The 72,089-nt window shown below is 37.3% G+C and overlaps 1 pseudogene; it reads right to left on the bottom strand.

Annotated features, from left to right (window-relative positions):
• Positions 1–15,975: 15,975 nt before the first annotated feature.
• LOC120864454 lies at positions 15,976–59,592 on the bottom strand (annotated as a pseudogene).
• Between the last annotated feature and the right edge of the window lie 12,497 nt (positions 59,593–72,089).

Here is a 72,089-nt window from a genome sequence, read left to right as displayed (position 1 = left end):
AAAGGTCTTGCATATTTGTATAATATGTAAAGGCTCCAGTGATTAAAACAGCCTTCACACCTAATAGCAAGCATTTTACTTTAAAGGTAATAATTCTCTAAGAACCTAGAAGAAAACCACATTATTATGCTTTTCTTTTTTGGAATTGATGGCTACATTATATAAGGTAGGCTAGGTAAAGCATGATAACAAGCAGTTCTGATAGAAAAACATTAATGGACTCTTTTCTTCTTTATGTTTTTAAAAAGAAACTATCTGGATTCTCAACATTAAGAAACAAGAAAACTATCACTTAGTGTGCTAGTCCTCCAACTAACAAGAAATATATGCACATTGATTTTAATAGCAAAAACAATATTGATAGAGAACATTTTGTCTTCTTGCTAAATTATTTTATTAGGTACAACAGACAAGCAAATCAGGGAACACTTGTGCCACATATAATATTATTTATGTGATTCGAATAATCGACTGGAATAGAGTAACTATTTGAGAATATTCCTGTGTTCTGGGCACCTGTTTTCCTATGTCAATTTGCCTTATAAATTTTATTTGTCTTTTATTGCATTTAATATTGAATAATTAAAGCATGTATTTTGGCATAATTTATTATTTTAATTCTTTTCTGCCAGGTAATTTTTTGAGGTTATAAAGACTCTTCTAACTATGGGGGTGGGGGCAAAACTATTGGTCAGAAAGAGTAGATTCATACTCAATGGAAACATGTATTTTCTATTTAGATGTCATAAGTCTTGAATCTTTCTTACCTTGAGTAAGATGAAAAAGTACCAAATTGAGCAAATCCTATAAAATAATTTCTATTTTCATTATCACTTATGAGACTTCAGTGGGATTTGTGCCATTTCATTTAATTATTAACAGGTGAAGAATGATTGCAGGGATCCCACATGAATTGTCTTCCTTCCTCCCTGATTCTTATTTTAATTGTGTAAACCTATCTAATGACAGGACTGCAATATTGGTTAACTGTGATTTTGATTCAGTAATTGTGCAGACAATCTTATCTGCATATCTTTTCAAAAGGCCAATTTGAAGTTCTGAAATGTTGACTGAAGTTGACCAGACTCTACACAGGAAAAAAATGTCATGCATAAGGGCATGATGATCTTCAGACCATTATATATGCATTACCCATTTATGTAACCAGCATATATATAGCAGCATATTTATTGGAAATAGACACACATTGCAATGACTGCCAGAGAAAACGTTGAGAACTTCATATTATTTGACTTCAGTCATCAGATGTAAACATCATAAAATAAGGTATATGTTTTCGCTGGTGGCTCAGAGGTTAAAGCGTCTGCCTCCAATGCGGGAGACCCGGGTTCGATCCCTGGGTCGGGAATATCCCCTGAAGAAGGAAATGGCAATCCACTCCAGTATTCTTGCCTGGAGAATCCCATGGACGGAGAAGCCTAGTAGGTTACAGTCCATGGGGTCGCAAAGAGTCGGACACGACTGAGCGACTTCACCTTCACCTTTCCTATGTATGGTGTGTATGTACTCAATTGTATGTGATTCTTTGCAATCCCATGGGCTGTAGCTCACCAGGCTCCTCTGTCCATGGGATTTCCCAGGCATGGATACTGGAGTGGGTTGCCATTTCCTCCTCCAGGGGATCTTCCCAACTCAGGGATGGAACCTACATCTCTTGCATCGCCTTCCTTGCAGGTGGATTCTTTGCCACTAGCGGCATCTGGTAAGCTCTTTTCCTGTGTATTGTATACACATAAAACTACATATTTGAGGTATTCAAAGTGTATATTGCACTTATTGTTGGCAAATTGAAAAGCTTTCTGAATGAAGTTATTTATTTTCACACTAAGTCCATTAATCAAATCAGAAACTGCTTCAAACATGGTCTAAGCAAAAAAAACATAAAGAAGGGTTTTTGGTTCATTGGCTAATGCTGGCTGTACCCAGATCTGCAAATGTTTTCAGAGATCCAAGCTTTTCCACTATTCAGTGTTTTTTTTTTGTTTGTTTGCTTGTTTTTTGTTTTTACTTTTTTTTTTTTGTTTTGCTGACCATTTTGTTTGCATTCTAGGACCGAGATTTCCTCCAAGTTTGTCAACAACCAACTCAAAGCTTGAATCTGATAGACTAAAATACACTGCTTTCTTGGAAGCCCTGATATAGGAAGTGATAAAATACACTTCCCTTTTTCGAAAGTCCTGATTTGTCCCAAATGAGCCCACATGCAAAACCATGACACTGTGAGTTGGTTCTAAGTGTGGAGTAGTGGAAAGTATAGTTTTGGAGATGGCGATGGCACCCTACTCCAGTACTCTTGCCTGGAAAATCTCATGGATGGAGGAGCCTGGTAGGCTTCAATCCATGGGGTCGCACAGAGTTGGACACGACTGAACTGACTTAGCAGCAGCAGCAGCAGGACATATATAGGGCTTCCCTGGTGGGTCAGTGGTAAAGAATCTACCAGCCAATGCAGGAAACATAGGTTCAGTCCCTGGTTTGGAAAGATCCCCTGGAGAAGGGCATAGCAACCCACTCTAGTATTCTTACCTGGACAATCCTATGGACAGAGGAGCCTGGTGGGCTAGAGAACATGGGGTTGCAAAAAAGTTGAGCAGGACTTAGCGACTTCACAACAATAACATCAGGGATAATTATAGTTGTTAAAATAGGGGAAATGTGGCCACTGATTTCTAGTTAGTAGATTTCAGAGATGCTGCAAAATATCCTACAACACACAAAACAGACCCATACCTCAAAATAAAGAATCATCCATTCCAAAATATCAGCAGCGTCAGGTTATGGAACTGGAAGTGGCACCAGTTCCTACTGGTCCACAATGGGCTGTAGAAAGAAGTAAGAGACGCTTACTTTAGAAAATTGGGCTGTAATTAGAGGGACAGTAAATGCTGATTAGGCAGCAACGCCTGTCAGCAAGAGGGAGTATTTTTTGCCTCTAACCTTGGAGTAGAAAAATACAAAGACATGTGGGAATTGTCCAAAATTTTAACAATGAATTTTTATCTTAATGTAATTGGCAAAGTTGATTTTTCTTTTTTTCTTTAACTCATAATTCATCCTTGCTCCTGGTTGAATTCCCTTGTGTTAAGAGAATTATTTGCATTTTGCTAAGTTGATTTGTCAGAAATTATCTACTATTAGCATATTAGCTAGTACCCTGACTTTTATATTTTATATTTTAAACAAAATAGAAAGTATTTTTGAATTATTCTATTTTATTGTCAGATCAGATATTTTAGCTGAAAATAATTTATAATTAGAGGGAAAATTATTGCTTAAATGAAATCCTAGTTGCCTTTTTCATGTTTTTGACTATGTCATGTGAGGGTGACATGGCAATTTATTTTGCTTTTATATTATTTAAATTGAAAATGTTCTTATGTTCATTAAATAGGTTATTGGAATTAATAAGAGGTGAAAAAACTTTATAGCATTTTGTTTTATCTGTTTAAAGGGTGGTTTATTTTGCCGTTGTTTTTTGACTTGAAGTATTCCTATCCAAGTATTTAAAAAGGGAAATATTTTTATTTTCTTAGGTCCATTAATAATTATTTGAAATATTTCCTTACGGAAAAAAAAAAAACTCTATTGCTGAAGGTTGTTTAGATGTTCCTTCTGTGTGTGTATGTACATGTGTGTGTGTGTTCCAGAAAAATCATTAAGTAGTTTTATATAGCAAGAAAGGTCTGATCCCATGAGTAAGGAACAAAACAGAGAGAACATGCCTTCCAAAAGTAAATGCTGAATTACTGTATGTTTTATGGTCAGATGTGTGCACACATACATGTGTGCACACATCTGACCATCAATCAAACCCTCAAGCTTGCCTCCAGGAAAGTTGAAAGAGTGCATCTCACAGGGGAGGCAAATGCATTTAAAATTAGTGCAGCCATAAAATAAACTGACATAACCCAAAGCAACAAATAATGGAGGGAAAAATCCTTCTGGGGTTCTCTCTCTCTTTTGGCAAAGATTTTGACTTTCTGTTTTTATTTCTTGTCAGTGATCCTGTGTGGGTTTAAAATGGCATAAAGTGCATTCATTATGCCCCCAGATTCCAACTGCTTCAGACTTTCTCGTATATTTCTCAAGAAAACGCAGACTTTTGGAATAGAGAGCAGATGCAGAAACAAAATGACAGCCCTTGTGGGATCTCTGGTGGCTTAAAAAAAAGCTCCAAGCAATTTTCTCTATTGCATCATGCCTGAAAAGCAGCTTAATTCATCTGTTATGATTAAAGTTGATTGATTGAATTGATCTGTGATGTATCCTGTTTCCCTAGTTTACAAAGATGCTCAGGAAGAGTGAGGAAGCTGTCTGAACAGGATCCAAGTGCTTAATATATGCTAAGGTCCCACTTAACATTTATTATCTGTTATCAAAGGTAGGAAAAAGCATGTAAATTATATGGATGTCTCTGATTCAAGGAAAGGGAAAGATAAATACTTATGTAGACGCTCAGTGATTTTCATCAACCATTTTCTAAAATATGCCCCATCTTTTTTTAGATTTATCAGTAAATTCGTAAGAAGCTCTTCCACTGCTAGTAAGTTATGCTGGGAAGTTAAACTGTTTTTACCTTACTGTTATGCCAGGAAGTTAACCTGTTTTTACCTTACTGTTGCTTACAGTATAAGAAAGATGAAAAACTTCAAATATGACTCTTAAGATTGCTTAATAAATATAAGTTGTATGAAAAATTAAATTTACGATACTCAGGAAACTAGGATAGTTTAAAAGTACTCTCCTTGTGAGTTTTTGCTTGTTTGTCTGTTTCAAATGGATTCAAAAAAAGAGAGAGAATCAATAGTAGATATTTCTTCCAATTTTGGGTGGGTGTGAAAATGAGGCAAGGCAGTAATTTTCTGTGCATGTACATGTATGCTTGTGAGGTACAGAATTTCATAGAATTTGTCACTAAATACAGCAACAGCTTGATAAATACACAGTTTTTAAGATTCAGGGGAAAAGTGTTAAAGCTACTATGAATTGGCAAATTACAGCTTCAGTTCAGTTCAGTTCAGTTCAGTCACTCAGTCGTGTCCGACTCTGCGACCCCATGAACTGCAGCACACCAGGCCTCCCTGTCCATCACCAACTCCCAGAGTTCACTCAGACTTGCATCCATTGAGTCAGTGATGCCATCCTGCCATCTCATCCTCGGTCGTCCCTTTCTTCTCCTGCCCCCAATTCCTCCCAGCATCAAAATCTTTTCCAATGAGACAACTTTTCGCATCAGGTAGTCAAAGTACTGGAGTTTCAGCTTTAGCATCATTCCTTCCAAAGAAATCCCAGGGTTGAACTCCTTCAGAATGGACTGGTTGGATCTCCTTGCAGTCCAAGGGACTCTCAAGAGTCTTCTCCAACACCACAGTTCAAAAGCATCAATTCTTCAGTGCTCAGCCTTCTTCACAGTCCAACTCTCACATCCATACATGACCACAGGAAAAACCATAGCCTTGACTAGATGGACCTTAGTCGGCAAAGTAATGTCTCTGCTTTTGAATATGCTATCTAGGTTGCTCATAACTTTTCTTCCAAGGAGTAAGCGTCTTTTAATTTCATGGCTGCAGTCACCATCTGCAGTGATTTTGGAGCCCCCCAAAATAAAGTCTGACACTGTTTCCACTGTTTCTCCATCTATTTCCCATGGAGTGATGGGACCGGATGCCATGATCTTTGTTTTCTGAATGTTGAATTTTAAGCCAGCTTTTTCACACTTCTCTTTCACTTTCATCAAGAGGCTCTTTAGTTACTGTCTGCTTTCTGCCATAAAGGTGGTGTCATCTGTATATCTGAGATTATTGATATTTCTCTGGCAATCTTGATTCCAGCTTGTGCTTCTTCTAGCCTGGCATTTCACATGATGTACTGTGCATAGAAGAAGTTAAATAAGCAGTGGGACAATATGCAACCTTGACGTACTCCTTTGTTGTTCCATGTCTAGTTCTAACTGTTGCTTCTTGACCTGCACACAGATTTCTCAGGAAGCAGGTAAGGTGGCCTGGTATTCCCATCTCTTTAAGTATTTTTCACAGTTTGTTGTGATGCACACAGTCAAAGCTTTTAGAGTAGTCAATGAAGCAGAAGTAGATATTTTTCTGGAATTATCTTGCTTTTTCTATGACTCAAGAGATGTTGGGAATTAGACCTCTGGCTCCTCTGCCTTTTCTAAATTCAACTTGAACATCTGTCCAAGTTGAATTGAATATCAACTCAAAGTTCTCTGTTCATGTACTGTTAAAGCCTAGCTTGGAGAATTTTGAGCATTACTTTCCTAGTGTGTGAGATGAGTGCCTTTGTGTGGTAGTTTGAGCATTTTTTTAGCATTGCTTTTCTTTGGGATTGGAATCAAAACTAACCTTTTCCAGTCCTATGAGTTTTCCAAATTAGCTGACATATCGAGTGCAGCACTTTAACAGCATCATCTTTTAGGATTTCAAATAGCTTAGTTGGAATTCCATCACCTCCACTAGCTTTGTTCAGTAGTGATGCTTCCTAAGGCCCACTGATTTTTACTCCAGGATCTCTGGCTCTAGGTGAGTGATCACACCATCATTGTTATCTGCATCGTGAAGATCTTTTTTGCATAGCTCTTCTGTGTATTCTTGCCACTTCTTTCTAATATCTTCTGCTTCTGTTAGGTCCATACCATTTCTGTCCTTTATTGCGCCCATCTTTGCATGAAATGTTCCCTTGGGTGTCTCTAATTTTTTCGAAGAGATTTCTCATCTTTCCCATTCTATTGTTTTCCTCTATTTCTTTTTTTTTTTTTTTTTTTTGATGACCCCTAAGATGGTTTACATAAATGGGGTTATGTTTTCCTCTATTTCTTTGCATTAATTACTTAGGAAGGCTTTATTTTCTCTCCTTGATATTCTTTGGAACCCTGAAATTTTTGGAGTTACTTTTTGCAATTGTGATAATTTTATTCACATAGAAGACTAACAAAAAGGAGAATTAGCAATAAATTTGTAAAGGCCAGAAAATTTTCAAAATTTCTATATTGTTAGAAAGCTCTTTAAGGAGCTAACTTTGTAGAGTCAAATATCTGCATAATCACTTTTTCTTGTTTTCACAGAACTCAACACTTTTGTTAAAAAAAAAAAAAATCCAAGCTTCTAGATTTTAGTCTCAGTCAGTCACAGCTATTAGACCAACAAACTTGGTACAGACATAATCCAGTAATAATACTAATTGAAATAATCCAAACAGCTACAAAAGAGTATCAATACAACAGCTGTGAGCTTCTTATGTTTCAATAACTGTCTTAAGCCCATATAATTTTTATCTTATTTAATCTCATAACAGCCTATAATGCTGATATCATCAATGTTTCATTTTATAGATGAAGAAAGTGAGCACAAAGAAGTTGACTAATTTTCTGATTCTCATGGACCTGGCTACCATATTCTTTTCCTGTGTTAGGTTTAAACTGGAATATTGCTTGACTTCTGCAGCATGTAGGGTTTTATGTAACATCAACAACAACAAAAAATCTGAAGATTTCATTTTTTATTTTATATTGCCTCAAGGCCACAGATACAAAGAGAAATAAGTATACTATTTATGTAACTCTTTTTAAGAGTTTACCCCTTCCCAGTGTCAGGGAGGAAGAAATTTTCCTCTAATCTTTTAGTTTCTTCTGGCTAGTCTAAAAGTTAAATTGGTATCAGACAGATTAACAGGAAAAAAATCAAACAAAAGTGTAATAATATGTATATATGGGAAACACTCAGGAAAACTTATAACTCAGCAAAATGGCTGAAACCATCACCTTAAACACCATCTTCAGCTAAAGATGAAAAGAATATTGGGAGTAGTGGTTTGGGACCTCCAATGAGAGGAAGGTAACTGGCATAAATAAATGGTTGTTGGGTCATACAGAAGTAATGAGACAAAGAAAGGAGTTTTAACACAGACTTTGCTAGGCTTGTCTTGTCTACATGCTGGTTTATATTATAGTTACCTATGGTAATAGCTCCTTTCATAGAATAGATTTTCTATCTACATTCTTGAGGAAGTTATAGGGAAAGTCAAAGTTTCTTCCTAAGTATTTTGGGCCTTGATTGTTTTCAGCTTGAAATAATACTCATGCCAAAGACATGTTTTGGGGTGACAAATTTTGCTCCCCTATATGAAGAACTATCTGCTGCATTTTATCTGTTCTAACTCAAGTTTGAAAGTTCCAGATTCAGAATTAAGAATTAAATTAATCTTTAAACAAAAGTGAATACGATTTTTCTGAAACCAGGCACTGTTGCACCGTTACAGGAAATAAAAGAAAAAGTAAAACATTTAAGGTTGAGAGTTATCATATAGGACATCCTGTTCAATTTAAATTTCAGAGAAACAATTAATTTTCGCACTGGGATGACCCAGAGAGATGATATGGGGAGGGTGGTGGGAAGGGGTTTCAGGATTGGGAACTCAAGTACACCCATGGTGGATTCATGCCAATGTATGGCAAAACCAATGCAGTATTGTAAAGCAAAAAAAATAAATAAAAAATAAAAAGCACACAAAAAAATTTATATATGCCCCCATGCAGTAATTTATATATAGTTGCACTATATATATTTTTTATTTATCTGACTTTCAAATTTAATCATGCTTTTATATATATATATATAATTTCTCCCATATACAAAATTTTAACTTTAAAGTGATAAAATGTTTTTCAAAAGAGTCCCAGGAAACACCTTTTATTTGTTATAGATCAGAAATGCTTATTGTCTTTGTTTAAATCGAACATTTAGGGAAATGAATTAAATTAAATAGTTTAGGTCAATCAAGACATGCAAGTTGATTATATCTGTGGTGACCACTTGATGGCAAGTGGAAAATTAACATTTTCTCATCAAGAAAAAAGAGGGTATGCAGACACAAAGTGTCACTATATAGGGTGCTTGAAGATAAATAACACATGGTTTGTTTTCTAGAAAAATTTGTTGGTAATAGTAAACAATTCCCAAAATTGCTTGCTCTTCAGATTGTCTACCTTGAGAACATAGAGGAAATCTCCCCCTGGGTTAACTCTAAGCTAAGTAGGATTCCTAATTTTTTTTTTTTTAAAGTTTTCATTTCTTTTTTTTTTAAGAAATGCAGAGGTGGCAGTAGTTCCATTTTGCTTCTGGCAAAGTAAACTATCTCATGGTCAGTGAGAGCACCATTTATTAGGCAATCTGAGGTATTCTCTGTTCTAGAAGGTGAACTCATTGCCAAGATAGCCCAAGGGCTTTGGACAAAATTCCAGCACTCTTGTTTTGCAGAAACTTAAAATCCATACTTGGCCACTATTCTGTGTCAAGAATTTATTTATCTTTTCTTCTTCCCACATCAATGACAGATTTTATTAACATCAAATAGGAGTTATTGTAAATATTGAAGCTCTTAAAATATTGCAGTACTGAAGCCATTAGATATTGTTGCACTGTCAAAAGTGTTTCACTTAAATGGAACAAGTGGCTACTGGTCCTATCAATTTTTAATGAAGAATTAGAACTGTTTTAAGATTGATTCTTACACCTTTGCTCTTTCTCCCTTGTCTCATTTTCTAAAGGTGTTGTTGTTCAGTCACTAAGTCATGTCTGACCCCTCGTGACTCCAAGGACTGCAGCATGCCAGGTTCCTCTGTCCTTCATTGTCTCCTGGAGTTTGCGCAAACTCATGTCCTTTGAGTTGGTGATGGTATCTAACCATCTCATTCTCTGCTGCCCTGTTCTCCTTTTGCCTTCCATCTTTCCCACCATCACAGTCTTTTGCAATGAGTTGGCTGTTTGCATCAGGTGGCCAAAGTATTGAAACTTCAACTTCAGCATCGGTTCTTCCCATGGACATTAAGTGTTGATTTCCTTAACGATTGACTGATTTGATCTCCTTACTGTTCAAGGGACTTTCAGTCTTCTCTAGCCCAAAAGCATCAGTTCTTCAGCACTCAGTCTTCTTTATGGTCCAACTCTCACATCTGTATAGGACTACTGGACAAACCACAGCTATGACTATAAGGACATTTGTCAGCAAAGTGATGTCTAGGTTTGTCATAGCTTTCCTTCCAAGAAACAAGTGTCTTTTATTTTCATGGCTGCAGTCACCATCTGCAGTGATTTTGGGGGCCCAAGATACTAAAATCTGTCACTGCTTGCACATTTCCCCCTTCTATTTGCCGTGGACAGTTGGAATCAGATGCCATGATCTTAGTTTTCTGAGTGTTGAGTTTTAAGCCAGCTTTTTCACTCTCCTCTTTCACACTTCAACAGGATCTTTAGTTCCTCTTCAATTTCTGCCATTGGAGTTGTATCATCTGTATATCTGATATTTTTTATATTTCTGCCAGAAGTCTTAATGCCAGTTTATGATTCATTCAGCCTGGCACTTCTTATGATGTGCTCTAGTTAAATAAGCAGAGTATACTAGTTAAATAAGCAGAGTGATAATATACAGCTTTGTCATACTCCTTTCCCAATTTTGAAGCATTCTGTTGTTCATATCTGGTTCTAACTATTGATTCTTGACCTGCCTACAGGTTTCTCAGGAGACAGGTAAGGTGATCTGGAAGTCCCATATGTTTAAGAATTTTCCAGTTTGTCGTAATCCACACAGTCAAAGGCTTTAGTGTAGTCAATGAAGCAGAAGTAGATGTTTTCTGGAACTCCCTCTTGTTTTCTCCATGATCTAATGAATGTTGGCAGTTTGATCTCTGGTTCCTCTGCCTTTTCTAAAGCCAGCTTGTACATCTGGAAATTCTCAGTTTAGGTAGTACTGAAGGTCTAGCTTGAAGGATTTGGAACATAATCTTACTAGCATGTGAGATGAGTGCAAATGTATGGTAGTTTGAACATTCTTTGACATTGCCCTTTGGGATTGAAATGAAAACTGACCATTTCCAGTCCTGTGGCCACTGCTGCATTTTGCTGATGTATTGGCAGCATCATCTTTTAGGATTTTAAATAGCTCAGCTAAAATTCCATTACCTCCTCTAGTTTTGTTTACAGTAATGCTTCCTAAGACCCTCTTGACTTCATACTCTAGGATGTCCAGCTCAAGGTGAATGACCACACCATTGTGGTTATCTGGGTCATTAAGATCTTTTTTGTGTAGTTCTTCTGTGTATTTCTGCCACCTCTTCTTAATCTCTTCTTTTAGGTCTTTACTGTTTCTGTCTGTTATCATACTTATCCTTGCATAAAATGTTCTCTTGATATTTCCAGTTTTCTTGAAAAGATCTCTAATCTTTCCCATTCTCTTGTCTTCCTCTATTTCGTCGCATTATTTAGTTAAGAACGTCTTTTTGTCTCTCTTTGCTCTTCTCTGGAACTCTGCATTCAGTTGAGTATATCTTTCCTTTTCTCCCTTGCCTTCACTTTTCTTCTTTCCTCAGCTATTTGCAAAGCCTTCTCAAACAACGACATTGCCTTCTTGCATTTCTTTTTCTTAGGGATGGTTTTGGTCACCACCTCCTGTACAATGTTATGAACCTCAGTCCATAGTTCAGGCACCCTGTACCAGATCTAATCTAAGGACATATAGGAGTTCTAAGGGTATATAGGATGTAAACCATAAACAATCTATTTTCATTCATTTAATGTGGTTCTTCAGGTACACTTGTCTTTAGTAAAATGAGGAATCCTGGATCCCTATATAATTATTGTCCTACTGTCATTATTTCCATCTTTTAGTGGAGTGGGTGGACTTCTATTGTGATTTTCAAAGCAGGGAATTTGAAACTCTTGTGGAAGTCACACTGTAATTTAATTCAATCACTTCCTTAAGTTCTTAGCATACTTTTCTTTCATGCTATAATATTTCATATTTGTGTATGTTAAACACAAAAGGGTTTTTTTTTTTCTTTTTTATTGGCCAGTTTTCAGTTCAGGTCAGTTGTTCAGTTGTGTCTGACTCTTTGTGACCCCATGAACTGAAGCACACCAGGCTTCCCTGTCCATCACCAACTCCCTGAGCTTGCTGAAACTCATGTCTGTAGAGTCGGTGATGCCATCCAAACATCTCATCCTCTGTCGTCCCCGTCTCCCGCCTTCAACCTTTCCCATCATCAGGGTCTTTTCCAATGAGTCAGTTCTTTGTGTCAGTTTCAGTTCAGTTCAGTTCAGTCACTCAGTCGTGTCCGACTCTTTGTGACCCCGTGAATCACAGCACGCCAGGCCTCCCTGTCCATCACCAACTCCCGGAGTTCACTCAGACTCACATCCATCGAGTCAGTGATGCCATCCAGCCATCTCATCCTCTGTCGTCCCCTTTTCCTCCCGCCCCCATCCCTCCCAGCATCAGAGTCTTTTCCAATGAGTCAACTCTTCACAGGAGGTGGCCAAAGTACTGGAGTATCAGCTTCAGCATCATTCCCTCCAAAGAAATCCCAGGGCTGATCTCCTTCAGAATGGACTGGTTGGATCTCCTTGCAGTCCAAAGGACTCTCAAGAGTCTTCTCCAACACCACAGTTCAAAAGCATCAATTCTTCGGCACTCAGCCTTATTCACAGTCCAACTCTCACATCCATACATGACCACAGGAAAAACCATAGCCTTGACTAGACAGACCTTAGTCGGCAAAGTAATGTCTCTGCTTTTCAATATGCTATCTAGGTTGGTCATAACTTTTCTTCCAAGGAGTTAGCATCTTTTAATTTCATGGCTGCAGTCTCACCATCTGCAGTGATTTTGGAGCCCCCCCAAAATAAAGTCTGACACTGTTTCTACTATTTCCCCATCTATTTCCCATGAAGTGATGGGACCAGATGCTATGACCTTCGTTTTCTGAATGTTGAGCTTTAAGCTAACTTTTTCACTCTCCTCTTTTACTTTCATCAAGAGGCTTTTTAGTTCCTCTTCACTTTCTGCCATAAGGGTGGTGTCATCTGCATATCGGAGTTATTGATATTTCTCCTGGCAATCTTGATCCCAGCTTAGTGAAATATAATTCACATACCATACAATTCACCCATTTAAATTGTTAAAATAAATTATTTTCGTACATTCACAGAGTTGTTTAACTGTAACCACAACAAATTTTAGAACATTTTTAACATCCTCAAAACTAATCCCCTAATACCCATTAATTCATGTTCCATTTCCCTTCAGCAGCCCAAGTCCTAGGGAACAGCTATTCTATTATCTGTCTCTATAGATGGTACTAGTCTGGACACTTCACATAATGAACTAATACAAGCTATGTTTTTTTTGTGTGTGTGACTGGCTTTTTTTCACGTAGGATAAAGTTTCAAGATTATTCAATTGTATAACATGTTTCAATACTTGATTTCTTTTTATTGCCAAATAATATACCATTATATAGAGAGGATTTGGTTCTTTTAATGCATGCCTTTTCAAATTGATTTAATTATTTTTTGACTGTGTGAATCACAACAAACTATGGAAAATTCTGAAAGAGATGGGAATACGAGACCACCTTATCTGCCTCCTGTGAAATCTGTATGCAGGTCAAGAAGCAACAGAACTGGGCATGAAATAACGGACTGGTTCCAATTTGAAAAAGAGAATGTCAAGCCTGTATATTGTCACCCTGCTTATTTAACTTATATGCACTGTACATTTGCAAAATACCAGGCTGGATGAAGCACAAGCTGGAATCAAGATTGCTGGGAGAAATGCTAATAACCTCAGATATGCAGATGACACCACCCTTATGGCAGAAAGTAAAGAGGAACTAAAGAGCCCCTTGATGAAAGTAAAATAGGAGAGTGAAAAAGCTGACTTGAAGCTTTTCAAAAAATGAAGATCATGGCATCCAGTTCTATCACTTCATGGCAAATAGATGGGGAAACAATGGAAACAGTGAAAGACTTTATTTTCTTGGGGTCTAAAATCCCAAGAAAATGGGATGGTGACTGCAGATGGTGACTGCAGCCATGAAATTAAAAGATGCTTGCACCTTGGAAGGAAAGCTATGACCAACCTAGACAGCATATTAAGAATGCATTTGAATCAGTTCTAATGAGGTGGATGATACTGAAGCCTATTATACAGAGAGAAGTAAGTCAGAAAGAAAAACATCAATACAGTATATTAACATACATATATGGAATTTAGAAAGATGGTAACGATGACACTATATGAGAGAGATACAGATGTAAAGAACAGACTTTTGGACTCTGTGGGAGAAGGTGAGGGTGGGATGATTCGAAAAAATAGCACTGAAACATGTAGATTGTCACATGTGAAACAGATCTCCAGTCCAGGTTCCATGCACAAGACAGTGTGCTCAGGGCTGGTGCACAGGATGACCCTGAGGGCTGGGATGAGGAAGGAGGTGGAAGTGGGGTTCAGGATGGAGAACACACGTACACTCATGGCTGATTCATGTGAATGTATGGCAAAAACCACCACAATTTGTAAAGTAATTAGCCTCCAATTAAAAAAAAAAATGTGGAGACACTCCTTTGGCAACAAAGATCCATCTAGTCAAAGCTATGGTTTTTCCAGTAGTCGGTATGTATGTGAGACTAGGACCATAAAGAAAGCTGAGTGCCAAATAATTGATGCTTTTGAACTGTAGTGTTGGAGAAGAATCTTGAGAATCCCTTGGAATGCAAGGAGTTCAAACCAACAAAGGAAATCAGTTCTGAATTTTCATTGGAAGGACTGATGCTGAAGTTCCAATACTTTGGCCACACAATGTGAAGAACTGAGTCATTAGAAAAGGCCCTGATGTTGGGAAAGATTGAAGGCAGGAGGAGAAGGAGACCACAGAGGATGGATTGGATGGCATCAACAACTCGATGGACAAGAGTATGAGCAAGTTCTGGAAGTTGGTGATATACCAGGAAGCCTGGTGTGCTGCAGTCCATGGGGTTGCAAAGAGTCGAACACGACTGAGCAAATTAACTGAACTGATTTTTTAAAATCACCAACGTATATTTAAAGATTGGACACCTTGAAATAATTTGTGCAATCTAGATTGACATCTACTCATCTTACATGCCCCACCTCAATTGAATAAGATGAGACTGGAAAAAAAATGCCAGGAATAAGGAACATATAGATACAACATAATGGTATTAGTCCTTTTCTCACTGAAATTATTGTCAGCCATTTTTTTCTATTACTTGCTATCTACTGATATATGCTTATCAATATTTTTAACAGAATATACTTCACTGTCAAATCCCAAAGTTTCATTCTCACAGAAAATATTTATTAGTCTGCTCATCTTTCAGAGCTATTCAAACTAATATATCCATAATGCCATATCCTTATAATAAATATACTTATTAAAGATGTATTCTTAAACAATGGTACTTCTGTTGTTGAAAAAAATTCTGTAGAAATCAAGTAGTTAATTTTTATTTCCTATGTCACATATATGTATGATGTGTAGCTATATACCGTTTTCTCTTTCTCTCCAAATACATAAATATATGTTTATATATTCTTACATGCATATCTCATAATTTTTGTATAATTTTAATATACCTCAATAGTCTAAACATACAGAAATGACATATATATCCACATATATTTACACACACTCACATATATGTATCAGTGTGTGTGTATGACTATATCTGAAATTATGTCAGAATACATGATTGATTTGGAAAGGTTTTTCAGCATTTCTTTCTTCTTTATTTTTTTTTTTTTATAGTAAGAGTATGTTTATTTTTTGTAAGAAACTACCATACTTTCTTCCAAAGTGACTATACCATTTTGCATTCCCACCAGCAACGAATGAGAGTTCCTGTTGCTACTCATCCTTGCCAGCATTTGCTCTTGCATCATTCTAGATTTTGGCCATTTCCAGAAAACGAAGATCATGGCATCTGGTCCCATCACTTCATGGGAAATAGATGGGGAAACAATAAATTGCTAGTAACTCACCAAAATACTAAAAATATGGAGAGAGTATCTGGACCCTCTCAGCATCTGTTTTGGGCCAAGACAGAAAGTAGAAGTTAAGAGATATATATGGTAAAATTACAGATTTTACTCTTTGGGATATTTTTCATTCTTAAATTGCAAACAGAATAGAAGAAAGGTGCAAAGGTATAAAAAGTCCAAACTATGAACCATAAGGTATTTCAAAGAAACTCAAAGTAATCGGAATAGATATGTGTAGATAAACGCATACATGCTGCTGCTAAGTCGCTTCAGTCATGTCTGACTCTGTGCGACCCCATAGACGGCAGCCCACCAGGCTCCCCCGTCCCTGGGATTCTCCAGGCAAGAACGCTGGAATGGGTTGCCATTTCCTTCTTCAATGCATGAAAGTGAAAAGTGAAAGTGAAGTCGCTCAGTTGTGTCCTTGAGCTTCCCCATGGACTGCAGCCTACCAGGCTCCTCTGTCCATGGGATTTTTCCAAGCAAGAGTACTGGAGTGGGGTGCCATTGCCTTCACATACATAGACATAAATCTTAGAGCAGAGAACTTTCCAGAACTGAGGGACAAGAATCTCTAATAAAATATAACTTCAGAAATCAAGTAACAAATACGCATAAGTACATACATAGAAGCTTTCTAGTAAGGGCTGCTCAACTATAGTCCATGATATATTAACTGAGATGCAGAGAAAATAAGCTAAAAATATGTATTAAATATATCTAAATAGAGAAAAAAATGAAATGACAAAGTTTTCCAATGCTACTGTAGTAGAGCATGATAATATTTACATCAAGTTTTAGAACAGAAAAATATATAAGTATTCCTTGATAAATTATAAAATTATGGCATCAGGATTATACACAACAAATTATTCATAGAAGTTAATCCTAGGGTAATACGATTATGGAGTAGCTCAAAGAGGACTTTAACTTCATTTGTAATACTCTCATTCATTAAAAAGCATTAGAAAATTATGAAAGTGTGAAATCTTGGTAGTTGTACATAGGAGTCCATCAATCTCTATCATGTTCTGTGTTTAAAATTTCATTAGGAACAAAATCTTTAGAAAACATTTGATAGAGTTTGGAGTGGTCCTTCCAAATCATGGCATCTTAGATCAGTTACTTGATCTTTCTGTGGTCCTGGTTCCTTACCTATAAAATAATCATACAAACTATACATCTGTAAAAAGAGCACTCTGAGGGTTATTGTGCTATAATGTATAGTAATAAACTTGTAATAAATATTAGAATCATCCTTCATAAGAATTAAACTATTTGTTATGCATGTGGTACCAGAGAAGCATAAATAACCAATTAACTTCGAAGAAAAGCTATAACCAACCTAGACAGCATATTAAAAAGCAGAGATATTACTTTGCCAACACAGGTCCATCTAGTCAAAGCTATGGTTTTTCCAGTAGTCATGTATGGATGTGAGAGTTGGATTGTGAAGAAAGCTGAGCACCAGAAAATTGATGCTTTTGAACTGTGGTGTTGGAGAAGACTCTTGACAGTCCCTTGGACTGCAAGGAGATCAAACCAGTCAATTCTAAAGAAAATAGTCCTGAATATTCATTGGAAGGACTGATGCTGAAGCTGAAACTCCAATACTTTGGCCACCTGGTGCAAAGGACAGACTCATTTGAAACAGATAGCATTCCTGATGCTGGGAAAGATTGAGGCAGGAAGAGAAGGGCATGACAGAGGATGAGATGGTTGGATGGCATCACTGACTGAATGGACACGAGTTTGAGAAAGCTCAGGGAGTTGGTGACAGACAGGGAAGCCTGGCATCCTGCAGTCCATGGGGTGGCAAAGAGTCAGACAAGACTGAGCAACTGAAATGACTGAGCAAATAGAAAGCAAGGCTTTACCTGAAAAATCATATAGAGTCAGATGAATGATGCAGTTCTTACATGAATATATATTTAAATATAAAAAATTGAGACAATAAGTTATTGCCAAAGTATAAGATGATACTGAGTGTATTGTATACTATAAGCTGAATCTTTCTGGCCAAAATTTTGTTTTTAAATCCTAATTCTTAATATGAAGGTAATAGGAGTGGAAGCTTTGGGAAGTTATTAGATCAGGAGGACATCCTCATGAAAAGAATTGTGTGTGTGTGTGTGTGTCAGTCTCTCAGTCGTGTCCCAACTCTTTGTGACCCCATGGACTGTAGCCTGACAGGCTCCTCTGTCCGTGGAAGTCTCCAGGCAAGAATACTGGAGTGGGTTGCCATTTCCTTCTCCAAGGAATCTTCCTGATCCAAGTATCGAAGGCAGGTCTCCTCGTAGATGCCAGGTTGAGGCCCGCGTAGGGGATGATGCCCAGAATGTTAGGCAGGTAGCCATTGTAGAAGGCACAGGGCCCTTTCACTCCAGGATCCGCTGCACACAGTCCAGCAGCTTCTTATAATGGCCCGTCCTGTGAAGGGTCAGCTGCGTCTTCAGCGCCTCCATAGAGGTAGATGATGGTTTGTGATGTGGCGCCAGCCGGGGAGCCAGCCACAAAGTGCTCCTGCAAGTGAAGTGTCTCCTGTTGCCCCTGAATGGTCCTCTTGATCTGCTCATAGGCCATGAACGACTCAGGTGCAACCTTGAGCACGTTAATCCTGTCGCCACGCTACAGGGAGTGCTGCCCCACTCTTGGATCATGCTCCCTCTGGAGGGCCCCCAGGATGTTCAGCCATTTGGTCTTGGAGGCGTGGATCTTCATGAAGACCTTGAGGAGGTCTAGAGGGGCTGTGCCTCTCCTGGACATGGCACCTGCCACCGCGCCCGCCACCAGCTGCTTCCACCACATGCCAGTCAGCTTCTCCTGCTCCGAGAACGCATTCAGGATGGTCAGGCACTTGCCAATATCCAGGACCATGAAATGCTTCCAGAAATACGGCACGTCTTCGATGTTCTCCAGTGAATGCAACAAGAAGTGGTCATGCCACTCCTGCCAGTCAATGGTCATGGCACTATCATGCCTCTATGCTGTGCAGGATTTTCTCTGCCTGCTCCAGCTAGTTGGAAATGCCCAGGGCTCGGAAACTCTGCTGGATCTCAGAGATATCGATCTGACCATCCTGATCGCAGTCCAGACTGTGGAACAGAAGTAGAAGGCGCCGTTCCTGTTGCTGCAGGTAGAGGATAAACTCCTCCAGGTCAAGACCGCCACCTGGGTCAGCGTCACCCTCAGGGGAGATGCTCTGTTGGGCGCTGCAGTCCGGGTCGCCCCCGCGGAGCCAGCCCAGCCCAGGCGCAACCCATGGATGTCCAAGCAACCATCCCTGTTACTGTCCAACCCCTTGAAGAGGTGACCCCAGCGCTGACGCCGCTAGGCATGGCCTGCATGGCTCTCGCCTGCAGTTGGGAGGGGAGGCCGGCAGCCGCGGCCTCAGCAGTGGCTTGACGGCTTCCCTCTCCCCTGCCATCCCCGGGCCCCACAGGCCTCGGCGCTGCCTGTCCAGGCTCTGGCTCTTGTAGGAGACGGTGACTCCTACGAGTGCAGGAATGAGATTAATGAATGAGATGGGTTCAGTTCAGTTGCTCAGTCATGTCCAACTCTCCACGATCCTGTGGACCACAGCACGCCAGGCCTCCCTGTCCATTACCAACTCCCAGAGTCCACCCAACCCATGTCCATTGAGTCGGTGATGCCATCCAACCATCTCATCTGATCAGTGACCTTATAATAGAGACCTAGACTTCCCAGGTTGCTCAGTGGTAAAGAATCCACCTGCCAAGTAGGAGACTGGTAGATTCCTGGGTCAGGAAGATTACCTACTCCAGTATTCTTGTCTGGGAAATCCCACACAGAGAAGAGCCTAGTAGTCTCCAGTCCATGGGGTTGCAAGAGTCAGACATGACTTAGCAGTCTAAACAACAACCACCGCAAGCCTCTCCATCCTGGTTCATAGGGCCACTTCTCACTATGTTTTTCCACAGTAGAAGGGTCAGTGGAGTCCTCTGGGTCTCTGTTCTTGTTGTTTGGTCTGCTAAGTCATGTGTGCCTCTTTTGTGACCCCATGGACTGTAGCCTTCCAGGTTCCTCTGTCCATGAGATTCCCCAGGCAAGAATATTGTGGTGGAGTAGGTTGAGATTCCCCAGGCAAGAATATTGTGGTGGAGTGGGTTGCCATTTTCTTCTCCAGGCATATCCCAGACCCAGGGATCGAATCCACCTCTCATGCATTGGCAGGCGGATTCTCTACCACTAAGCCCAAGGAGAGGCTTACTAGATATTGAATCTCCTGGCTCCTTCATCTTGGATTTCCCAGGCTCCAGAACTGTGAGCGAGATGTTTCTATTGTTAATAAGCCATCTAGTCTATGGTATTGTTATAATATCCTGAATGGACTAAGGCATTACTATGTGAACGAAATAGATCTCTCTCTTTTCCCTATTAATTTAAAATAAAACAAAAAAATTTTGTATTCTTCTGTGGACTGAGCATATGCATTCTTTTTTCTGGTGACATATGAAATGTGAAGATAAAGAATATAGGATGCTTATCATATCTATTGTATTTATTTCGTATACTGCAGTTTTTTGTTTTGTTTTGAACAATTGTTCTCACTCCTTGGGTCTAATATTTCACAAGCGTAGCTTAGAACATGAAATTCTGCAGCATTTGTTCATTATGAACAAATGCCTACTTATGAATTCTTGTCTCAGAAGCTAATTTAATTGGTGAATTTCAACTACTATTGCTTATTTCACACTTCAGTAGGTAAAGATGCATTAATAATCGAAGTTTCAAACTGTAATTAACATTAGCTTTAGGCTCCTGACAATGAAATGATTACATTTTAATATATGGGTTGATAAAGTTAATCTAACATATGAATAAACAGCAAAAATAACTTACATTTACTCTTTCTCTGCAAATTGATACATGTATTTGCATGTTATAAGGCATGGAAAATAAGTTAATGTTGAAGAAAAAGTTACAGGCTGTCAATACAATTTTTGAATGTAATCAATTCAATGTACGACAATGAATTTGAAATATTTCAACAAAAACTTTATTTTTCTTGAAAAAAAATTAAAAGATACTTTTCACCTTGCTCGATTTTCTTTCACAGTTTTACAAGTTTATATCTTATTTACTCTGTTCTTAACTGAATTGATTACTTTATAAAGCTTCCTAAATAATGAATTTGTATGCTGACATCTTGTTCTTAATCATAGAATACCATACTGTCTGAATGCATTTGCCTGGTGTTATATTATGATGCTAGTGGTAAAGAACACACCTCCATTGGAGGAGATGTAAAGAGACTTGAGTTTGACCTGTGGGTCAGGAAGATCCCTTGGAGGAAGGCATAGCAACCCACTGGAGTAATTTTGTCTGGACAATCCCTTGGACAGAGGAGCCTGGCAGCTTCAGTACATAGGCTCTCAAAGAGTCAGACATGACTAAAGAGATTTAGTATGCACACGTATTACCTCTATGTTGAAAAAAACTATATTCATGATATAGTATCAATTGAATGAGGAAAACACTTTTCTTGAATGGTATTTTGTGGAACTTTCCATAATATTTAAGAAATTAATAGTGTTTAGAATGGTACAAAATATAAATAATTGAGGTTGGTAAATGTGGTACTTTAACATCTCCTAACAGTTCACAGCTTCAGGTGCACAAGAACAGAACAACAGCCTAACTTGTTTTCCAGATAGGATTCATTGCACAGAACCCTAGGATACATCAGTTCTTTTGACATATCCAAATGTGTGCACCTTATAGTTTTTAAAGACTAGGCTGGCCTTTGAAACAAAGTCAAAGAAATAGACTGAATTAGCTAAACATTTGGGTTAAATTCCTACTCTGATCTCAGATGTCAGATTATAGAGCTAAGAAAAGAAGCTTTTTTATTTCCTGTACCAAATTGTACTCATTATGAAAACAAATTCAGAGTTACCTACAGATTTTGAAATCTATATTATTTACCCTCTGGTCATGGCTAGCATTCTATATCAAATTGAGACTTAAAGAAGAAACTCATCAGACAACTAGTAGTCGTCAGGAACTTGCTGGCGACTTGAGCAAAGGTAGTTTTGTGTCCATGCTCATGTCTGACTCTTTGTGACTTGACGGACTGTACCCACAAGGCTCTTCTGTCTATGGAACTTTCCAGGCAAGAAAGGTAATTTTATTTAATCCTAATAATAAACTTATAAAATAATACCTTATATTTCAAATAAAAACACTAAATTTCTGAAAAGTTAAGTGATTTGCCTCCACGACAGAAAAGGAATCTGAAGGCATTTTCTAATTTTAAGTCATGTTGTTTGTATGCTTAAAGAAATTATACATGGTATATAAAGATATATATAGTGCTATATGCCCAGTTGTTTCCTGACCCGCATATAGGTTTCTCAAGCGGCAGGTCAGGTGGTCTGGTATTCCCATCTCTTTCAGAATTTTCCACAGTTTGTTGTGATCCACACAGTCAAAGGATTTGGCATAGTCAATAAAGCAGAAATAGATGTTTTTCTGGAACTCTCTTGCTTTTTCCATGATCCAGCGGATGTTGGCAATTTGATCTCTGGTTCCTCTGCCTTTTCTAAAACCAGCTTGAACATCTGGAAGTTCACGGTTCACGTATTGCTGAAGCCCGGCTTGGAGAATTTTGAGCATTACTTTACTAGCGTGTGAGATGAGTGCAATTGTGCGGTAGTTTGAGCATTCTTTGGCATTGCCTTTCTTTGGGATTGGAATGAAAACGGAACTTTTCCAGTCCTGTGGCCACTGCTGAGTTTTCCAAATTTGCTGGCATATTGAGTGCAGCACTTTCACAGCATCATCTTTCAGGATCTGAAATAGCTCAAATCAATCATGAGAAATGCTGGGCTGGAAGAAGCACAAGCTGGAATCAAGATTGCCAGGAGAAATATCAGTCACCTCAGATATGCAGATGACACCACCCTTATGGCAGAAAGTGAAGAGGAGCTAAAAAGCCTCTTGATAAAAGTGAAAGAGGAGAGTGAAAAAGTTGGCTTAAAGCTCAACATTCAGAAAACAAAGATCATGGCATCTGGTCCCATCCCTTCATGGGAAATAGATGGGGAAACGGTGGAAACAGTGTCAGACTTTATTTTTTTGGGCTCCAAAAATCACTGCAGATGGTGACTGCAGCCATGAAATTAAAAGATGCTTACTCCTTGGAAGAAAAGTTATGACCAACCTAGATAGCACGTTGAAAAGCAGAGACATTGCTTTGCCAACAAAGGTCTGTCTAGTCAAGGCTATGGTTTTTCCTGTGGTCATGTATGGATGTGACAGTTGGACTGTGAAGAAGGCTGAGTGCTGAAAAATTGATGCTTTTGAACTGTGGTGTTGGAGAAGACTCTCGAGAGTCCCTTGGACTGCAAGGAGATCCAACCAGTCTATTGTGAAGGAGATCAGCCCTGGGATTTCTTTGGAGGGAATGATGCTGAAGCTGAAACTCCAGTACTTTGGCCATCTCATGTGAAGAGTTGACTCACTGGAAAAGACTCTGATGCTGGGAGGGATTAGGGGCAGGAGGAGAAGGGGACGACAGAGGATGAGATGGCTGGATGGCATCACTGACTTGATGGACGTGGATCTGAGTGAACTCCGGGAGTTGGTGATGAACAGGGAGGCCTGGTGTGCTGCAATTCATGGGGTCGCAAAGAGTCAGACACGTGACTGAACGTCTGAACTGAACTGAACTGATATGCCCAGTACTTGCCTAAATGCATTATAAGGATCTTTCAAATGAGGACTCCAAAGTCCGGAGAAGTTAAACAACTTACACACTCTGACAACTGGTAAAGAGGTGGAGATCTTGATTTGACTCCAGGTTTGTTGTACTCCTGACTACACATTCCTACCTTCTACCATTTGGAACAAGTACACGTATCATTTTTATTTAAATATATGATTATTATTTGGGATTTCCCTGGCAGCTCAAAAGGTAAAGAAACTGCCTGCAATGCAAGAGAATGGGGTTCAGTCTCTGGATTGGGAAGATCCGCTGAAGAAGGAAATAGCTACCCACTCCAGTGTTATTGACTGGAGAATTCCATGGTCAGAGGAGCCTGGCGGGCTACAGTCTATGGGGTCACAAAGAGTCAGATGCAAGTGAGCGGCTAACACACACATGATTATTATTATACCTAATGTCATGAGTGAGAGAATAATAAGAGTCACTCTTCTTCATCCCAGAATGATAATGAATGTGCATTAGACCTAAGATGGTTTCCTTCTTTTATTATTTTTTGCATTAGTCATGTTGATTGCATAATATCAATGTCCCAGTATTATACTCTTTCAGATTTATTTGTTAAGTGTCAGATTGATCTCTTTTGTTAACTTTTAAGATAATCTCACCAGATGGCATTAAGAATACATTAATTAAATTAGGAGTTATAATAAAGATATAAATATTTTTTATCCCCAGGAAGGCTTAACATTTCATTCCCTTTCTTGTATTTGTGTTCAATAATCCCAAATGTCATGAATAATTACATGCAGTTATTTAAAAAAATACTCTGTTGAGATAGAAAATCTACCAGATGCTATTATAATCACTGCTTCTTGCAGTTTAAATTTTAGGCAATTGTTTGGAGACAAGTTAAAACAAAACGGACATTTGTTTTATTGAAACTAGTTGTTATGTGTTATATTTGTGTTCAGATATCTAGCATTATGTGCCAACTGTTTTTCTTCAATCTTCATACATGGTGACTAGCAATAATTTTAAACAAAATCAATCTTGGTTGTTAGTCTTAATGACTAACCAGAAACGTATGAAATATCTGATGAGACTGTGGCTTGAAAATGCCATGGTCCTGTCATATAAAGATATTCTTTAACAGATGAAACAATATATTAATTTCACAAACAAAACAACCAGAGTAACTCATCATGTAACATCCCTACTTTAATCTTTCTTACTTGGGTTTTGAGATTGCCACAATGACTGAGTTGCCAAGTACTGATTCTGCAACCAAGCTGCAGAGAATCTTATACTCCATAAGGATAGTAGTTGGCCGAAGAGCAGAAGCATCAGGCCAGGGAGCAGCTCCTCACAGAGTGCGTGGCCAAGATGCCACAGATGATTGAGAGTCATCAGGCTCACCTGCAGATGGTGTTAAAAAATAAAACCTCACAGGCCTCACTTCCAGAGAATCTGAATTAGTAGGAACAATAATTTTCAACAAGCATCCCCTTTTACTGCTCCCAGTGCTTTTCCTAATGCAGGTAATGCACAGCTCTTGCTCTGAGAAATACATAGGATTATGAGGCAAGCAATGCATCAGAATTACACAGGGAATGATTTGAGCATTTGCATGTCCAAGTACATAAATACCTTCATAGAGTTCCACAGCAGATTTCTGCAGATTATCTCTGAATGAGAAGAACTGATCCACATGATTGAAGTTACTCATAACTATTATCAGAGACACAAAACCCTTCATCCATTTCTTCTCCCTCCTCCTCCTCCTCTCTTTCCACTTTTTTTTTCTTTTTTGTTAAGGATTATCTTTTTAACAGTGCCTCAGTGTTGCTGTTTTGGGTTTGTTTTTTTCCTTCAGGGGGCTCTGAAGAACACAAAAGCATCCTCGTGTTTATATAAACAGTGATTGATGACAGGATTTCGAATGACACTTTTTTTTTTTTGATTTGGCACAATACTTGTAGAAGACAAGTGGTCTTTATCATTAATTCAGAGACTATTCAGCACAGTATTAATATTCTTGATAGTTGATACATAGAATTAATTTTTCAGGCTGCAAAGATTCTAACAAAATTATAAATCCAATCTCTAACTCCGACCTTCTCCACCACAATATGAAAGGAAAAGGGCACCTGTTCTCATTATGATCTTTAGACTATCATCATCAGGGCTAATTCTAACGTTACACTATGGATGATGAGTAGTTGAAATCCAATTTGAATGCATAATACCACATTTAATTTACAGTACCACCTGTCAATAAGAAATAGACTGAGGCATATCTTCTGAGATATCCATAGGGAATATTCAATTATAATTAACCTTCCTATTTTTGTTAAATCTTTGTCCTGAAATGGATTGTTTGTGCCATTTCTTATTCTTATAACAATCTGTCACTAGAAAGAATTTGAATTTTAATCTAATATTCTCTGAGAAATACAATAGAGGATGTTTCTTTTAATCTCCTCAGTACCACTATCACTTGTCTATTTAATTTCTTTTCCATAGGTTAATTATGACTAAGGTTGTGATCTTTGTGCAGATGTAGATTTCTTTGGCAGACTGTGGAAAATTATTTTCTGCAAACCATATTGAGTACAATATATGGCAAATGGGACATTTCATTTTTCTACTTTAATATTAGTAAAAAGAAAAAGAATAATTTTAGTTCAAATGATGCAATTGAGAGCATATGAATGCATGCTTTCCTGTGGATAACTTTATAAAACTAGTTTTAAGCAATAATTAACTACTATATATAACCTCAAAACCATTAAAATAATATATATATATAACCTCTAAACAATATAAAATTAAGAAAATAGGTTTTACATAAAATTAGGCACTAGATTTAGGAGTGCCTCTTTTATTGAGTCAACTTATTGACAAATAGCATCGTGGACTTGATGGACATGAGTTTGAGCAATCACCAGGTGTTGGTGATAGAAAGGGAAGCATGGCATGCTGAAGTCCATGGGGTCACAAAGAGTTGGACACAACTGAGCAACTGAGAGAGACTGACAATTGAAATTTTTGCTTATTTTTTTCTTTCTCTTTTTCATCATAATTGGCAAACTTAAAGAGACTATAGCACTCTCTTAGCCTGAATGTTTTAGAGATACCCACAAGTCTATCTTGGCTTTTTACTCATGAGGGAACAAGAGTTAAAAGAGCAGTAGCCTTGCTTACATCTCAAGAGGCCTTCTCTTCCTAAGTACAGTGTAGGAGGTGGGTGTCAACCAACTCTTTGACAGCCAGTAGGCTGGATTTTTCAAGCAGTCAGGTTTTACAGACACAGACATATCTATATCCTTTCTCTGGAACTGTATGCACTTGAGCAAGCTAACAGGTATTTCTGAGGCTTAGTTGCGCTGGTTTCTTAAAAGTAAAATAGGGCTAATAATACTGAGTTTGAGGAAACTCTGGGAGATGTTAAAGGACTGGGATGCCCGGCATCCTACAGTCCATGGGGTCACAAAGAGTGAGACATGACTGAGTGACTGAATAACAATAATAATACTAAGCAGAGAGAACAGTGTAAGGTTTAAATGTGATTATGGATCTGGTACCAAGGAAGCACCCAAAACAGGTAGCTAATATTTTGCTTCTGTCTTACAAATATTTTAATTCTAAATTTGTAAAATGATTGGAGTAGATCTTTTAAGTGTTCTTGAAGGGAAGTAAACAGAACTAAACAGTGGATCACAACAAACTGTGGAAAATTTTTAGAGATGGAAATACCAGACCACCTGACCTGCCTCCTGAGAAATTTGTATGTAGATCAGGAAGCAACAGTTAGAACTGGACAAGGAGCAACAGACTGGTTCCAAATCGGGAAACGAGTATACCAAGGCTATATATTGTCGCCCTGCTTATTTAACTTAAATGCAGAGTACAGCATGAGGAATGCTGGGCTGCTTGAAGCACAATATGGAATCAAGATTACAAGGAGAAATATCAATAACTTTAGATATGCAGATAACACCATGCTTATGGCAGAAAGCGAAGGAGAACTAAAGAGCCTCTTGATGAAAGTGAAAGAGGAGAGTGAAAAAGTTGGCTTAAAACTCAACATTCAGAAAACTAAGATCATAGCATCTTCTTCCATCACTTCATGGCAAATAGATGAGGAAACAATGGAAACAGTGACAGACTTTATTTAGGGGGGCTCCAAAATCACTGCAGATGGTGACTGCAGCCATGAAATTAAAAAGCAGAGACATTATTTTGCCAACAAAGTTCCATCTAATCAAAGCTATGGTTTTTCCAGCAGTCATGTATGGATGTGAGAGTTGGACTATAACGAAAGCTGCTGATGCTCCCGCTGCCAAGTCACTTCAGATGTGCCTGACTCTGCGTGACCCTATGGACAGCAGCCCACCAGGCTCCTCTGTCCACAGGATTCTCAAGGCAAGAATACTGGAGTGGGTTGCCATTTCCTTTTCCAAAAGAAAGCTGAGCACCAAAAAATTGATGCTTTTGAACTGTGGTGTTGGAGGAGACTCTTAAGAGTCCCTTGGACTGCAAGGAGATCTAACCAGTCCATCCTAAAGGAGATCAGTCCTGAATATTCATTGGAAGGACTGATGCTGAAGCTGAAGCTCCAATACTTTGTCAACCTGATGCGAAGAAGTGACTCATTGGAAAAGCCCCTGATGCTGGGAAAGATTGAAGGCAGGAGGAGAAGAGGACGACAGAGGATGAGATGGTTGGATGGCATCACCAACTCAATAGACTTCAATTTGAGTATGCTCCAGGAGTTGGTGATGGACAGGGAGGCCTGGTATGCTGCAGTCCATGGGGTTGCAAAGTGTCGGACATGACTGAGTGATTGAACTGACTTACTGAAGTGAAATAGGAAGATAAAGAGAAGTTGAAAATTTTTCCTCTTCTGATTTTTAATGAGACATAAATATTCTTTTCTAATTTTTTAAAATTCTCATTAAATCCACAAACTTAAAGAGAGAAAGTCTAGGTTAAACCAGAGTAAGAGAAAATAATTCACATACTGGATCAACCTACATCTATTCAGGAAGTTTAATATTGACCACCAAAAAAAGTTGGTTCTATTTATGTATTTAAAAACAAAACAACTTATTTAAAAAATAATCACCAAAACAGCACCTAGAACAGTAAACTACCAACCAAGTTTAACTTGAGGTGACTGATTTTAAATAAACTTTTGATAAGGTGAGTCTTTAAAATGTAACTTTAATTCTGTTTAGGGAAAAATATGCCTAACTATGAACAATGACTTAACTGATGATATCTGTTTTCTCCTCAAAAGGAAACGGAGTATCATCATGCTTTTATAGTGATTTGCTTTGAATGTGGGCTTATCCAAAGAATTTGAATGAGGCAATACTTTTATAGAAAGGCATACATACATATATACAGGACATATGATACTCAAATGACAAAGTCTGTCAGGTTAAAGTGGAAGTTAAGAGACAGAGTAGCAGAGTTTGTGGTTTCAGTGTGTTCTGGGCACCAGCTACCTTGGGTTTGCCTGCTGGCTCTGCTTCTTACAGAGGTTATTCCCTGTACCTTAGTTTTATGTCCTATACAATGTGAAAAAAAATACTTCTTTATGCATAGGTTTGTTATGAGTTCTTATTTGTAAAACATTTAAAGCAGCAACTGGTACATTTGATCCCTGGATTGGGAAGATCCCCTGGAAAAAGGAAAGGTTACCCACTTCAGTATTCTGGCCTGGAGAATTCCATGGACTGTGTAGGCAATGGAGTCGCAAAGAGCAGGACACAAGGGAGCAACTTCCACTTTCACTTTCAACTATTACATAAAATAAATATTCTTACCTTTATAGCGTATTTTCCTTCAACTGAAACAAAATAATCTTTCCTCCTATGATATACACCTGATTCTTGATACTCAAAGTACAGAAATCATCATTTGACCTATCATTTCAAGCAATAGCAAATTATCATTTAGAACTCTATATGTAATTTCTCTTTTAATCTTCATGAAAATTCTATAAGGTGTGTACTCTTATCCTCATTTTATGGATAAAGAATGAATGACTGATGGTAAGATGTTTTGTTTCAAACATTGCCTTGTAATCATGGTTAAACATGGTATCATCTTTTGCCCTATAGTCATGTTATTGTAAGTGCAGGTAAATTTCTACCTCTAGTCCAGCATAATCTTGAGGATAATGTTCATGAAAGGGAGCTTCAATTCCATAGAAATTAATTTACCTGATGTATCTCCTATAATGACAGGTATAACTTCATCCCACAACAACAGCTGCGGTGGCCACACGGGACCTTTTTCAGTATTATTATTCCCCTGGTAGGTCAAACTACAGTTTCCTCATTATATTCATATAAGAGGTGTGAAATATAAGACAGTTTAGATGTTAGATGTGTATATTAAATCAATAAAAGTCACACATATCAGCTTTCTGCCAATATCAGTCAAAGAAGATAAAAATGAAAGATGCCTTCTGTTTACTGGGATCCTTTTCAATTACTTGTTAGAACTTGAATTTGATTTTTTTTTTTTAATCTTGGGAAGAGGTTTGAAGTTTTCCTTTTGCATCATTGTACAGTGAATTTTCGTCACATACTTTAACCTTCCTTTTTCAATCAGAGAGCTTTTTTAAGGAAACATGTGATTTTGTATTTGGAGAAGCTAATTTATTTATCAGTATTAGCTATAGATAACCAGTGACAGAGACAAACTTCACATGGAAGGAAGCAGACCCTTCTGTTCCCAAGGTGATTCATATTTATTGGAGATAAGCCATTTCTATCTATATTCACTTTTCTTAAATCTGCCACCCAGCAAAAGAAGACAACCTGTTATTTCCTTTTCACTTCTTTTTTTGAAAATGATTAGTAGGAACATTTCAATTTCTTAATCAGAAACAAAAATAAGTATTAAATACTGACAAAATATGTTTGCTGATAAAATAAGTTATCAATACAGGAAAATTAAATACATATTATATACATAGAATGCAGACTTTAGAATAATTAATTCAATTATTCTAAAACTGAGTCAAAACGTATTTTAATACTTACTAATAGCATGTGATATACATCTAAAGAACTAATGATTGAGAATAATGAAGGCTATAATAACAAATGGAAATTAAGCTTTATAAGAGTTGAGTGTTGTAAGTACTATTGACTTCATTTTCAGGCATTTAATTTTTTATGGTAATATTGGATGAATGCAGTATTTATAAAGGATAAAATTTGGAAACAGAAACTGTATATCTATTTAAACAAGTTTACACATTTTATATGAAAATCTCACCTTTTGAGATTTATAGAATTTATCTGTAATCTGGTCCTAAAGACTTCTGTCTTTATGCTACTTTTCATACAGTTCATCTTTGCCTGTGAACATAGATAAAACTTTAACTTTTAAATATTCAGTAATTTTAAACAAATGTATCTATATCAGAAAAGTTTTTAAATGAATCTCTTTAAATGTCTTAATTATTTACAAATTGATTTTGTGATCTTTTCCTACAATTCAATGGAACTTCCAAATTAATACTTGATATAGACTATACCACATAATTTATAAAGTTCTAAAACTGGGAAATCAAGAAGAATGATACTGGACTATTGTATGTTAATTGTGAGAAGAAATTACTTCCAGTACTATAGAATTCAATATCTTTCTAGTCACCTCCTCAATACTGCTTCAGGGTAAAAGTTGATCACAAACAGAACCATGCAATTCACAGGAAGCTTTCCCATAAATTGAATCAATTCATCAGATTACTATCATGATAAACAATAGGACAATTCTATTAGAGAGGTATACATAGACTCATAGGAGAAGGCAATGGCACCCCGCTCCAGTACTCTTGCCTGGAAAATCCCATGGATGGAGGAGTCTTGTTGGCTGCAGTCCATGGGATCGCAAAGGGTTGGACACGACTGAGCGACTTCACTTTCACTTTTCACTTTCATGCTTTGGAGGAGAAAATGCCAACCCACTCCAGTGTTCTTGCCTTGAGAATCCCAGGGATGGGGGAGCCTCGTGGGCTGCCGTCTCTGGGGTCACACAGAGTCGGACACGACTGAAGCGATTTAGCAGCAGCAGCAACATAGACTCATATTATTTTAAACCTAATATGACATTTTGTATACAAAATAGATGTTAATTCTTAGGCCCTAACTTATCAAACCTGTCTCCCAACCTTTTCATTTTAGAAGATGATATCAGTTCTTGCCTTTTTGCTTTGGGCAAAAATAAAGATTATCTTTAATTTCTCTCACCCTCACACTGTCATTATGCTCTACAGATCCTACTTTAAAATGTATGCTAGATATTACTATTTCTCACCATATCCACAGTGATGCTAGTTGAGCCCACCATCATCTCTTGCAAGGCAGAATCACAATAACACTCAAACTCAACTTCCTATTTTTAATCTCAACTCTTAACATCTTTTTATCCCCATGGAACAGCTCGAATGATCCTTAAAATAATGAAAACAAATTATATTCCTTCCCTACTCAAAACCTACCCTTGTAGATCTCTATTGTAGTTAAAAGATAGATTCCTTAGCATGGCCAACATTATATAACTTCTCCTAGATCTCTGAATACATTTTACCTTGCTTTTCACACTATGTCCATATTTTGAGCTATTTATTTCTATCTCAGGCCTTCTGTACTTAGAGCTCCAGCCTACCTAGAATGATCTTCCCCATCATCTTTTCATAACTTACTTCTTCAATACATTCAAGTCTCTGTCCAAAAGTCGTCTCTAACAAAGCATTTTCTTTGCCTACCATTTCCAAAGGTATGCTGGTAAATTGACTCTCAGAGAAGGGGTGGGAGTTCTGATTATAGCCATTGCCAAATTTCCTTGATTTCAAGCTACAGATAACTTAAAAACCTACTTGCAAAAGTCCTGTATATTTCACAATAAACTTTCTTGAACCAGTATAAGCTACGTCTGAAATATCCAACTCCTTTACCATACTCATCTAATTCTCTATCCTCTATCTTATTTTATCTTTTTATACTGCCTAAAATTATGAGTTTAATTGCCTGTTTGCTGTTTCTCCTTAAGAATGTAAATACCACTATAGCAGGGAAACTTGTCTTATTCACTAGAATATCGTTAACATTCAGAATAATCCCTGGAACATAGTAGACAGCCTATAATCATTTGATGAACAAATTAATAAATAAGTGGGTCAAGCCTATCTGCTATCCTCAGTGCCCCTCAAGAAAGCTGGAGTCTACAGTTCATACCTTTGAATTCTTCCCAGCAATGTTTCCTTTCTGTCCTCTCCGAATGAGAGGTAATGTAGGAAAAAGATATGCTTTAAGAGGGCCAAAGAGGAAAGGACATTCTAAATTCTCTACCTAGAGCTAAAGTAAGTTTATGTGAAAGTTCCTTGTTATCCAGATAAAATCACCCTAACTTAAAAACATATATTTACATGTGGTTAATGGCTGAAATATCCTGATGTTCAGATTTGTGTGATATAATCCAGTTTTCCTTACTACCTTTCCTTTCCTTTCCTACCAAGAGTTCACACTTGCTCACTAAAAATCTGATGATGATTAGCTTATTATGTCTATTACCATCATTTCCATAGTAGTTACATAGAAAGAGAATCTCAACAAAGGACATTTTGAAATCATGTTCTATAAAGCCAACACCAGTTTGACAATAACTGTATTGTCTTTGAATACCTTCTCCAGTAATGGATTTTCCATTATGGCAAACAGCTCCCGTAATGAAAGTGAAAGTGAAGTTGATCAGTCGTGTCTGACTCTTTGCAACCCCATGGACTGAAGCCTACCAGGCTCATCCATCCATGGGATTTTCCAGGCAAGAGTAGTGGAGTGGGGTGCCATTGCCTTCTCCCAAGAGTACTGGAGTGGGTTGCTATTTCCTTTGCCAGGGGATCTTCCCAACCCGGGGATCGAACCCAGGTCTCCAGCATTGTAGGCAGATGCTTTACCATCTGAGCCACCAGGGAAGTCCACTTAATACCAACAGGGTAAAAATGGTGGTTCTAAAGAGAAAGTTAAATAATCAGTGACTCAGTGTCCCCATTTAAGAAGTAAAACAATTATGTTTCCCTGCCTCCCTCCTGAGGCCGGTAAATGACCTATTTGACATATTTGGAATTGCTTATAGGCAATGAAAAAAAATTTTTTTAACCCTCTTAGTATCTGAGAAAAACAATGGTTTCATTAAGCACCTCCTATTCTAAAGAGTATTTTTGGCAATATACTCTACCTTCATGAATTTCCAACTTTGAGACCTGGAGGATTCTGTTCTAAAATGTGTTCTTTACTGACATAAAACAGTCAGTCATATGTGCTTATCCTGCCTCAAGATGATGACCTTCCCAGGGGTATTTGAAACATGGCTAGTTCTTTACTAAGGCTAGGCATTTTGAAATTGGCAAGGACACTAAAGTGTTTTGTTTTTTCCGCCCATCACTGCCCATGAACAATAAAGTTGGCACAACATTTTATTCTCAAGAAAATGATACAACAATGTTTCCTTAGTCCCAATTTTGCTATTGCCTTGATAACGTTGCTAAAATCATTTCCTAGTTGTTTTATAAATATAGAAGAATAAATCCTCTTCTCAATGAAATTCTGAATTATTTAGAAAAGCTGTCTGCTGTTGAGTGCTTTATTTTTTTTTCCACGAAAAGTAAATGATTTGAGCCTCAGTTTATAAATTTTAGAAATGAGCATGTCCACTCTCTACCTCAAATATTCTTTGACATGTTAATAGTCACATTTTGGAACCTATAAAGATTCTACAGAGAAGGTCAAAAGATACATCTCTTCATATTTATATCTGCTAAGAGGAGAGTTCTTTTTATAAGATCTCATCATGGAAACTCGGAGTAAATCCAGCTTCAAACAGAAGATAAGGTTTGCTTCACTACAGGAATTCAGAAGCTGCTACTTCCACATTTACACAAAACAAACCTCAGACAAGTCAGAACTGCAATCCAAGCAGTGACCTCTATCTGAGCCCCTATAAACCAGATAATTCACCTCTGCCCCAAGCAAGCTACTGACTTTGGACTACGTGATGCTGACTGCATGCAGTTCTTCTCAGCAATCTACTCGCAGATATGACTCCTCTCTGCAAAGAAAAATGCTCAGTGGAAAGAGCAACAAACCCAGTTTGGATCTCCTGAAAGATCAGTTTGCTTTAGAGAACTATCTGCTCACATGACAGTTTTTAAACTTTAGTGCTCACATCAAGGTTTCCTGGGTAGAGATTGAAAGCTAATATTCAAATCTAGGTCTGTAGGTGTTATTGTAGACTTCTTTTTTTTTTTTTTTACCTTCTAATGAGTTGAAAACATATTTACTATGTCAAAATATTTCTAATCAATAGATACCATTTTAATTGTATGATGTACTAGCAGAGATATACTTCCAAGCATTAGTTGTATAAGTAGTGGAATTATAAACAAGGGGATGTTTTATGAATCTGTATAAAAAGTAGGCATATGGCTTCTTTACATGTGCACACCCCAGCCACAAATAAATAGTTGTATTTCAACATTGTACCCATTCTTCTCTTTCATAAAAATGTTTTCGTGTTTACTCAACAGTCTAATTTACCAGAATCTTTGTGCTTCTTTTGCTTATAAATTTAGGGATAGTTGGCTTTTTAAACTAAGATGGCTATAAAATAATGTTGATTTATAATTCATAGACAGAACTGAATGCCACACAAATTGAATGTAAAGGGAAGATTCACTAGACTAAATCTTCTGAGGGGAGTAACCATGTCTTCATAATACTTATGAAATGTCTTCCCCTCTGTTCTTCTGCCTACTGGGCAAGAGTACAAGAAAAGAACTGTGTCCTCAGTGAATTTTTGAGGGATAAATGGAAGGTTATGGTTTATTGTGACCTGCATCTGAAATTTGATCAGTCTTGTAAGTTTGGATTCCATGTAATGGTGCTAGAAATATCTTGCCAATTTGAAGTCAAAAAAAAATGAATAAGCATCAGTTTACAAAGTGGACACATCCTTTGCAAATTAAGTGGGACTGTTGCTAAAGCCAGACGAATGAACCTCGTATGCATGTATTTATAATAGAAGCCAACTGGAGCTTGAAGTTAAATGTCTGACAAGCAGCTTGGCCAGTGTGGTCAAAACAGACAATCAATCCAAGATGATCAATGCCAGATCCATTTAGCCTTAAGTGAATCATACCACTCAATAATGTGAAAAACTTCTCACTGGTAAATCTAATTCTACCTGAATTTTACCTACTGCTTCAGCATATTTGAATATTATTGTAAGTAATAGAACTGTAATTGTGTAAATGCAGTGATTATCTATATTTTCCCAGTGGAAACATTCACATGGGTCTTGTTAAGCTGTGATACCTAGCTGAGATAATTTTGTTGTTGTTTGCTGTTTAGTTGTTAAGGCCAACTGCTTAGTCGCTAAGGCCAACTGCTTAGTCATTAAATCTGTTTTCAGACCGTCTGGATAGTAGCCCGCCAGGATACTACAGGTCTGAATAATTTTTTTTTTTTGAATAATTTTTAATTAGCTATAAGAAAGTTTGCAGCACAATCTATGGACCCAGTATAGATATTTTAAGGGAAATGTCTTCCCAGAAGCGAAATACTTGATGCACTCCCTTGGGATTTGTGTTCTTCATGGGAAATGACTGCCTATATTTTTGAAGGGGAAAATTCTGTGTAGTAGATATCTGAGGTTCAAGAAATATTGAGAACTCTTGAAAACAAATGCACCAATATTTCTGTAAACTTAGATAACATATATATTAATACTTATATATAAATATAGCTATCTAAAATTGTACAGTTTAGATGATGATACTAAAATTGGAAATAAGAACAAGTCTTGTGCTGAACAATTCAAGCTAAAGAATAATTTCAAAGTTTATGTTCATAAGATTTGGTTTTGAAAAATTAATATGCTCTTTTACAAAATAATGTGAAGTGAAGGTGCTTAGTCATGCCCGACTCTTTGCGACCCCATGGACTAAAGTAAGTAGTCTACCAGGCTCCTCCATCCAAGGAATTTTCCAGGAAAGAGTATTGGAGTGGATTGCCATTTCCTTCTCCAAGGGATCTTCCCAACCCAGGGATCAAACCCGGGTCTTCCGCGTTGCATGCAGACACTTCACTGTCTAAGCCACCAGGGAAGACAAAGTGAAGTGAAACACTGGAACAATTACATAGATCAATGGTTGAGGGGAAAGACAAAGCTGGAGGAGTAAGTGTTACTATATAAGTATTCAAATCACCTGTACAGCTTTTCCAAAGGATTTATCTCCTTGGGCTTTTCTCATTCAGATATGACTCAACAATTATTGGATGGGCCTAAAGAGAGAGATTTTTAAAAAGTGATTCTGCAATTCTGCTTTCTCCTTCAGCTTCTCTGATCTAAAGGACGATAATAGTATAATTATAGTAATAAACAGTGATAACTTGATGTAAACTGCTTCTGATTGTTTATTCAGATAATTTTTCTAGAATAATATTTTCCAAAGTAGCATAACACAAAATGATGTTGCATGTATATAAATATGACTATCTAAAAATTAGACACATGTACAGATAAAATACATATCCAAATCTGTTTTGGTAATATGTAATAAACAAAACTTTTTGTTTTGTTTTTTGCTACTTCTCAGAACATTTAACATGCAAATGTGTACTGTGAAGCTTTCAAGCAGAAAAATGGTAAACAACATATACTAAACCTATAGAACATATCATTTTTTTTATCTAACCCTCACCTTTATCATTGTTATATTTCATAATAATTTAAATGGACATATTTAAATTTTGGGCATATGTTCAGCATATTTATTTCACTTATATTGCCTCAGCATGTACATTTATATTTGGGTATTCAGTCTTTTGCTATCCAGAGTGTGAGAATAAGTTTAATAATTTATTCCTGTGTAGTGCATAATGTATTGTAAACCTTCAAAGATGATTGCCTGATGTTTGAAGTAAAGGTTCCAATGTTTGAGTATAAAAGATAGGTGTGCATTTAAAAACCATTTGTTGAACTAGTCTGATCATTTATTGAACTAGTCTGATAAAAGAGTACAGCTAGCAACCAGAAGCAAGGTATTTGATAATTGGAGAAGAAAAAAGCAGTAAATTATTGCAAATTACTGGTCATTCTTTGAATTGAGAGGCTTTGCTGTGTGTGTGTGTGTGTGTGTGTGTGTGTGTGTGTGTATGTTTAGCAGAGCTCTATTAAAGTGAAAAAGGGACAGAGAAAGTTTCTGACATAGACATCAGGAGGGGGACGGAGAGTGTTCCCTGGCTAACCTTTAGCAAGGTGATTATATACTTTTTAAATTAGTTATTTCAATAAATGAAAAGAATGTCTTGAGGTTGCAAATATTTTATCAGACCCACTCCCACAATTTACATTTTAAAATAACAGGATTAGAACTTAATAATAGTAAGATTTTACCAGACTCACTCCCATAATATACATTCTAAAAGATCAGGATTAGTCAGAAGGTTTTTAGGAAGGAGAAACTGTACTCAAGTAGGATACATTGTTGTTATATAATCCTTACTTAGTACAGAGTTTAAACTGAGTTGTTTGTTGGGTAATCATCAGTTCCGGGCTTAAGGAAAAACCTTTTAGGTGACTAAAATGAAGGATTGTAAAGAGAAAAAAGAAAAAGACATTTGTCATTTACTCCTTCTTGAGAATTCCAGACCCCTATCTCCTCTTCAAGAGCCCTAGACCCAGCCTCCTTCTCGGGGAACCCGAACTTCTTATCAACCTGCCTAGGAATTAACTCTCTCACTGCCCCCTTTTCTTTTAGGAGAATTATGTTGCCAAGCAAAAGGGGCATCATTTCATTCCATAAATACTTCCTGCTGTTGAGGGGCATTGTCCCTAAATTGTTGGGGCAGCATATTCTCCTAACCCTCATATTGAGGGTCTCTAATCTAGGGGCCCCAAGTAATAGTTGGAGGAGGTTGTGGCACTCGTAGGAGCCTGGACAACCATTTGTAACTTGAAAACTTTCAGACGGTTAGAAACGAACCCTATTCTGTAATTACAGATGTGAGGCAAAACAGTCATTAAAACAAGTTAAAACATAATCAGAATTAAAAGTTACATTATATCCATAGTTAAGATACAATATGTTATTCCAGTCCATTTTAGGATTATTAGATGTCATCAAATCAAGAAGAGTTGAAGAAAGTCTTTTATTTATTTATTTATTGGCTTGTAGCCAAATTATGTAACCTATCTCTCAGTTCAGTTCAGTCGCTCAGTTGTGTCCAACTATTTGTGACCCCATGAATCGCAGCATGCCAGGCCTCCCTGTCCATCACCAACTCCCGGAGTTCACTCAGACTCACGTCCATCGAGTCAGTGATGCCATCCAGCCATCTCATCCTCTGTCGTTCCCTTCTCCTCCTGCCCCCAATCCCTCCCAGCATCAGAGTCTTTGCCAATGAGTCAACTCTTCACATGACGTGGCCAAAGTACTGGAGTTTAAAGTAAAACTTTATATTAAACATTTGGCTTACTAATATACCTTAGCTTTATCTGAAGAAATATATTTTTTCTCAATAATTTCACATGTATAACTTAGAGGTACAGAATCAGAAGAGACTGAAATGGAAGTGCTTGTGAACTAGGTGGAAAACTAGCATGAGGGGATCTGAGAAGGTAAGAGTGAAATGTAGGGGAAAGTAACCATTTGCTACTCATTGAAAAAGACTCTGATGCTGGGAGGGACTGGTGGCAGGAGGAGAAGGGGATGACAGAGGATGAGATGGCTGGATGGCATCAGTGACTTGATGGACGTGAGTCTGGGTGACCTCCGGGAGTTGGTGATGGACTGAGAGGGCTGGCGTGCTGCGATTCATGGGGTCACAAAGAGTCGGACATGACTGAGCGACTGAACTGAACTGAACTGAACCATTTACTATAAGAATGTGGGGACAGTGTTTGTCAGTGACTTGACTAAAACACCTCAATGCATTTGGAGAGACCCAAACCAGATTGGAACGAGAGAAAGTGGAAACAGCAGTGTTGCAACTTTTTTTCCTTTTTTTTTTTTTTTTGTTTTAAGGGTTCTCTTTAAATACTTCTGTGCTGAAACAGTTCAATAAGGGTAATTATGTAGGGATTTTAGAGGCAGATAGGAAAGAGCCACCACAATGTTGAGGGCAATGCTTTCTGTATTCTGGTTTACTCAGAGGAATATTTTCAAAGTACAAACTGGACTATATCTTAGGGAAATATTCTGTAACTTTTATTTTATTCACTATGAGTGTGTGTGTGTGTGTGTGTGTGTGCAAATGAACTAAAATATTTATGCTCCCCAAATGGATTTTAGACATCTTTGATGTAACACTCAGGCTTCCCTGGTGGCTCAGACAGTAAAGCATGTGCCTGCAATGTGGGAGACCTGGGTTCGATCCCTGGGTGGGGAAGATCCCCTGGAGAAGGAAATGGCAGTCCACTCCAGTACTCTTTCCTGGAAAATTCCTTGGATGGAGGAGCCTGATAGGCTACAGTCCATGGGGTTGCAAAGAGTCAGACACGACTGAACGAATGTAACACTTATTTCACTTTTATGAAAATGGTGATTCTTATAGAAATATAGTGAACCATGATTAAGGCAGAAGACAGTGAAGATGAAAAATAACAAATATGACGCATATTGAATCAAGGCAGTCCATGGAGTCGCAAAGATTCGGACATGAGTGAGCAACTGAACTGAACTGGGAAAGGAAACTTCTGTCATTCATTCTTCACCTATCAAATGAGGATAATAATAGTTCCAAGTTCCAGAGGGTTCTTATGACAATTCCATGTGTTAATACCTATAGAGGTCTTGGATAGTTTCTGATGTTTAATAAGTGTCCAATAAATTTTAATTACCATTAAATGCTATTAAAGATTTTTGTTATTGGTGCTATTCTTATGACTATTATAAGTGACAAACATAAACAGCTATATAAATAACAACAAATAATTTATAATATTTGTTGTTATAAGTGAATATTATAAATATACAGTAATATATACATTTGAATAATTTCAGGAAAGGATATGAATCATAAACAAAGATATAAAGAGATATAACAAGAAAGGTGGCACACTACTGAAGGTGATGAGGTCAGAAAATGATCTCAAATAATTAGTAATGGAATTAATATTTTTTGTTGAAGCGTAGTTAATTTACAATATTATGTTCGTTTCAGGTGTACAGCAAAGTGATTTGGTTATGCCTATGTATATGTATATATTTGTACTCTCTTCTTTTCCACTATAGTTTATTATAAGGACCAGTTATAGAGTAGATCCTTATGTTTATCTATTTTATATATAGAGTAGTATGCATTTGTTAGTCCCATACTCCCAATTTATCTCCCTGCTCCCACACGTGCCAATAACCATGTTTGTTTTGTATGTCTTTAAGTTGTTTGTCTTTTGTAAATAAATTCATTTGTACTATTTTTTAGATTCTACATATAAATGATATCATATTTGTCTTTGTCTGACTTTCTTCACTTAGTATGAAAATCTCTAAGTCCATCCATGTTTCTGCAAATGACATTATTTCATTATTTTACATAAGTGAGTAACATTCCATTGTGTATAAGTACCATATCTTCTTTATTCATACATCTGTGGATGGACACTTAGGTTGCTTCCAAGTCTTGGCTATTGTATGTAAATAGTGCATCTCTGAACATCAGGATGCATATATCTTTCAAATCAGAGCCTTTGTCTTTCCTGGATGTATGTCCAGAAGTAGACTTGCTGGATCATATGATGACTCTATTTTCAGTTTCTTTAAAGAATTTTCTTACTGTTCTCCATAACGGCTGCAACAGTTTACATTCCCACCAACAGTGTAAGAGGGTTCCCATTTTTCCCATGGTCCTCATAGCCATTCTGACCATAGTGAGGTGATTCCTCATTGTAGTTTTGACTTGCGTTTCTCTAATAATTAGTGATGTTGAACATCTTTTTGTGTACCTGTTGGCTATCTTTATGTTTTCGTTAGAGAAATGTCTATTTAGATCTTCTAAATAGAAGATTTTTTGACTGAGTTGTGTTTTTATTGTTGCTGTTGAGTTGCATGTACTATTTGTACATTTTGGAAATTAAACTTTTGTCACTCTCATTATTTGCAAATATTTTTTTCCAACTCTATAAGTTGTCTTTTCATTTTGTTGATGATTTATTTTGCCATGCAAAAACTTGTTAAGTTTGATTAGGTCCCAATTATTTTTACTTTTAATTCTATGTAGCAGAATTATTTTAATACACATGATATCAAGAATTGCCTAATGTTACATGAAAACTCTCAGCATAGATTTATGGGTCAGTCTGGACTAAAATTTTGAAAAAATTAGAGAATAGGTGTTACTTTCAAGTGTTTACTATTTGTATATTTTAATGGTGTTCTAATATGTAATTGCATATCATTGGAACAGATATTGAATAATAGTCTCAAGATTGAATTATTAAAATTAAATGTTGAAGAGTTCAAATTGAACATATTAGCAGTCCATAGAAATATGAAGCTATCTATTTTGTTTCAATTTTATTATAATATTGATGAAAAGAGAACAATGAAGCACCAAATTAAAAGGCATTAAAGCATTTAGTGTACTAGTTGTAAAGCCATATAGGGAGCCCACATTTTTATCCTATCATTAGGTACACGTGAATGAGTTATTTACTATTTCATAGTCTAGGATGCTTCAGATAGACTCAGCCTAAATTTGTGTTTACTCAACAAAAAGTTCAATTTATCTACTCACTTTCAGATATTTCAGGACCAAATGCACACCAAAACATCCATGATTTTTACATTTTGAGGCTTAAATTCATTGATTTTTTTTCTATATTCATCCAATTAGTTATTCTTTAAAAATGAATATAGCTAAATTAGAGTTCAGTTCAGTTCAGTTCAGTCGCTCAGTAGTGTCCAACTCTTTGCGACCCCATGAATCACAGAACATCAGGCCTCCCTGTCCATCACCCACTCCCAGAGTTCACTCAAATTCATGTCCATTGAGTCAATGATGCCATCCAGCCATCTCATCTTCTGTCATCCCCTTCTCCTCCTGCCCCCAATCCCTCCCAGCATCAGAGTCTTTTCCAAGAGTCAACACTTCACATGAGGTGGCCAAGGTATTGGAGTTTCAGCTTTAGCATCACTCCTTCCAATGAACACCCAGGACTGATCTCCTTTAGGATGGACTGGTTGGATCTCCTTGCAGTCCAAGGGACTCTCAAGAGGGAAATTCATTCTGAATAGTCAATGAGTTATATATATATATAAATCAGCTTCCCTGGTGGCTCAGTGGTAAAGAATCCACTTGCCAATATTAGCAAATGCAAGAGACTTGGTTTCCATCCCTTGGTCAGGAAAATCTCTTGGAGATGGAAATGGCAACCCACTCCAATACTTTCACCTAGAAAATCCCATGGACAGAGGAACCTGGCATGCTGCAGTCCATGGAATTGCAAAGAGATAGGCACAAATTAGTAACTAAATAAAAACAAAATATAAACCACATATTTAAAAATATGGGAAATATGAACAAAACAATAATGAGTATACTTATCTGTAGGATAGTCTAAGAAATCTATTCTACAAAGAACAGGCTCATAATTACTTAGAAATACAAATGTTAAGTTGGAATGAAAATATCTCAGCAGTTTAATTTGGAAATGCATATGTGTAGGTTCTTTCTTGTTTTTATAAATAACTGACTATTTTGATGTCTTTCAAGACATAGTTGTATACTAATTGCATATCTGTCATAATTGAAAGCATGAGTAAAACAAAATCTATGCAAGTAGGGGCATGGCCCCACCCCTCAGAATAATTGCATATTCTGTCATGTCTGATTGCTTAAGTAGTACAAAAAGGAAAGAACAAAAATAGACTTCACAAATCAGTCATACTCAGAAAAAAATCGAAATTAAATAGCAGTAAATGAATCCTACTAGAATACTCCCATACTTTTCATAGATTTAAAAGAATAAACAATGCACATATGCTTGCTTTACTTCTTAGCTAGTATTATGATTGACACCTTACTAAAACCCAAAATTTGCCAATCAGTAAATCTTAACACTGCTCTGTAAATGTGTGCTACAAAGAAATTTAAGAGATAATCTCTAACTTCAAGGAGTCTTTAGTTAATTAAAAATACAACCTTATTGTTCAATATTACATGAATGCTTTTAAATTAACAGAGTATTGCATTAAGCTAATTAAAAAGTATTTTGTGATTGAATGCTTAGAAACTATAGCAACCAAGTGTTTTAGAAATGGAAGGGGACATTTCCATACAAATATGTATATGAGCACAAGCTTTTTGGAACACTACTGGTATTTAGAGTTAAAGTCCAAAGATAAAATAGGGTGTTTGAACTATGTTTAAAACATCTGTCTTCTATTTTAATGATTAGAGAAATGCATACATAGAGTATATCCTAAATGCACGTAGGCCAAAAGAGAGGAGGAAATACAAAATGGAGATGGGTAGAGGTCTTCACAGAAGAAATTCTAGACATGGCTGGTTTTTAGCTGCATTTTCAAACAGGAGGCCACCTGAGTTCAAATAGGCTTCACTTGAGTTCAGTCGCTCAGTTGTGTCCAACTCTGTGACCCCATGAATTGCAGCAAACCAGGCCTCCCTGTCCATCACCAACTCCTGGAGTTCACCCAAACTCATGTCCATCGAGTTGGTGATGCCATCCAGCCATCTCATCCTCTGTCATCCCCTTTTTGTCCTGTCTCCAATCCCTCACAGCATCAGAGTCTTTTCCAAAGAGTCAACCCTTTACATGAGTTGGCCAAAGTATTGGAGTTTCAGCTTTAGCATCAGTCCTTCCAAAGAACACCCAGGGCTGATCTCCTTTAGAATGAACTTGTTGGATCTCCTTGCAGTCCAAGGGACTCTCAAGAGTCTTTCCCAACATCACAGTTCAAACGCATCAATTCTTCAGTGCTCAGCTTTCTTCACAGTCCAACTCTCACATCCGTACATGACCACTGGAAAACCATAGCCTTGACTAGATGGACCTTTGTTGACAAAGTAATGTCTCTGCTTTTGAATATGCTATCTAGGCTGGTCATAACTTTTCTTTCAAGGAGTAAGTGTCTTTTAATTTCATGGCTGTAATCACCATTTGCAGTGATGTTGGAGCCCCAAAAATAAAGTCTGACACTGTTTCCACTGTTTCCCCATCTATTTCCCGTGAAGTGATGGGACCAGATGCCATGACCTTCGTTTTCTGAATGTTGAGCTTTAAGCCAATTTTTTCACTCTCCTCTTTCACTTTCAACAAGAGGCTTTTTAGTTCCTCTTCACTTTCTGCCATAAGGTGGTGTCATCTGCATATCTGAGGTTATTCATATTTCTCCCAGCAATCTTGATTCCAGCTTGTGTTTCTTCCAGTCCAGAGTTTCTCATGATGTACTCTGCATAGAAGTTAAATAAGCAGGGTGACAATATACAGCCTTGACGTACTCCTTTTCCCATTTGGAACTAATCTGTTGTTCCATGTCCAATTCTAACTATTGCTTCCTGACCTGCATACAGGTTTCTCAAGAGGCAGGTCAGGTGGTCTGGTATTCCCATCTCTTTCAGAATTTTCCACAGTTTATTGTGATCCACACAGTCAAAGGCTTTGGCATAGTCAATAAAGTAGAAATAGATGTTTTTCTGGAACTCTCTTGCTTTTTCAATGATCCAGCAGAATGGGCTTCATTTTAGATCAGTTCAGTTCAGTCGCTCTTAAGTTTCTCTAATTCCAGATGAAGGAAAAACTGTATTCATACGTATGGATATAGGTGAGTCAAACAGTTTGCATAAAGGATAGCAAATAAATTGTAGTTGCTGCTAAGGGGTATGGTAGAGTAATGAATCCAGAAAAGAGAAATAGAAATCAATTTGAAGAACCCTGAGATTATAAATAATAATAATGATCGCAAGGATTTGGCTCTTTGATGTGTGGAACATGTTCATATGCATTGTCACATACAATGAGACACATACAACCTTCTGAGACAGAAATGTGACTACGGTTTTGCCTTTCAATGAAAGGTTAAATGTTCCTTCCTCTTCGTAAAATGGAAATAACGTGATACCAATCTCTCTGGACTGCTTTATAAATTAAAATTTACATGTACTATAAATAGCATATCAGGGTGCTTGGTATATTCTAGAGATTTAATAAATAATTCTGATATTTAAAAAAGCAATGTAAAGAAAATAATGAAGTTTAAAGATGTTTTCCCAGTAGTGCTTAGCTAAAAAGTAGCAAAACTAAGACTGTGTTAAAGTATTTTGACTCCCCATTGATTTTTTTCTTATATACCGCACTTCTGTTTTTATATGAAAGATGCCAGATTTCCAAATTAAAATTTCATTTAACATGAATTTCTCAAATTGTAAATTTTATTAAAAGAAAAGAGAACCTCCTTGCTCTTTTTTTTTAAACTCTCAAGTTCATATTTATTATAAGCAAAATGAAAATCAACATAAAGGAAAATGACATTACTTTGTCAACTCAAGAATAACCCAGTAATTCCGAGTCTTCTCAGCCACGATGGAAGCTCTACCTTTCCGTTTCTACCTGGTTGAGTCTCAGGTCTAGAAGGCGTATCCGTTGCCATGGAAATATTGGAAGGGGGTATGTGGTACTTGGAAGGCGTTGTCTGCTAAGGTGTTTCCTCTGAGCTATCTGTACCCTTGTCTAGTGAGCAGTGATGGTGACTGTAATCTCCCGTTAGTGACCCTGGGGACTGTGCAGGGCTACAGCTTTTCTCCTCAGCTGCTGCCTCGGATCTCTTAGAGAGGGATGGGAACATCCGAATCCTCTGTTGGAGGTACATCAGTCAGTTCAGTTGCTCAGTCAGGTCCGACTCTTTGTGACTCCATGGACTGCAGCATGCCAGGCTTCCCTGTCCATCACCAATTCCTGGAGCTGGCTCAAACTCATGTCCGTCGAGTTTTGCTCAAACTCATGTTCATTGCTCAAACTCATGTTCTTTGTTGGAGGCACAGAAATGCTTTAAACTATCTTTACCTGGACATGCTCCTACACCAGCCATCTCCACTACGTCACATCACTCTCTCTATTCACCACTATAAATACTGATGCCAATTTTTAACTGGTGAGTGAAACACAATTTCTCTCTGCTGTTATGCATCTGAAACTGCCTGTGATTTCTGCTTTTGTCCCATCTTGTTGGTGAAGACAAGGAGTAGGTAAGGGCACAGGACCCTTTCTATGGAAACATAATGATGTCTCTCATGCTTATGAAATGAAGCAGGATACAAAGTCTGGAACAAAATCTCTAATATAGCGCTCAACTGTTTTTTGAGAAAGACACCAAAACAGCTTAATGGTGGAAAATATAGTCCTTTCAATAAACCATGCTGAAACTAGGTAGATGTGTGAAAATAAGTAACTTCAACCCCTGTATTGCTCCATAAACAATAATTAATTTGAGATATATTATAGACCCAAACAATAAATATCTTTTCTTTTGAAAATGATGTTTAAGACTGGAAAAGATTTCTTAGATTGTACACAAAAAGCACTAGCCATTTAAAAAAGCCTAAAATGAATATTTCTTTATCAAAATTTAAATAATTTTCTCACAAACACAAGACAATGAAAATACAATTTATATACTGATAAACACTGGCAATGCGTGTATCTGACAAAAGGCATATTTAGAATATACAGTGAAGTTCATGACTAAATAATAAAGGTAACAGGCCAATAAAAAATAAAACTTGACAAAAGATTCGTAGACACAATTAGCACAAGAGGAAATTCACATACAAGACTTTCAACAGCCTTATTAGTGAAATGCAAAGTAAAATTACAATGAGACACTGCTACGTATTTAACAGAATGAATAAAACTGAGAAGACCAATGCCAGATGTTTCCGTGGAGGTGGAGCAACTACAATTCTCATATAATATTTGCATGTTTCTCTTCAATGAACTAGTAATTTTTACTTGTGAGGATTTATCCAAGAAAAATGAAATTGAAATGCCCCAAAACTTGCATACAAAAGTGTTCAAGGCAGGTTTATCCCTAACAGTGAACAACTATAGCATAAAAAAATGTCCACAAATAGGAGAATGGATAACAAAAGAGTTATATATTCATATAATAAAATAGTGTTTAGCAATATTATACATGCATGTAATAACATGGATGGATTTCCAAAACATCATGTTGAATGGAAGAATTCAGAATCTAAATAGTATGATTGCATTATGTGGTGTTTAAATATGGGAAAACTGATATCTTACACTGCTAGTAATTACAATAGTATTTTCTGAGTATGATAAACATTAATTGCAAAAGGCATTAAGTAACTGAGATTATAGAAATGTCCTCTATCTTTATTGGGTATAGGACAAGGATGAATTTGTCAAAATGACTCAAGCTCTTTGCTTTATATCTGTGCATTTCATTATACACTAATTATAACTCAAAAATGGTGTAGAGTTTAATTTTTTAACTAAAAATGCTTTGGAAAGACTATAAAAAGTTTGTGAATCTGGGTAGGTAGAAAGTAGATAACTTTTGAGTAAACTTTGATGACATTCAGTGAGTTCTTTAGCTATCCAACTTTTAATTGAAAAGCTACTTATAATACTTTTTTTATATAGCACAGGGGTAGAAATAGTGAATAATTGGAAGTGATACAATAGTTAGAGAAAGTGACCACATTATTTAAAAAACTGTATTTAAAACTAACTTCAATAACTGATTTGGTCTCCAGAGTTCCCTTTATCTGGAAGGATTCTAGCAAGAAGTGGACATTAGTTTTTCAGAGATGTCTTCAGGAAGGTTCTCATATTGCACAATAAATGTAAACAAATTAAAAGAACACCTAGAAATACAAATGTTTGGCTATGAAAAATTCATTTGGATATAGTTCTTTGTATTGAATACCAAGTTTTTTTTTTTCTCAATACCATTGGTTGGCATGCCATGAAATATAAGCTCAAAGAAAAACTAACATCACCATGATATTGAGATAGCATATGATCTCAATTTATTGACAGTGAGACTGGTTCTGACTCCTTTATTGCAACAACACAAATACTATACAAAATAAAACAAAACAAAAAGTTGATTCATGCCAATGTTAAGTCCTAATGTCAAAACTGACTCAGGAAATTCATGATTTTTAATAATGCTATTGGCCTAGAATCTGGCTCTTTTCTTTTCCTTTTTTTCTCTCAAGCTCTCTCACAATTCACTTGCTGTTTTTTGCTTTCCTCTAGTTCTCTCAATTTGGGTCTTATTTTACTTCTGGAGAGGTTGGAGGAAGGCATTTCACATCTTTTGATTTGATAATGCAAGAGGAAAGAGAAATGTGTCTCTCCCCTTAAGCCAAAAATAGATAAGTAAATCCAAACTATGATTTCCCTAAATTGGATCAGAAGACATCTCAGGATGAATCAATATAGATGAACTACTATGATTTATCTAGTCTATTTCATATGTTTACCACATGAAGGGAAGACAGGGACTTGGGAGGGGAAGATAGGACTGAAGGACTATGATTTTTATTTACTTCAGGACCACAAATGTTGGGAAGAAGTTAGTTCTCCAAGGATGTGAAATAAGCATTACCAGAGTAACTGAACAGGGATGCTAGGTGGATCTAAACAACAGACATAGATAGAGATATAACTATATTTATAGGTACAGATATAGGTATAAATTGTTCTTGATATATCTATCGAGACACTCCTGTGAATACTAACTACTTCAGTTAGGGTCCAGTAAGGTAACAGGCACCAAGATAGTAATACGAAGGGAAAATTGACCAAAAAAATAAAAATTGTTAACCAGTGACAAGGAATTATTTTCCAAGAGGTCTAAAGTCCCAAGAATGTAGGAATAGCAGATGTAGGGATCAGCTATTACCTCAAATGCTAAGAGAGAGCAGCTGAGGAAGGAACCACGTTGGAGGAGGTCGGTATCCTCCCAAAGCTGAGGTTCAAACCTCATTCCAAGAGATGTAACTGAGGTCCTTTGAATGATAGAAATGGTTGCTGAGGTGCTGTAGGCCAGTACTGCCAGCAGATAAAACCAAAGAACCATACTAGAGTCCCTAGGATACTTTTGGCCTGCTGGAAGCACTAACAATGAAGACTCCCACCAGGATACTGACGTTTTCTGGGAAGCATCCTTCTGGGCTGCCACCAAAACTTACTGGAAGACTTCCTGACAGTATGCTGGAACAACTCACTGGAGACTACACACCATTGGCTGTCAACTCCATCTGTTGTGGGGGCAAAAAAGCAGCATATTAAGTGCATTAAAGGAAGAGAAGCCTCTTCATGTTGTAGTGTCTCTCCAATACTATTAGTCAAAAATTGGGCCAGCTGCTGAAGGAGAAATGTTTACAGGATCGAACTGAATTGTGCCAAGAAGAAGAGTTGTGGAACTAAGCTAAGCAACTAAATAAGTCGATAACTGACACACATCATTTTTGCCTTATCAATCTCTTCTCCTTCTACAGTCAAATAACAAGGAAAGTTCAATCATACCTTAGAAACATTTTACTCACTTGCCACAAGACCTCACTGTCATAGGCTAAAAAATACTCAAATCGCATGAAATACCAGTACCATTACTATTATACTTCTAGTAAGAGAAACAACAGCTACTGTTTTTAAGATATGCCAATCATTGAACTAAATGCTTTATTTAATTAATATTTAAAACAACTTTATGACCATCAAAATTTATTAACCCCATGTTCAGTTCAGTTCAGTTCAGTCGCTCAGTCGTGTCCGACTCTTTGCGACCCCATGAATCACAGCACGCCAGGCCTCCCTGTCCATCACCGACTCCTGGAGTTCACTCAGACTCGCGTCCATCGAGTCAGTGATGCCATCCAGCCATCTCATCCTCGGTCATCCCCTTCTCCTGCCCCCAATCCCTCCCAGCATCAGAGTCTTTTCCAATGAGTTAACTCTTCACATGAGGTGGCCAAAGTACTGGAGTTTCAGCTTTAGCATCATTGCTTCCAAAGAAATCCCAGGGTTGATCTCCTTCAGAATGAACTGGTTGGATCTCCTTGCAGTCCAAGGGACTCTCAAGAGTCTTCTCCAACACCACAGTTCAAAAGCATCAATTCTTCAGCGCTCAGCCTTCTTCACAGTCCAACTCTCTCATCCATACATGACCACAGGAAAAACCATAGCCTTGACTAGACGGACCTTAGTCGGCAAAGTAATGTCTCTGCTTTTCAATATGCTATCTAGGTTGGTCATAACTTCTCTTTCAAGGAGTAAGTGTCTTTTAATTTCATGGCTGCAGTCACATCTGCAGTGACTTTGGAGCCCCCAAAAATCAAGTCTGACACTGTTTCTACTGTTTCCCCATCTATTTCCCATGAAGTGATGGGACCAGATGCCATGATCTTCGTTTTCTGAATGTTGAGCTTTAAGCCCATTTTTTCACTCCCCTCTTTCACTTTCATCAAGAGGCTTTTTAGTTCCTCTTCACTTTCTGTCATAAGGGTGGTGTCATCTGCATATCTGAGGTTATTGATATTTCTCCCAGCAATCTTGATTGCAGCTTGTGTTTCTTCCAGTCCAGCATTTCTCATGATGTATTCTGCATAGAAGTTAAATAAGCAGGGTGACAATATACAGCCTTGACATACTCCTTTTCCTGTTTGGAGCCAGTCTTTGTTCCATGTCCAGTTCTAACTGTTGCTTCCTGGCCTGCATACAGATTTCTCAAGAGGCAGGTCAGGTGGTCTGCTATTCCCATCTCTTTCAGAATTTTCCACAGTTTATTGTGATCCACACAGTCAAAGGCTTTGGCTAGTCAATAAAGCAGAAATAGATGTTTTTCTGGAACTCTCTTGCTTTTTGCATGATCCAGCGAATGTTGGCAATTTGATCTCTGGTTCCTCTGCCTTTTCTAAAACCAACTTGTTAGTGATTAGTAAACTTAGACATAAAGGGTTTGAGGTCAGGGAAAAAAGAACTGAGATTCAACTCTATGAATGTACATGTACTGCACTTTCACACCCTGCCCACAGTTCTCCATGAGAATGTCTAGATTGCTTGGTGAGTTTGGAGTCAAAAACATGGAGCATTATGAACAAATGTTAAGTAGTATTTGATGCACAAAGCCTCAACAGTTGTTTCATCCCATGTGTAATGAATGGTCTTATCGGAAGAGTACTGAACACAGCATATCAGGTGTTACAAAACTGAATGCATACAGGAGCCAGAATAATAGTGTCTAACACGGAAGTGATACTATCATGAATTGTTACCCATTCATGGAGATTGGAGGGTGCATGGTCCATATCTGAAGGATCAGTGGATCGTTAGTCTTACGGAATGACCACATCAGACAATAGAACCAAGTCGACATGATTTTTTTTTTTTAAACAAAGGATGTTTATGTGAAATAATCTAACTTTTAAATGTTGCCAACTAATTAAGACATTAAAAAAAAGATATTGTTGTATCAAATAAGACCCAGTTTGATGCCTCTGTCCTTTAGTTATTTCAGTATAGAAACCATCTTGTCCTTGGGGCAAGAAATATTCAGAATCCAATGTTGACGACTTCCTGCTGTCTTAATAATTGGCGAGACAAGTATTTGCTTCTGTGACTCCTTTTAACTCTCTGACCTTACAGAAGAGTGGCGTATTCGTTCAGTCTGATAGCCCATCCCATCAGCATACAGAGAATTCTGCTTGGCCTGGAAACTATTCAGCCTTCCTCCAGTGAATTTGTAAAACTTCACACTGATTCATTATATATCACTCTCTCAGCCTAATGTGCTTCTTCTTTATTATGAGAAAAATTAAAATGTTAAAGAAAAAGCCCTAGAACAATCAATGCTTCTGTACTCATTACCCAGATTCAGAATTATCAAGATTTTATCACATTAGCTTCATGTATTATGTTTTCTCACTTTTACTGAAACATTTTCAAAAAATTTTCCAAATATCATGATAATTAAGCCTTATATATTTCAATGTACATCTCTAAACAGGAATATAATTTTATAAGATTGATTATCCCAGTGCCTTTAGGCCATCTATCAAAGTTAACAATATTTCCTTCATCTCATGTTCTCCTTTTTTCTCTTTGCCTTCTTGTGGTGCTTTTTTACTGTGTTCTCCTTCCCTTGTATTTCTTGTTAATGGATGTTAGCTCTAGAAACATGGTTGGGTTCAGGATTTAGTAAGAATACTTCAAGGAGGTGCTGCGTGCAGTTTAGCTTTCTGAAAGCAATCTCATTGCTCTCATCTTTGTGGCACAGCAGTTCAGGGTATCCTCCAATTACCAACAACCATTTTATTTTCTTACAACCCTGAGAGTGTTTTGTTTGAAATCACAGGCAAACAAAGCAAATTCACAGTGGGCAGTTTGCCTTTGATCATTCCTTCCTTTTTCACTATGACCATCTGTCATTCAATGCTTTTTGAGAGTTTTCTTCTAGGACTTATTCTCATCCTCCCTTCTAAAAGTCTTTGAAAATTGTCTTTCTCCATTCCCAATGAATAGAGGTCTCAGGTGTATATGTAACACAGAAATGCATCTAGAAAGAATTTAATTCTAAAATACTGTGCTCCTCAAAATAAATCAGTACCTGTCCATCAGCTTTATCTATATTTACTTATACTTTGAAAATTGCTAGCCCCCAGGACAACACTGTGGTAGCATCTTTCCTTTTACTTTCATCTAAATATCCTCTATTGGAGAGAAAATAAGAGGAAAAGGATCTGAGTGTTTTAACAGCTGGGTTGATATTAATATTCAGACACTAGCTGATTGTCAGTAGCTTGCAGTGAGACTGAATATTGGTACCCATCAATTACCGTGTAGGAGAGTTATCCTAGTGATTCCTGTTGGAGACCATCTTATTCCTCTGGCTTCAATAGATTAGAAGAATTGCTCTTGCTTTTGCTATAGGTTGGTTACATTACAATGATAGTCTGCTATTGGTTGACAAAAAAAAGATGTATTGCATGTTCTTTTATTCTCTATTCTTAGCCTTCTCCCTAAGTGGGATTAGTCTTAGCTTACTCCATATCTGATGTTCAGAAGAACCAAGGAACAAATGTAATATTGTTGTTGCTGTTTAGTCTCTAAGTCTTATCCGACTCTTTGAGACCCCATGGACTGTACCCCCCAGAATCCTCTGTCCATAAGATCTTCCAAGCAAGAATACTGGGCTGCCATTTCCTTTTCCAGGGTATCTTCTTGACCCAGCAATTGGACCCATATCTTCTGTGCGTCTCCTGTATGTCTCCTGCATTGCAGGCAGATTCTTTTACTGCTAAGCCACATTCAACCTAGGAATTATAGTACAACTGCTTTTGATGATTTATTTTAGACTTTACCTCAAATCAGTTCAGTTCAGTTGCTCAGTCATGTCCACATCTTTGCAACCCCATGAACCACAGCACACCAGGCCTCCCTATCCATCACCAACTGCTGGAGTCTACCTAAACCCATGTCCATTGAGTCAGTGATGCCATCCAACCATCTCATCTTCTGTTGTCCCCTTCTTCTCCTGCCCTCAAACTTTCCCAGCATCAGCGTCTTTTCTAATGAGTCAGCTCTTCACATCAGGTGGCCAAAGTAGTGGAGCTTCAGCTTCAACATCAGTCCTCCCAATGAACACCCAGGACTGATCTCCTTTAGGATGGACTGGTTGATCTCCTTGCAGTCCAAGGGACTCTCAAGAGTCTTCTCCAACACCACTGTTCAAAAGCATCAATTCTTCGGTGCTCAACTTTCTTTATAGTCCAACTCTTACTCACATCCATACACGACTACTGGAAAAACTATAGACTTGACTAGATGGACTTTTGTTGACAAAGTGATGTCTCTGCTTTTTAGATGAATATAATTTTTCCTAATTGTTCTCCATCTTTTGATTCCTAAGTTACTAATTTGAACACAACTATAAACTCTATATTTAATAAAAGACTTCCTCTCTCTTTGCATGTACATGAGTATATCTTTCAGAAATTCTTTCTGCTAAACTATGTGTATATTCTGAGAAAGGTACAGAAGGTTCCCAAGAGATATGAGAAGAGATGACACCCTCTATTAGTTTGCTAGATCTGCCATAACAAAATTCTATTAGTAGGTGGCTGAGGCAATGTAAATTTATTTTTCCCATTATTCTGGATGTTGGAAGTCCAAGATCAAAGTGTTAGCAGGTCTGGTTTTCCCTGAGGCCTCTATCCTTGGTTTGCAGATGGCCACATTTCTACTGTGTCCTCATGTGGCCATTTCACTGATATTTCTTTCTCTTCTTTTAAGGGCACCAGTCATATTGGATTAAGATTCTACCCTTATGACCTCATTTCATACTTACCTTTGGTCGGCCCTATACTCCTTGGAAGAAATGTTATGACCAACCTAGATAGCATATTCAAAAGCAGAGACATTACTTTGCCAACTAAGGTCCATTTAGTCAAGGCTATGGCTTTTCCTGTGGTCACGTATGGATGTGAGAGTTGGACAGTGAAGAAGGCTGAGCGCCGAAGAATTGATGCTTTTGAACTGTGGTGTTGGAGAAGACTCTTGAGAGTCCCTTGGACTGCAAGGAAATCCAACCAGTCCATTCTGAAAGAGATCAACCCTGGGATTTCTTTGGGAAGGAATGATGCTAAAGCTGAAACTCCAATACTTTGGCCACCTCATGCGAAGAGTTGACTCATTGGAAAAGACTCTGATGCTGGGAGGGATTGGGGGCAGGAGGAGAAGGGGACGACAGAGGATGAGATGGCTAGATGGCATCACTGACTCAATGGACGTGAGTCTGAGTGAACTCTGGGAGTTGGTAATGGACAGGGAGGCCTGGCGTGCTGCGATTCATGGGGTCGCAAAGAGTCGGACATGACTGAGCAACTGAACTGAACTGAACTGCTCTCCAAAATGCTGTTACATTGGGAGTTAAGGCTTCAGTGTATGAATTTGGAAGAACACAATTCAGTTCATAACCTGCCCTTGAGATTACATTTTCTGGTCTATAACTGTTTATGTAAAGTAAATCATTTAAGCTATGTGGGTTCTACATTCCAAGTATGCTTGCCAAAGTCTGAATGTATATTTGTTAGCAGACTTGGCTCTCTGCCTGATAGTTTGTAACTGAATCATATTTACATTTGATCATAGTTGACAGGGGAAATAATTCAAGGATTTATCCTGTTTTTTCTATGTTTGTACACAGTCATTTAATTATTTCTGGTTTTGATGATTCAATAAAGGGATGCCCTCTACACCGTTACTCTCACCCCTCACAAAGAATGAACACAACAGATATTTGGATCCACCTTTATGTTTGAAAATCCACTCTTTTATTTTCTAAGTGACATTACTCCTGTGAAGGATAGCACTTTTTTAGCTACTTGCCTCCATGTATAAATTTTGAGGGAATCCACAGTGGCTCAGTAGTAAATAATCTGCCTACAATGCATAAGACCATCTGCAAAGCAGGAGATGCTAGCTCGATTCCTAGATCAGGAAGATCCCCTGCAAAAGGAAATGTCAACCAACCCACTCCAGTATTCTTGCCTGGAGATTCCCATGGAAAAAGGAACCTGGTGGGCTACTGTTCATGGGTTTGCAAGAGTTGATCCCGACTAAGCAACAAAAATACCACCACTACATAAATTTTAAATTCTTTACTACTGCGTGCATGGTCAGTTAGAATTAGAAAAAGTGACCAGTATTATAGTTTTAGTAGTTCCTTGAGATTCAATGAAAGGCAGGCTCAAATATAAGCAGTGTATTAAATTAGGTAAAGAAAAATATTCAATAATAGAAATAAAATAAGATTGTGACGTGTATAAAAATATGAATGAAAAATGAGTGAACTGGTGAATTTTGCAAAAATAATGTCCATTCAATGTGGAAGCAATATTCTTAATTGAAAAAAGTTGGGTAGAAGTCTCTTTTAAAATAATAGTTCTGAAGAATAATAATTCTGGAGGATTTTTTAATGTCATAATGCAGCTTATGTATAACACAATTTCCAGTACTGACTGTGTAAAAATCATTAAGTTTGGGGTCAAAATTGTGTTTCTGAAAGAGTTTTTATTCTTACAAAAGACTCCTGCTAAAGAAAACACATTCATACACTGTGGTGATTTGTTCCAAAGTCTTGCAACTTAAGACAAACTGAATCCTAAACTGTCTCCTGTCTGCCACAGGCTAAGACAATTAACAACAATTTAGAGTAATGAAATTAGACACTACTCAGGATAAATGGATGCCTTTGGTTTGCATGATAAGCTGTAACTCTGTGATGAGTATGAAAGTTTATGTGCCAGACAGAAGGAATTGTCACCTTGATTTTTTTTTCTTTTTTGAAGTCTGTCCCAGACCAGTTCAACTGTTAAATTTCAATTAAACTAAATGTGGTCAGAAAAACAACACACAAAAAGATTGGAAATGTAAGTATATTTCTTTTATCTAGCCTGAGCTGTTGGCAAAGTAAACTGGCTTTTCCATACTTGGCATTTATTAATAATATTTTGAATACCATTGCGCTTTTTAAGCTGAGTGTGGTGGAATTCTCTTGTGGGATTATTAAATGAGTCGATTTGCATTCTAATGAGAACAAATGTTTGGGATTGCATTGTTAAAATGCTAAAACGGTGTGTGTATAATTATTTTGCAGCTTAGATTCGCAGAACTCATTTCCCCAAACTCCTTTTTTTAAATAACTAAAGAGTCAGAGCCTACTGACGGCTGGAGGGGAGGTGATTAGGGTAATTTAAACTGTTCACAAATGACTTTGCCATGGAATGAAAGCATTTCTTTGGCTTTGCCCAGCTCCTTTCATTATCTTTAAGCGGCCGCAGTGTTGAGTCCCATAAGAAGTCTCACCAAGCTCTCTTTCCTTGTACAGTTTCTCATTTGTATTGATTAATCATTTTGTAATTCCATTCTAGGTTGACTTGCTCATCTTTAAGGCATTTGCTGCTTTTTCTTTGCTTGTCTATCCTGTAACGGTTATGTTGTCTGTTCTAATACCTTAGCTTTATCACTGCAAGTCAAGCTTTAAAACATTAATCCCTTCATGCTTTAATTTCATATTCTATTACCAGAATGAATGCAAATACTGTTTCCTTTTTCTCCTTTTTAATCATCTTTACTACAGCTTTTGCATATGGGCCAATAGTAAAGTAAGCTTTTATTATTTAGAGTATAACTCTTTTTTAAATAGTTTTTCAACTCTCTTTCTTTAGCTTAAAATTCTGTTGACAAAATACACATGCTTACTGAAAAAATATCTATAGCCTTAACTCTTATTTTGTTGTCACCAATTTCTAATAAAATAAACATATTGTAATTTAACAGTCTTAAGATACTACTAATACCAGTAAAAATGTTTAACTATCATTTTTTAAGTATTTTGACTATTAACCTTGACTTGAGGAATTCATTCTGGTGACAAAGTTTTGGAACAATAATGATTTTTTATTCCTTACTTCATGCAGTTTGAAATTTGGAGAGAAACTAAGTATGATCCACCATACTCTTTATGTAGAAAAAGATTGAGAATCCAAAAAAATTAAGTAATTTTCTTACAAACAAGAAATGATTTCATATATGTGTATTTTTTACAAAAGCAATTAAACTGAGTCTTGTTTCATAATTTTGTATTGTGATGACCAATGCTTTATTATTAAATAAATGATACTTTGCATTTATTGCATAAAGTACTTAATTTACATTTACATATACATATATACAAATCGTATATTATATACAAATATGGCTGTGTATAATATATAATTGAAATTGGCTGTATATAATATACTATTGAAAGTGAAAATATTGATGAGTATATTATTTGAAAAAACACAAACGTGAAAATCAGTAAAGCATAATTATGACAGGTGCTGATTAATACAATGGAAATAGGTGGCTTCAATTAAAATAAATGTTAAAATTGATGCTATTCTAATATATTTAAATGTCAGTTAATTAATACGCTGATGGTTATTCTTTCCTTGAGACATTAATTAAAAGCTTGTGATAATTAATGTCAAGACTTTTGTAATCTAAAAATTGGTACCTTTATTTAAAGTCAGTCTTTGATGATTTCAAGAACTTAAAATTTTTAGAATGTGGCACGTTTTACGTAGTACAGTTACAAAAATGGAAAGGCTTATTCACCCATAACCCCAATTTAGCTATTATTAAAGGTTTCCATTGAGAGATCATTTAGGATTCATTTGCTTACAAAATATAAGCAGAAACACAGTACAGACAATTTTATAGAGAACAGTGAAATGTTTTTAGTGCAAATAGCTGAAAAGAATAGATGTGGAACTGACCTAAGCTATGCGTATTGACTTGATCTGTGTTAGTGAACTCATTCCAAGACTGCTTCCTTGGATCACATTGTTTTCTAAAGATAATCAGCAACCTCGGGGAAGAATGGGGAATAAATGCTAGCAAAGCAGTCCCCAAATATCCACTATATGAAATTATCAATAAGCATTTTTAAGTTTATTCTGCAGGCGCTACTTCCTCATTTTCTGTCTTTGTCTCTATTTTTTCCCCCTCAATACGTGCTTTCACCATAAGATTGATAGACTGCATGAAGGAAACAGTACCTGATAGAATGAACTGAAGTAAATGCAAATTATTCTATATTCTCTTCATCTTATTTTCAGACTTAAGATGCATGGCAGATATATGAATCACAAACAACATCTTCTCTTGTACACAGGAAAATTACAAACTTTGTTCTCAAAACTTTGAATCCTTTAATCTTCCTGCGGATGAATTGCCCCCTCCTCCTGGCCCCCAAAGCCTTAGTCTGCCATGACCTTTCGTACCTGTTTTGTCTTTAGAAACAGCTTTGTAAATGTCACAAGCTTAGGATTCTTTTTAGAGGCTTTCAGTTTCAGCTCCATAACCACTGAGTAATCAAATTCAGGTTGGTCGTGGTTCATGATATTTATTGACTGCTAGTTTGGCTTTAGGACCCTAATGCCATAGGCTGGAGTACCATATTGTTCTGTTATCAAAGAAAAGTCAAAGAGTATGAATCTTAGTTTCTCTTTTTATCTATATATTTAGAAATTTGTGAGAAAACAAAAAGAAGCCCAAGCTATGACCAATTTGCACCTAGATAATATCATCCAAAGACTGCACTAAGTAGTGATGGCCAAAACTAGGAATGCAAATGAAACTGGAAGGAGGAAAATATAGCTAGGCATTTATGGAGGCATAAGAAAAACTCTTAAATTACAGAGATTATAAGCAAATGCAAAAACTGAAAATTGAAAAACTATTGATTATAAAAATGTAGTATTATGTATGGATGATGTTGATATTTCAGAATGGCTTAGAAAATTAACATCCCCAAGAGCATTAACCTAATTTTTGAAACATAATAAATTAAGATCAAATGTTAAATAGTACTGATAATACAAGTAGTTTGCATATAATGTACAAAAGTCTCATGGTAAAAAATTTTGCTCAAGAGCCAGAGCCTGTTCATAACTGGCACAAACCACAATTAGACTGGAACAAACACCATTGGGGTTGATTAAGCAGCTCACCCATTGTACAAATGCAGTGAAATGTGTTGCCCTGACCTGCTTTGCTGGTGCTTTCTAATTGAACAGGTGTGCTGTTTAAACGGTGTTCATAAATTGGATGTTATGTGTGTGTGTGTATATGCATGTGTGTGTGTGTATGTATGTTTGAATCCATATTTCAGACTTGCCAAATGACTCTCAAACAAATTTATTTTCCTTTAAAAATAAACATAAAACATGTAAACCCTGCAGTATTTAGATGAAAATCTGTTTCTGTTACTTATTCACCTGAAAATATAGAGAAGCTTCTTTATCTTAATCCATACCCTTATTTTTTCTTTGCTTTGGGGCTTTAAAAAAACTGTGATTTTGACAACACAGTGCTAATCAATTTACCAAAATATTAAAGTGAATTCAGAACTCTGACAATATTGATTTGCAGTGAATGTTAATCTTGGCAAAGCTTATTCCTCTAGTTGTAATAAATCCAATTATTCAAAAGTACTTTCATTGTGCTTTTCTCTTTTTAAAAAAAATTTCTTTTGCTTCTTTCTACCCAAGATTAAAATGCTTAGTAACACTATAAAGGTATTTAGCTAGTTTCAGGAATCTCCTACCGGTCTGTAAGACATGGAAAAATTAAGCTTCAGTGTAGACAAGTAAATTAATATACTTAAGAAAAATTAATCCCAAGTGGTCTTGTAAGTTACTGAACTCAGAACTATAAATTATGAGCTATGAGGGGATTTTAAAAGCCATTGTGAACTCCTGGCACAAGGTTTTACTTTAGTCAAGGGCCAAAACTTAATGAAAGCAAAACAAAAATATCATATCATAAATGCATATTTGTTGTATTGTTTCTGTGCTTTGCAACTTAGAAAATGCATTGACATATATTTTTTAAATGTGCTTACAAAATCCTGTAGCAGAGAATTTGTGAATAGTTCTCTTCATCATACAAGATTAAGAAATGCAGGTACAGTGAAATTAATTTATTGATGAAAATCCAATAGATTATCATCAGTGGATCTAAGACCTGGAGATATATATTTGTTTTTTCTGTTGTGCTAACCTGTTTCATAATGAACATGAGAGATCAGATAATATGTACAGTAGATCTCAAGAAAGTTTAGACAATACAAAAAAGATTGAAATTGGCTCAGTTGTAAAGAATCTGCCTGCCAGTGCAGAGAAGCAAGAGATGTGCATTCAACCCCTGGGTCAGAAAGATCCCTTCGAGAAAGAAATGACAACCCACTGCAGTATTTTTGCCTAGAAAATCCCGTGAACAGAGGAGCCTGGTAGGCCACAGTCCATGGACTTACAGAGTTGGACATGACTGAGTGATTGACCACACACGGTAAATGTCTCGCAGCAAATATTAGCCAAGTGGTTAATGTACGTTACACAATGAATTATGCATGGTATAGAAAACTAAATGAATAAGTAAATAAGGAGGAAGGCTTGCTTTCAAATAATTCATATATAATTGAAGAGAAAATTTAAGCAGAAGAAAAAAAATCATTCAAGAGGTTTGGGCATAAAGTTTTGGAATTAGGATCTTGGAGAAGAGAAATTGACTTGCATAACACTGAGTCAGCGATTTAACACAGTAGTCACTAGTCACACATGGCTACTGAACACTTGAAATGTGGCTAATCCAAATTGAGATGTACCATTAAATGGTAAATGTGTAGAGGATTTTGAAGCCTTAGTATGAAAAATGACACATACTTTTTAAAGCTTTTACATTGGCTTATGTGGAAATTTTATATTAGTTAAACTATGGAAAATTCTGAAAGAGATGGGAATACCAGACCACCTGACCTGCCTCTTGAGAAATCTGTATGCAGGTCAGGAAGCAACAGTTAGAACTGTACATGGAACAACGGACTGGTTCCAAATAGGAAAAGGAGTACGTCAAGACTGTACATTGTCACCCTGCTTATTTAAATTCTATGCAGAGTACATTATGAGAAATGCTGGGCTGGAGGAAGCACAAGCTGGAGTCAAGATTGCCAGGAGGAATATCAATAACCTCAGATATGCAGATGAAACCACCCTTATGGCAGAAAGTGAAGAAGAACTAAAGAGTCTCTTGATGAAAGTGAAAGAGGAGAGTGAAAAAGTTGGCTTAAAGCTCAACATTCAGAAAACTAAGATCATGGCATCTGGTCCCATCACTTCATGGAAAATAGATGGGGAAACAGTGGAAACAGTGGCTGACTTTATTTTTCAAAAATCACCGCAGATGGTGATTACAGCCGTGAAATTAAAAGATGCTTACTCCTTGGAATGAAAGTTATGACCAACCTAGAGAGCATATTAAAAAACAGAGACATCCTTTTGTCAACAAAGGTCTGTCTAGTCAAGGCTTTGGTTTTTCCAGTGGTCATGTATGGATGTGAGAGTTGGACTGTGAAGAAAGCTGAGCACTGAAGAATTGATGCTTTTGAACTGTGGTGTTGGAGAAGACTCTTGAGAGTCCCTTGGACAGCAAGGAGATCCAACCTGTCCATCCTAAAGGAGATCAGTCCTGGGTGTTCATTGGGAGGACTGATGTTGAAGCTGAAGCTCCAACAATTTGGCCACCTGATGCAAAGAGCTGACTCATTGGAAAAGACTCTGATGCTGGGAAAGATTGAAGGCAGGAGGAGAAGGGGATGACAGAGGATGAGATGGTTGGATGGCATCACCATGGACATGAGTTTGAGTAAACTCCAAGAGTTAGCGATGGACAGAGAGGCCTGGTGTGCTGCAGTCCATGGGGTTGCAAAGAGTCAGACACGACTGAGTGACTGAGCTGAACTGAAGGTGAAAGTAGTCAGTGTTATGAGGGCTTAGTGGAGAATGAAAAATTTTCATCTGAGAATATGCTTCAGCTTCACAAAGAAGATGGCATTAAAACTGATTATTAAGAAAAGGTTTAGACATAGCTATGTATAAATTTTTGAAGAGTGTATTCTGTCTATAATTAACAAAGTTAACATTGAAGAAAAAATAGGAATGCATAGTTCAAGTTGATCAGAGCAAAGAGATTTTACTTTAGTGTACAATATGGAAAAATAAATTTGGAACTTATTTGAAAACTCTATACTAAAAAGGCCATGAGATTCAATGAGGGAGATAGTATCATATAGCAGCAGTGTTAAGATAACAATAATAGTAACAGTAATAATAATGATTTATTTACATGGAAAGGTAAGTAAACAATGTGAATGTGTCCTGTAATTGATAGACTAACTTAATAGAAGTGACATTAATGGCAAAATAACAATAACAAATACAATTTAATCTGCTAATGCCTCGTTTAGTTTTCGGTAATTTGAAAAGAATTACATTTAGAATGTGGCCTTCACTAGTGATTTCTCAGATTTCTTTATCTGCCTTAATTGGTCTAACCCATGCAGAATCACTCCTGCACTTTTGTATTCAATTGAAATATTATATCACAAGGCCTGAGATCTGGCTTCTTATGCAGCCTTCAGAGAGCTACATGAAACAACCTGGAAATGGAAAGGCCAGTGAGAGAGGAGGCTGAAGGGACCCAGAGAGGTAAACTTTCCTTCTTTTCTTCACTCTGTCTATAGTTTCTAGGTTCTTCCAGCCATGAACCTTCCACTGAATGCCTATAGGACAAGCAAACATGTGCCATGTAATTTTTAGTTCTCTTTGCAGGTAATTGGGAAGCAGATATAACGGTAACAAAATTCATGCTTCTCCTTGCCTCATTCAAACCACTTACGGTTTATATCTTTCAGATAAATTATTGGCACTTTAATTTTTGCCTGTTAATTTCTTTCTTTCTTTTTTTTTAAGAAGATTCAAGCTAGGAAAGGCAGGGATATTGACAAATGTGATTAAGTCAAAAGGAGGGCAAAACTACTAACATTTTTAAAGTGCTTATATGTTTCAGAAAAAAATTTTTTTTTTATTTTTCCAAATTATCTCTGACAGTACTTCACCGCAACTCCATTATTTCCATGTACGGATGAGAAAATAGGGATTCAGTAATGGAAAACGTATTACTCAAGGTCAAACAGATAGTAGGTTTTTGAACAAAGGCTCAGAGAGTTTGGATAAGTTGCTTACAGTCTTAGAAGTGGAAGAAGAAATGAAGGTTCAGAGAGATGAATTAGCTAGTTTGATCCAAACACAAGTTAATGGGAGTACAAAAGAATTTCACAGTCCAACATGATTAACTCTATAAATTGGGTTATCAACTACTTTGTCTCACTTACTCTCTCAGAGCAAAAAAGGAAGATGAGGAAATCTTACAAAAGCTTAAAATGATTAAGATGCATACATAGAAGAAAAGATAACTTCAAGGGATAAAGAAACTTTAAAGTATGTGAAGTGTTTTCTTGTGAAAAATAGATGTTACACTTTGTTTATATGACTCCAATAGCAAAAGAGAGAATTAGCATTGCTGCTGCTGCTAAGTCGCTTTAGTCACGTCCGACTCTGTGCGACTCCATAGACGGCAGCCCACCAAGCTCCTCCGTCCCTGGGATTCTCCAGGCAAGAACACTGGAGTGGGTTTTAGCTCTTTATAAGAACAAAACTGTCTGCAAATTGAAACTACTTAAAAATGCCAAAAGCGTGTGATATTTCCCATCACCGATAGGAAGATAGGAAGGGGGAGGAACCAAACTGGATCTGAAAAATTTTAGGAAGTCTATGATGAAGACTCAAATTGAAGAAAGTTGGGAAAACCGCTAGACCATTCAGGTATGACCTAAATCAAATCCCTTATGATTATACAGTGGAAGTGAGAAATAGATTTAAGGGCCTAGATCTGATAGATAGAGTGCCTGATGAACTATGGAATGAGATTCATGACATTGTACAGGAGACAGGGATCAAGACCATCCCCATGGAAAAGAAATGCAAAAAAAGCAAAATGGCTGTCTGAGGGGGCCTTACAAATAGCTGTGAAAAGAAGAGAAGTGAAAAGCAAAGGAGAAAAGGAAAGATATAAGCATCTGAATGCAGAGTTCCAAAGAATAGCAAGAAGAGATAAGAAAGCCTTCTTCAGCGATCAATGCAAAGAAATAGAGGAAAAGAACAGAATGGGAAAGACTAGAGATCGCTTCAAGAAAATTAGAGATACCAAGGGAATATTTCATGCAAAAATGGGCTCGATAAAGGACAGAAATGGTATGGACCTAACAGAAGCCGAAGATATTAAGAAGAGGTGGCAAGAATACACAGAAGAACTGTACAAAAAAGATCTTCACGACCCAGATAATCACGATGGTGTGATCACTCATCTAGAGCCAGACATCCTAGAATGTGAAGTCAAGTGGGCCTTAGAAAGCATCACTACAAACAAAGTTAGTGGAGGTGATGGAATTCCAGTTGAGCTATTTCAAATCCTGGAAGATGATGCTGTGAAAGTGCTGCACTCAATATGCCAACAAATTTGGAAAACTCAGCAATGGCCACAGGACTGGAAAAGGTCAGTTTTCATTCCAATCCCAAAGAAAGGCAATGCCAAAGAATGCTCAAACTACTGCACAATTGCACTCATCTCACAGGCTAGTAAAGTAATGCTCAAAATTCCCCAAGCCAGGCTTCAGCAATACGTGAACCATGAACTTCCTGTTGTTCAAGCTGGTTTTAGAAAAGGCAGAGGAACCAGAGATCAAATTGCCAATATCCACTGGATCATGGAAAAAGCAAGAGAGTTCCAGAAAAACATCTATTTCTGCTTTATTGACTATGTCAAAGCCTTTGACTGTGTGGATCACAATAAACTGTGGAAAATTCTGAAAGAGATGGGAATACCAGACCATCTGACCTGCCTCTTGAGAAATCTGTATGCAGGTCAGGAAGCAACAGTTAGAACTGGACATGGAACAACAGACTGGTTCCAAATAGGAAAAGGAGTGCATCAAGGCTGTATATTGTCACCCTGCTTATTTAACCTCTATGTAGAGTACATCATGAGAAACGCTGGACTGGAAGAAACACAAGCTGGAATCAAGATTGCCAGGAGGAATATCAATAACCTCAGATATGCAGATGACACCACCCTTATGGCAGAAAGTGAAGAGGAACTAAAAAGCCTCTTGATGAAAGTGAAAGTGGAGAGTGAAAAAGTTGGCTTAAAGCTCAACATTCAGAAAACAAAGATCATGGCATCTGGTCCCAATCACTTCATGGGAAATAGATGGGGAAACAGTGGAAACAGTGTCAGACTTCATTTTGGGGGGCTCCAAAATCACTGCAGATGGTGACTGCAGCCATGAAATTAAAAGACGCTTACTCCTTGGAAGAAAAGTTATGACCAACCTAGATAGCATATTGAAAAGCAGAGACATTACTTTGCCGACTAAGGTCCGTCTAGTCAAGGCTATGGTTTTTCCTGTGGTCATGTATGGATGTGAGAGTTGGACTGTGAAGAAGGCTGAGCACCAAAGAATTGATGCTTTTGAACTGTGGTGTTGGAGAAGACTCTTGAGAGTCCCTTGGACTGTAAGGAAATCCAACCAGTTCATTCTGAAGGAGATCAGCCCTGGGATTTCTTTGGAAGCAATGATGCTAAAGCTGAAACTCCAGTACTTTGGCCACCTCATGCGAAGAGCTGACTCATTGGAAAAGACTCTGATGCTGGGAGGGATTGGGGGCAGGAGGAGAAGGGGACGACGGAGGATGAGATGGCTGGATGGCATCACTGACTCGATGGACGTGAGTCTGAGTGAATTCCGGGAGTTGGTGATGGACAGGGAGGCCTGGTGTGCTGCGATTCATGGGGTCGCAAAGAGTCGGACACGACTGAGCGACTGAACTGAACTGAACTGATTCTGTGAAAAGTTTTGGACTAAATTATCTTTATAGTAATTCTTTCTAAAGCAGGAATTACATGATTTTGAAATCTTTTAGTTTGATTAATATTTGAATGCGCTAAAGTTTTAAAAGCAAGCCATTATAGTTAACTATGAATAGATACTATGCCCATTTGCCCCCAAATTTCAACTAGGCAAAGATTTCCTTTTAATCATGCAAATGAATACTGGAAAATAGGCATCTCATTCACAGTGTCATGAGTTTTTAACCTTAAACTAATACAGTGCCCACATCATTGTATGACTATTTTAGAAAGCATTAATTCTTCATTTCAAAGAATAATTGTATAAAGGTCAAGGTAAGATTTTCATGCTTGATAAAGAATGTGTTGGTGTCAACTTTAACCCAATAATTGCTCTCTGTTATGGAGAGTTATTATACATAAAACATCAGTGACAAGTGGAACGTATATCCTCTTTGAGTATGTGTTAAAAATACCCAGGGAGCAAAAGTGGCTTTTGAAATCTAGGTTATATGAAAATATCTCATTATTTCAAAAATGATCTTTAAAACTAGTTTTTCAATCTATTTTATTATGAACCTTATGATAATTAGGAATTCATGATTATAGTTAATATCAACAAGTCCTTTATATACCCACTGGATAAATTAAAGTCTGTTCAGTGATAATTATTTCACATCATGTAAAAATATTAAATTTTGTAAACTTAGCTATTCTTAGAGAAGCAGAATTCTTACAAAGAGATGTTTCAAGAAGTTTATCCAGTAGGAGAAAAGTAGTCTGAGTTGGAAATAGCTTCTGATTACAAATAGAAAAATGGATTTGGTTTAGGGTTAGGTATGGATGTAAGAGTTGGACTGTGAAGAAGGCTGAGCGCTGGAGAATTGATGCTTTTGAACTGTGGTGTTGGAGAAGACTCTTGAGAGTCCCTTGGACTGCAAGGAGATCCAACCACTCCATTCTGAAGGAGATCAGCCCTGGGATTTCTTTGGAAGGAATGATGCTAAAGCTGAAACTCCAGTACTTTGGCCACCTCATGCAAAGAGTTGACTCATTGGAAAAGACTCTGATGCTGGGAGGGATTGGGGGCAGGAGGAGAAGGGGACGACCGAGGATGAGATGGCTGGATGGCATCACTGACTCGATGGACGTGAGTTTAAGTGAATTTCGGGAGATGGTGATGGACAGGGAGGCCTGGTATGCTGTGATTCATGGGGTTGCAAATAGTCAGACATGACTGAGCAACTGAACTGAACCCTAACCCTAACCCAACCCTAATTTTTTAGTGAACATTTATCATAAGCTTTGAGCAGAGAACAAATGAATTTATATAAATGGTGGATTTTCCTTTGTCTATTAGACTATCTTAGGAAGCATGACCTTCCAAACTCAGAAAGAAGAATGTCCTAAGACTGCTTGCTGCAGATAATTTAAACTTTCAGTGTAGTCATCTTTCTTTGATAACTCTGGAGGAGCAATAAAGACAACAATTGTTGTTCAGTTGGTAAGTTGCGTCTAACTCTTTGTGACCCCATAGACTGCAGCACACCAGGCTTCCCTGTCCTTCACTATTTCCCGAAGTTTGTTCAGATATATGTCCATTGATTCAGTGGAAAGAAAATAGTAGCCTCATTTAAAAGTTGCAGTTGTCCTCTGCTTTTTAGTACAAATGGCTCATGTATATAATAAAAGGGTCAGAGGTTTTTTGTTTTTTTTTTCCCCTCCCTCCCTCCAAAGGGATTACACTAAATTAATTTTTTAGTGTTCCTTTTCAGCTACTCCCCTCCAAGCATCTATTATTGATTAGTACTTGCTTGAGCTGAATTGTTTTTTCTCAAATATTCACTTTCAGTTATTACTGCATCATGTTCTACCACCTTCTGTCCTTTTCCCATGGATGTGACTCCCAAAGTGAAATCCTGATCTTAGGGTTTCTTCCCTGAGTTTCTCAAAGTGTATTGTTGCAGTAGTTGTTTTACTTGTACCTATCATAACAACATAATTTCAGTGAGTAGATCTTATTTTGGAATATGGCAGACTTGCTGTGTAAGCCAGGTTATAATTATGAGTCACTGAAGGAAGTTTCTAAGTAGCTTTCACTTTCTCTTGGAAATTTCTCTGTTCAGAGATGGCATCCCCATGAAATGTAATAGAGAGAGCCATAGGCCGATGGACTAGACTCTAAAGTGAGTTATATTTTGTACAGTCAATTTTGTAAAATATATAGACCTTCAAGTAATAAATGTTTCTATAGTGTAAGGCTCTGAATTCAGCAGGATACAGATCACAAATTCTTTCATCCTGATTTTTTCCCTAGAAATCAATAAGTAAGACATGACCCTTCTCACAGTGACATCACAGTCTATTTGAAATAGATTTAAGATTTTATTATTCATAGATTCTAAGAATGAATATTCCTATGTGATTCCAGAGCACATGTTTAATATTGTAGGGGAGGCTAGACGAATTGAACAGAGATGGGTTTGTTGGACTAGGTGTCCTGAGCATTATTTTTAACACTAATAAAACTGAAATTTAGGAAAATCACTCAGAAAATAAAATTTGTTTTACTTAACTTAGGTAAGTTATAAATTTTCCTTTTGAGTAATTGAAAAAAGATAGAATATAATACTTCCTATGGTAGATAGGATTTTGGTTTCTCTGGTCTTCTTCCCTGCCCTCACCCCTACCCTTTACATTATTCTGGTATTACCCTCTATGATGATGAAAGTGTTATGCACCTTAATGAAGGGAGATTGTCCTAGATTATCCATCGATGTAATTATTAATGCAAGTGGGTGTTCCCAAAGCACAGTGAGGCCAAACAAATAAAAACATTGGAGTTTGGAGCAGAGAAATGTTTATTGCAGGGCTGTACAAAGAGACAGGTGGCTCATGCTCTTTAAAAAATCCCTAGCTCCCTGAATGATTTTTTGGCAAAGCATTTTTAAAAGCCAGGTAAAAGAGGTTGGGCTCGCAGGGTATGCAATCAGCTCATGCGCAATCCTCTGACTAGCTCCCAACGCAGGGATAGAACCCGCTTCTCTTGAGTCTCCTGGATAGGCAGGCAGATACTTTACCACTGTGCCACCTGGGAAGCCCCATGAATTTATTAACCACCCATAAAAAGTAATAGATATTGTTAGAATTTGCTGAGATTTTCACTATTCGTCACAGGGGTTAACATTATAAGTCTCTAGGCTACAGAAGGCCTGGGGCTATGTGCTCGTGACCATCAAGTAGTGAACATCTTTCATTTTATGGGGGAGGTGTTCCACATCTGTAGATATGTAAAATATCAGGAAATGTGCATCAAATGCTGTTATCTAGGTTCTTCAGAGAAGAGCTGAAGCAGAGGATATGGGGGAAGGGCCTATGCCTAGAAGGTCCCATAAGGTCAGGCTCAGTTTCCTAATCATATGGACCTGTACAAAAGTAAGAGGGAGGCAGAAGCATCAGAATAAGAATGAGTGTATTGGAGAAATGTGGCATAAAGAAGAGTCAACCTGCTGTTACTGGCTTTGGAGATCAAGGAAGGAGGCCATGAGCCAACGAATGTGGGAGGCCTCTAAGACTGGGAAAGGCCCTCCGCTGACAGCCAGCAAGGAACTGAGACCTACAACTGCAATACAACTACACAGAGCTGAATTCCACCAACAACCTAAGTGGAAAAGAATGCAGATTCTCCCCTAGAGCCCTCAGAAAGGAAGACAACCCTGCAAACACCTCGATTTCTGCTTTTAGACTCTGAAGAGACACCCTGCTGAGCCCATTAGACTTCTGACCTACAGCAACGATGAGATAACTATGGGTGTTGTTTTAAGCTGCTAAATTTGTGGCTACTTCTTAAGACAATCGTAAAAAACAAATACACTTCCCTCCTGTTTCAGTCAGCCCCATCACTGCTTCTATATTTGAACTGTGTGTGTGTTAGAATTTCAATGCACTCAAGTGTTGTGGTCCCACTTCTTCAGTGTATACTTGGGACTGGAAAAATAATTTCTCTAACTTCCTTTACAGTTTTTAATGCCACTTGCAACTTATTCTCCAACTTAAAATTTTTTATGAGACTAATTTAGAGATGGAAAAGAGCAATAATATTATCTACTTCTTTGCAACCTGACATCACAGTTCACGATTTTTCAAAAATTAAGCAGATGCATCAAAACTGGCAACATTCTATTTTGTATTAGAAGACATTAGCAAGGTATGGGCAAAAATATTCTTTTTTCCTTTTATCGAGACTTGCTTCTCACACATTTAGTAAATCTTTCTTTTGGAGATTCAGATGTAATGTCATGAAGTTATTGCCTGTGTAACATGCACAGTTGCTCGGTCATGTGCAGTTCTTTATGACCCAATGGACTCTAGTCCCCCAGGCTCGAATTTTCCAGGCAGGAATGCTGGAGTGGGTTGCTGTTTCTTCATCCTGGGGATCTTCCCAGCCCAGGGATAGAACCCGCTTCTCTTGAGTCTCCTGGATTGGCCCGCAGAACATTGGGCCACCTGGGAAGCCCCATGAATTTAACCACCCTTAAAAAGTTATAGATATTGTTAGAATTTGCTGAGATTTTCACTATTAGCCAACCACTCTGGAATAAAATTATCATAAGGATATTGGTATTGTCAATGCAGTGTTGTGCCTATCTTTGCTACAGATTTGTGTGTGTCTTACATAAATTTCCCACCGGAAGTCTGTAGATTTAAAAAGAAAGTAAGAAAACCATATATGTGATTAAGCTGTACTTTCTTTAGCTCTAGTGCTATAAGCCAGAAATCTCGTGGTATCTTTTTTACATTTTTCTCAGCCTGTTTCCTGAGAATTTCTTACTACCCTTGAGGAGAGGAATGTATTTCTTTCTCATCAGTTGAGAGATTCTGGGGTCTCTCTCTTAAGGTTTCATTTTGCATGGTCTGATGACCCTGCCCACACTGAAAACTCACCACATGCTCCAGATTTTATAACTCAGTCTGATTAAGCTATAATCTAAATCACACTGTTACTTAAAACAGTGTTATAACAGTACCGATTCAAGTAAAAAAATTAACACAATTAAGATTAAAGAACTGGTTAAGTAGAAAATGGGGGGCA

This window comes from Oryx dammah, unplaced genomic scaffold, assembly GCF_014754425.2.
Source record: "Oryx dammah isolate SB20612 unplaced genomic scaffold, SCBI_Odam_1.1 HiC_scaffold_5, whole genome shotgun sequence".
NCBI classification, from domain to species: domain Eukaryota; kingdom Metazoa; phylum Chordata; class Mammalia; order Artiodactyla; family Bovidae; genus Oryx; species Oryx dammah.
Note: the sequence above shows the minus strand (reverse complement) of the source record. Positions and strands in the feature narration are given on the sequence as shown.